General features: G+C 37.3%; 1 protein-coding gene across 7 annotated transcripts; it reads left to right on the top strand.

The window, feature by feature from the left end:
- Positions 1-16,647: 16,647 nt before the first annotated feature.
- Positions 16,648-43,922, top strand: SLC35B3 (solute carrier family 35 member B3). 7 transcript variants are annotated; one of them, XR_010883339.1, is made up of 11 exons: positions 16,856-16,878; positions 21,807-22,082; positions 23,491-23,612; positions 26,055-26,209; positions 27,888-27,995; positions 30,388-30,485; positions 34,758-34,850; positions 35,252-35,363; positions 36,477-36,681; positions 37,580-37,698; positions 39,741-39,816. XR_010883339.1 is itself a non-coding variant. In XM_067290843.1 (10 exons), the coding sequence occupies exons 2-10, from the start codon at positions 21,882-21,884 to the stop codon at positions 41,093-41,095; spliced, it is 1,110 nt and encodes a 369-aa protein (XP_067146944.1). In that variant the 5' UTR covers positions 16,648-16,768; positions 21,807-21,881; the 3' UTR covers positions 41,096-43,922. The 7 variants fall into 7 exon arrangements, 3 of the variants coding, with proteins under 3 accessions (XP_067146944.1, XP_067146942.1, XP_067146943.1); XR_010883340.1 differs by having other exon boundaries at positions 39,705-39,754; XM_067290843.1 differs by lacking the exons at positions 16,856-16,878; positions 36,477-36,681; positions 37,580-37,698 and adding exons at positions 16,648-16,768; positions 40,945-43,922 and having other exon boundaries at positions 39,741-39,810.
- Positions 43,923-72,089: the final 28,167 nt, after the last annotated feature.

Here is a 72,089-nt window from a genome sequence, read left to right as displayed (position 1 = left end):
ACAACAAAAGCTGCCCTATGCTCCATCCCAGGCCCTGCTACAGAGCATGGTTAGGAGTGTGAAAGCCTTAGAGCTCAGTACTATGGAAAATATACGATACACGGCATCCCACAGGCTAAGAAAAGCTGCTGTGAATTACAGCAGTCCCCAGAGGTTCTCTAGCTTATGCCAGGGGCTGTTGTAATCCCTCTCTTGACTGAGTCTTCTGTATTTTACCTCTCAGGAGAGAAGCATTAAATAATCTGCCCCAGTGGGTCATGTACAGTATAGGAATATGCATCATTTACAGCAGGATCTTAATGTAGTGGGCACCCCACACTTGTTTCTGGAAATAATGAAGCCTGTATCTTCTGATAACCAGCTTACTTGAAGAGATCTGAAACATTTTTGTTTATAAAACAAAACAGCCAAACACCCTTGTGCTTACTGTTACTCAAATGAGAGGCCAATAACACAATGTAAGCTTACCCTTAATATACTGATTTTAGAGAACTATAACCCTGTTACAGTTTATACTTCACCATTTCAAAAATGACCTTAGAGGAACACCACACCAGATAACATTGAATTTGGTGTTCTGCATACCGAAGAAATTCCATCACCCTTAACCTCTGTAACAATCTCTCCCTCCCTCATACCCACAGAATGCCAAGAGCTTTGAAACACATTACTATGCAAATATCTTGGGTATCTTTACTACACATTTATATTGCAGGGTAATCAATAAATTATTATTTCAATATTTATTGGAATCTCAGAATAAGAAAGAAGACAGATTACACAAATCCATCTTAGCTGATTAATGGGTACTCCAGCAAAAGGCATACACTGATGGAGTGGGTCAGTATGCAGACTATATTACTGAATATTTCAGCTCGGTTGTAAATATAGTATCTGTTTCTCTTAGGGACTGTCACACTGAGTGCAGTATAAAAGGCAATAAATTTCAACAGATTAATTAACTCTTTGGTTACTGGGGTTGTGTGTCACCTATCCTGGCACCTAATAAAAAAACCTTTAATGCCAAGACATAAAGAAGGGCCTCTTTGGAAATGAGTTATTAACAGCATTTCATGAATAGATGGAGAAATTGTAGCCCAGCCATTTAAGTGTCATAAAGTGCAGCAAAGGCTGCTGGAGGCCTCTGAGGGACGCCAGGCAATACCATAACAATCAAATCTGAGATGGAAGAGGGATTGAGCTGTCCACTCAGAATTTTTATATTGTCAAAGAGCAGCGAGGAAATAATGTGATCAAGAAGTGAATTAACCTTGTGTGTGAAAGGAAGGGGATGATCTGATGGAAAAGGCAGTAAAGTAAAAATCACTCCATAATGCCTACATAGCAGGCTGGTCATGAGGGGCCCCTAATGTCTGCAGGCTGTCAGGGAACAGATCCAGCCCTCTAAGTACCATAAACCCATTACCTGCATTAGTCCATAACTGGAATACATTTATTCATACTTTTTAAGTTCTTAGGGTTCTGGTGCTGGCTAACCATACAGCATTAATTTCTATAAATGTTCTCCACTTCTATCCTTGTGAAAAGAACATGGACAGTCTTCTGGGGCAATTAATACTCAAAAAGGGATGGAAGACTCAAGTACAATGTAACATTTATACATATGTGTATATCACACCATACTGTTTGATCTAGTTTCCCTGGTGTCAATTCCCTTTGAAGTTACACTGGCATTTCTAGTAAACAAAACATTAAGCTGCAGAAATCCGTGCTATTAGAAATGGAATTGATGCAATCATATGGGAGGACTACATCAAGGAAGCAATCATCCATACCAAGTCTAACAAAGTTGCTTTGACCTGAATGTCTTTAGTGACACGTTATCCGAGCAAGAGGCAATGAAAGCCATACAGTGTACTTCTATCATGTAGGAACATGCAATTATTTTCCTTACACAAGACAAAAAAAATTTTCTCAGACCACTCTTTATGGAAGTGATAAGCACAGTCTATGAGTAGATTATGTCTATTGGCACAAGCCTCTTACATGTACATCATGCTCAATCAGATGCTATACCAGTTTTAAAAAGAAACAGGCACAATCAAAACATATATGCTTAGAGTGACCCAAGAAAACACAGTTAAATACATGCAGAGTGTGTACGTACCACATTCAGTGTTTCATACATTTAGAAGTATTTTCTGTTATTAATTAAGGCTGCTTTCCTCTTAAAGAATTTGTTCACTGTTACCATAAAAGCAGAACAGGTAACAGTGCAATGAGAGCTAAAGATCTTCTAAGCAATTGGTTGTAGCAATACTACATGAACTGAGCACGAGAAGAGCATCCTTTAAAGGTCTTCATCGTACACATCGTTATTCATTAGAAGTAACTAGAGTTCCAAAACCTACATACAAGTTTAACAGAGATTTTAAAATGTACTAAGGCCGTCCAAGTATTCCTACTTTAGTAGGGAGATTTAGGTATCATGCACTCCAGCATACTTCAGTTCATCTAGCAATCAAAATCAGACAGAGAAATGCAAGCATACAAGAAGGTCTCAACACTGCTGCCAGCAGAATTTGCTGTGCCAACAGAAGTATGTTTCCTAGCCAGCCGCTGACCTAAGAAAAAGTTCACAAGACTTCTGGTATAATCATCCCTCCTAATAGCGACATTTTGCCACCATCTCAGGGTTACTATTTGCTCTTGGCTTACAAACCTCCTCTATCCTTCCCCTGACACTTCTGACTCTCAGAATTTGAACAGTTTCAGTTTAACCAGGAGGGTTCATTAAGAACTGCTGTTGTACTTCATTTTCAGAGGATCTAGAGCATGTACTATCGCAGCTCTAACAGTGCAGTCTTTCCTTTAACAAACTGACAGACAAAATTGCAGCTGACATTTCTGTAAATACTTCTTAGACACACTTTTGTAAAACAATTTGTATTTGTGCAAAGTATTCACTAACAGTCAAAAGGGAATTGGAATTAAACAATTCATTTCATAAACAAAATGTATCTACTACTCATGGTGAAAGTATTCTTCTCAGATTTTGTTCAGCAGGTAAATTATACTAGGAGCTGAATGAGTATGGAAGGTTTTGAACATGCTCATAACCAAGAGATCACATTATGAACAGAACTGTTGAGTTACCCTTCACTGCTCCTTGAAGATTGCTTGCACTCTCTTAAATGTTCATGACAAATACACTGCAAAATACCTTGTGTCACCCAGTATTATATCCATTTTAGTTGCCACCAGAAAATATACAAAAGCTGCCTCTAGGGGCATCTTTCCATGGCATGGAAAAACACAATCCTAATCCTTTTGTCCCTTTTGCTCAACCAACCAAATAACCAAAGCCCCCAAGTGAACAAGCAATACTGGAGCACACATTCAAAGCTGAAATTATGTCAGTCACTTACTGACTCTGAAGACTAATGAATAATATATACAAATCTATTGCCTACAAAAACATGTAATCAAACTGTGCAGTGAAAAGTACTTTCACCTAAAAAAAATAGTATTTGCAACAAAACAGCTGCATGAAGAAGTCTTTCTCTGGGTTTGCAGAGCATCAGTGAGTGCCAAAAAAAAAATCAAGTCCAGCAAAATTAAATCCAGCAAAAGTGCAGGTGTAGATTGCCAAACAGTGTGTGCAGCAGGGATACAGAAAACATTCTCCCTGTTCCCAGACTTTCAGTTCAGTATCAGGTGAAAACACCTCATCATTTTTAATAATGCCACACTGATAATCCAATTACTTGAAATGAAAAATAGTTTTGCCAAAGAACATTAAATTCAGACAATATTTGCTGAGCATAATGACATTTGATCACATGGCCACAAAAAACAGCAAGGCCAAAGCTCCATTTTTCAGACTCTTTTTTTCAGTTTGGAGGACAACAGACAATTTGCTGCTCAATAACATTACAAAAATTGACATCTGTATGAAAAGTTTATTTAGTAATTTGGTTGCATTTATGGTCCCTTATAACTCATGACTTAATCCATGGGCTTCATCTTTTGTTGATGAAACAAGTACCTCAATCCACAAACTATTATGAGGAAAATTTACTTAACCCACAGTACTGTTCATATTCACATTCATGACCATAGAAACTTGCTAGAGCTTACATTATCTTCAAAAATTATCAAACACTGTACTAGTTCCAAGCATTATAGGTAAATGGCTGGACCAGAAGATCACATTTCTACGCAGATGATACTTTTTGCTTAAAGAAACAAAGCAAATAGAACAGTTTCCATTCCTTAGTAATGGAAAATGTTATAAACGGGTGGACTAAGTCATGAAACATCACTGTTCAACACATATTAAGGTCAAGTCTACACACTCAATCACTTAAAACTAAACTCCTCTTCTGTTAAGTTTTGTAGTCACGGAATTTAAATGCCTTCATGTACACCAGCATGTAAAACACTGAACATTAAGAGATTGAAGAATCCTAGGCAAAATTACACAAAGGAACTTTTTTTCAGTCAGTATCTGTTGGTTTTAGAAGATTCACTGAAATACATCCAGATATTTCAGCCAAAAGCAATGATTCTGGCTGATGAGCTCTGGAGAAAATTATGATGAGTGAACTATCATTCAGAGAATTCCTAGGAAGGTTCAAAACTTGCAGAGTTCTAGCTACTTCCCACAAACAATGGCCTTTAAGATAGCTGAAGCATTACATCTTACAGGCAAAGGATCATGAACTGAACATGTTCATAGAACAAGGTGCTTTTCTAATGCAACCATAGTAGAGTATGTTTTCAGAATGATGGACTGTGATTAATGCTTACACAAACCAATAAAATAATACTAATGCTTACACAAATGAATAAAATAATACCAGCTATGATCACCAGTCAAAGCATCCTCCTATAGCCAACAACATAGTAAGAACTACAGGTATTCATTTTAGTGAACCTACCAAACATATTTATTTTTCCCTTCAATTTCTTTTTCTCTCCTCTAGTAAATATGAAAAAAAGAATTGATTATTCTCCACAATTAAACGCACTAGGTACATTGGAACTAAATGCTACTGGTTTTTATCTAAATGAAAATTGTTCCACACTACCTTTAATTCTTTACAGTGAATCCTGTTGGTTCTTGCTTTGAGAAGGAATTTCTGTCACCAGCTTTTGCGCCCCAAGTAATTTTCATCTTTCTCACACACCATTAATATTGCTACTGCTTCAGTTACCACTAAACAATATAATTAATGGAGCCCAGCTACAGTGATTCTGGCACACTGCAACCTAACTGTGTTGCAGTGTGATTTGGGTCTATAAAGAACAAGCTGAAGGCCTTAGCAGAATTGACCAGATTGCCCAAAATAATAATGCTGTAGTTTCAGAAGAAGAAGAAAAAAACACCTTCAATATAACCAAGCAACTGGAATACAACTGTAATAAACTGAGAATAATGAGCATGTTATAATGCTACTTAACTTGTTTGTAAGTATCAGTTTAAACTGCTTAGCAAAGGAAAAAAGCTTGCAAGATGGACCACGGGGAAAAAAGACTTCAGATTATTGGCCTAAGTTCAGCAGCAGAGTTAGCAATTTATGGACTTGATTATACCTTCAAAATGAACAATAACCCAGTAACTACTGCAGTAGAAAGGTACTAAATTTTTATGATATGGGGTAATCAGGTTGGCTACCAAAGACATAGTAGACATGCTGCAAAGAAGAAACAATTCACATTAAAATAGCTGAGTAACAAATTTCCTTCTTGAAAAGGATATTTTTCTTTATATGATGTCTTTAGCAGACTGTAGGCTGTTTCTTTAAACAAATGCATATGACACACTTAATTTTCAGGCACACTTGGTTACAGAAAACAGCACTGCACTGTACATCATGTTTAGAAATAAATAGAGCTGTCATACCTGGATTCATATTGACATTTACATCAGACTCTTAATCTGTATAGATTTGACATATAGAAAAAAGTCAGTCACCCCACATATAAACGATGCTTACCTATTCATAATTAAAATGTTCTTGGTTGTTTACTCAGTAAAGCAAAACTAGTTTCTTTATACCTCTCTACTATGGTAGTAAATGGTCTGACATTTCAGCATATTTGGAAAGACAGTATGCTATTTTATTGCAATTACTATTTCCAGTGAAAAATTAAGGGGCAAAAATTGTGGTGATTTTTCAAAAAAATAATGTACTCATTTTTGTAGAAGGTAGAAGAGAATTGTATTTTTTTGTTTCACGGTGTAATGGGTACTCACAGACTGTGGAATTAGCAATTTCATGCAAAATCAGTAAACTTTTTCCTTCCATTTAGTGCATGAGCTGTTAACAAAAATGAAAGAAAAAATAAAGTACCTATAATGACTCAACAAACACTCAAAGAAATGCATGCGTTTTAATTAGTTAATGCCTACAGGAGTAACTTAGTTGCTACAAAAATGATGCAAATCAAATTATAAAATAAAACATTTAGAATTTAATATAATAGCCAAATCTTTCTATGACTCTATTATGGTATTCCAAGTTCTTGCTATGTTCTAGAACTTAAACTAGGATTAATACTGTTTTTTAACTCTCCTCTTATCTTCTAACAAAAGTGAATGTTCATCTAATGAGTTGAGCCCAAAGTTGGACACCACCCCTCACAATTAAGACTCTGATATTCCAGGTTGTCTGTGCAGGTAAATGTTGACTGCATCCACAGGGATTTCCAATGAAGTCAATGAAGCCATGCGTGACATGAGACAACTTTCAGGACATTGAAGATAACTTCTAGATAACAATTTCTCTTTGTCAGCTGCATTAATTATGCCACAAAATATTTTTTTGCTGAAGCCTTTTAGACAGACTCTTGATACATGATATCTTAGCCTATTTCCAACAGTCAATACACAATGTTTAGAAGGAGAAAAGAGAAAGAAAACTTACTGATATACTTTATCTTAATAGAAAATAAATTAACATAACTCCAATAACACTGATAAAGTTCAAAACTGGAAAAGACAACTATGTTCTCTGTCTACAACTATAAATACTAATTTTATCCTTTCAGTTATTTATCAAAATGCATGGAGACACTAATTTCTGTTGGTTGGTTTTTGTTTGGTTGGTTTTTAAATCACATATCCCCAAACTAAGGGTTATAACATTTGCTGGCACACTGAAGGATCTAACCACATTGCTTAATTGGGTATTTAGTTAAGCAGTAAAATTCCCAGTGTAACCCACAGTCCTGGGACTCAGATGTCTGTGACCCAAAACTAGGTTTTGAGCAACACACAATGTGATCTTAGTTCAGTTCTACTGAGTTATTAGAGAATTCCTAAGCTAGACCCATGCAAGAAAAGCAAAAACACAGACTGAAGCAAATGTGTTGAGATAGTAACAGTAACTCAAGAGTTGAAGTGAAAAATACCAACATGAAAAGCCTAACAAGAAAACCGAAATGTCTGAAAAGAGACACTCTGCAAGATTAAGGATCAGTCTGTTCTGAGGAGGAACGGAGACCAATACTTCCCTACCTAACAACCTCCTGGTCAGCCTCATCAGATGCGTCCATTGAAGGTGGTGAGCACATTAATGCATCATCTCCCAGCATGTTAGTGCTAGCTATCCACTATGCATATTAGCTGTTGATAATTGCTATATACTTTTAAGTTGTATACAATATGCTTGCAGAGTCTCTCCATGCACAGTACAAACAAAAGTGATCCCACAGAAGGAGATTATGCTCCTAGGTTATTTACTTCTATCCTTCCCTAAGTTATTTCACATTTTAAACTCCCCTAGTCAGAGAGGTTTATTTACTGCAACTTTCTATAAACTCTAGCATAATCAGAACCCTGTTCTGCTTGAAGAATCTAGATGTCATAGTAATAAAAACAAATAAGACCCAAATTGGATTAGGAGACTTTCTTATTGATGGGAAAAAGAAGAGACTTGTTAGGTAGATGTGTATAATATACCAGCTTGTTTTGTTGCTGCAATGAAAATTTGCCACTTGCTGTTGCAACATTCAGAAACAGCAGGAGAGGAAGTACATTCCTCTAACATACTCTGCAAAAAAGTTGAATGTTCTGGAAAAAAATGCTATAAAAGGGGAACATTATGGAAATAAAATGCTTAGAGTCCTTTTGTGACATTCATTCTTCATATTTCAAAATATCTACCCAATAAATATTTTCTACTCTTATTGGTGCTACAATTAAGCTTGTGAAACATGCTTTTTTTTAATCAAAATCCGTCTCTCCAGTGACTTACAACTTTCTTACAGCAGCAATTTCCAGTAAAATTCCTGATGACACATTCCAATGCACAGGGCATCACCTAGTTAGAAAACACAGGCAGATGTTTCCTATTAGATGGGAAGAAGGGATGGTTCTTTAGGAGTTCAAGGATTCAAATAGTGCTTACTTAGAAAGAGAAATAGGACCATCCATGTCACAGAAACAGTGAGATATAGCTTCTCTCTCAACTGCTGAAAAAAATCCCAGTCAAAAAAATGTGAGGCTGCTGAAGAAATGTTTTTTTTTTCTTTTCCAAGAGGAAAATCTGAAAAGTACAGCAAGCAGAATAAACAACTATACATCGTCTTTGTCAACCTAGCTAAAAACTCCAGTATCATCAGTTATGATGGTCTGTTGAGGGTTCTGTACAAATTCAGCTATCCAGGTAAGATCATGAATATACTGGTTCACTCATTCTGCAAAGGCATGAGGACAAGGGTCAGAACGTCAGAACCTTGCAGATGTGTCTCCAAACAAGGCACTCTTACCTGCTCTTAACATCAGCAATGTAATTAGAGATGGCACAGAAACTGGAGCTCGGAGAGTACTCTGGGAAAGTCGGTGTGCTTACTCTGTTCTTACACTCGTCTTTCAGCATTTGCTCCTGGCCATTGTAAGAGACAATGCAACAATATATAGGCCTTCTGTCTGATCCAGTCCTTAGCAGCTTAGTTCATTTTCAGTATCATATGGATGCATAATCTTCAACCTGAAAAGATTTTGTGCTAAATCAAAAGCCGTAAAGCTGCTGGCCCATGGCATGTTCTTTGTCAACAACCACATGCTGATCGTGTGATCAGGCCTAAAAGCACGCAGCACACTGCTGCCTTACAAGAGTATTGCCAATTGGTTTGACCAGACTGTTAACACAAGAAACCAGAGGTCCTGTTCACTCCAGTAGAAAGTAGGTGAAGCCAGTAAACATGCACTGACAATATAACACTGAAAGGCATCAATTAGTTCTGCTTGTTGTCTCTGTACATCATAATAGCATTGAAAAAACACACAGGAAAACAAAAGCTAATACAGCATTTAGGAGATTAAGGAAACCTTTCTTGAGGAAAATAATGATCCTTTTCTAAAAAAATAAAAAAGTCTGTTGTGTTGTTGCCCCTGCTACTCTTTTGCACAGCTGCCGAACTTGGACAATTCACATTTCTAAAGGTGTTTTAGTCATTTGCACTGTTTTTACACCCTTTTAGTGTAGAAGAAAGAGCAGATAAGATCTTGAATGCTAAGGTTTCAGATTAATGTAAATACTTAGAAGCAAAGCAATGCTCTTGTAGGCCCATTCCAGTGGTCCAGACACCTAGTTAACAATAATCCTCAGGCTACCCAAAGTTTTCTTATTGCCAGTTGAAATATGGCAAATAAGTGTGAGGTTGTATAGAAAAATATGCTTAACAAATCACTTGCATATCATCAATTCCACAATGTGGAAAAACCATAGATGAGTCGTCTCCTATAACAGAAAATAATACTGATGACACCAAACCCTACGGAGCAAACCAGAATTCAACTTGAAAGCAAAGAAGACCCAAGAGGGTGAAGCTGGCAGTTACAAAAGTTTCTATCTTTGACACTTTTGATCACCAGCCTGCTGTGAAAATTGAACTGAATTTTTCACCAACTGACAGGAAGCTGAACGAAGCACATGTCAGTTCAAAAGGGACTCCATCCACTGACAGAGAATATCTTTGATAATGAATTTTCTTGCTACCACAGTAAATTTGCCGTTCTTTCCAAAATATTTTTCATGCACTGATGATAAAGTTTTATGTTGATCTGGTGTAGAGAAAAATGAGCTTAACCGTAAACATTTTCAGTGGAGACTCTTTGCCCTAGTGTGCTGTATGGATCCATCCAGGTACATGTAGGGTAGAGATTTTGTTAGCTTAACTGCAATGTAGAACTTTTTGCAAAAAAAGTGTTGGCACACGTATCACAATTTTGCTATCACTGTTAAACAAAAGGAAGACTTGAAACAAGAGGGAGATCTGCATTCGCTTCTTACCTCACCCACTAAAGTGCAGATAAACTTGGGCATACCATTGTACCTTGTAGCATACCAGTTCTGATGCCCATAAAGTGGTCACAAATCTTTACTTCACAGGAGTGCTGTTTTATCCATTAATTCATGTTTGCAAGGTACTCACAAGTCATTATAAAAGTATCACAAAAACACCCATGAATACAAAACAAATGATGTGAGAATTCATTTCAAAACCTTCCCATGTGTAACATGGTAGTTTCTTCAAATTACATTATGTTATGGTGTTTTTCACAAATCTTTTTTGCCTTCAGAAAACTTGAGAATACACATAAAACTCATTATTTATTGCACCAAGCCTTTAGTAATAAATACAGTATATTGCTATTAACTGCTATTGTAACTAATTCCCAGCCGACTATTTTTCTAGCATATCAGCAAGGTATATAGAGTTCTTTGACCCAAGTTATTAACTAATATTAACTAATTCAGCAGGAGAAACCACTGAAACGTAAAAATTACTTCAATCCCCTTTTAAGCCAAATTAAAACACAGTGATGAATGAGCTTCAGAAGCTTTGGAATTATTATTCAAATTTATTTCAACACAATATAAAATATTTTGATGTTTATCTCAGGGTATCATTCTCCAGCCAAGCTTGTACAAACCTATTCTCTCCCTAAAGCCACCAACCAGAAGTATGAAACAGACCTCGTGTTCTCCATTCCTTTTTCTGAGTAATACCAACCCTTCCTTTCCAGCACTACTTGACACCAAGACAATTTTGGTTATTTTCTCTTCCAGGAACATACTTTGCTTGTCAAACATCTCCCTTTCAACTTCATATATCACTCTCACAATACTGTATTATGTCTCCACTTATCCGTTTCACAACCTTTACTGTACTCTTCCATCCCAAAACACATTCTCAACTGGGACAGAATTCTCTACAGCATCTCCCTGTATGTTATGAAACTCAAGAATTTAAATGGTTTCAAAGCAAGACAGACAAAGCGAGGGAAGAGATTTCCAGTATTAGCTACTAAACAATCTAGACACAAACTCCATGCCAATTACTACTAGAAGTTAGGAGGCTATGCTTGGAGGACTATCTGATGTTTCCCCATTTACTATGCTCTTCCCTAGACTCTGTCAAAGAAGAGTGACTAAATGGACCTTTGATCTGGCCCAATACTCTTTCTCAGATTAGCTCTCAAGCTCAGATCTCCCATTTCACATGTCATCACAGTACACATCGTGTATCTTCAGGATGTACAACATGCCATATTCTTATCCAGCAAACTTCCCAAATCTTACATTTCAAGAAAGAACATCCATTGCATCTTCAGTTCTCAGAAGCAGGGCCTGAGTTCAAACTTCGCACAGCCATGGCACTCCCCATTATTTACAGACTAGAAGGCCTTAAACTATTACAAACAATGTGATAGGACAGTGAGAAATTTCTAGATAGAAAATATTCTATCCATCAACCTGCCCTGTTGGTACTTACTCTGCCATTGTCTCCAGTGTAACAAAAGACCTGAAGGCACAAGTGAGACAGCTTTCACTTGCTCAGTCTGGAGTGTCACGAGTGTAACACAGTCAAGTCTGGGTCATAATGTCTGCTCAGAACTGCTTATGAATAAAAACAAGCTATTTTAAAGAAAGCTGTTTGTGACCTAAACTGACTGGTAATGTTACTTTAACCTCCTCAACCACAGATTTCAAAGCAATTCGAATACAGTCTGCCTTAAGAACAACAATTTTCCTAATAGCAAACCAGTTATGAGTACAAAATTTCCTATGATGTTATTCCAAACAAATGATAAAATATACATGTGCAAACCCACTCTTTCTGAAAAAATTACATATTATTTGGGTTTCTGAGTTCTAGCATGTGCATGCATTGGTGACAAGGCAGAAATAATGAAGTCGTATCTAGAGAGTAATCAACACTTAACAGATTATCTATCTGGTCATATGTTACATGTTTTAAGTGAAATTTAAAAATTTAAAAATCAGTATTACAGTACTTTGTAATCTCAGACGCAGAACTTAATTTAACTTTATAATTCTAGAAACAATAGCTTGAATATAAAGTGATGTATCACACATTTCAAATGAGGTATTCTATAATCATAGAGCTTTTTGTTACTGTAAAACTGCAATTTAGTTTCTGAGGCAGTAAAGTGCAGTACTACATGGAATACATTAAAATTTTTTAAGAATTAGGCTAAGAAAAATCATTTCAGCTGGAATTTAAGTGTAGAAAATGACAGGAGAGGATTCAGGAAACATTTGTTACAGAAGCCTAAATAACATATATATTTACAAGGTAAAATATGATCTTTTTAAAATTACATTAATATTGTGATACCTAACTAGGTATCCCCAGCTTGGATAAGCACATATACCTAATATAAAAAACATTCCCAGCAAAAAGCCAAGTAAGTCTTTCTTCTATACGTGCCTTATTTGTTTTGTTCTCATTCTGCAGCAGCACCGTCCAAGAATAACAGCAGTAAAAATCTGTACAAAGCTGGTAGGAAAGTCTTACTATGAAATGTACTGTATTACATTATTAATAACAGCACTATATTCATCGTAGGAGAATGGAACTATTGCTAACCCCCCCCTACAACTATGAAGATAAACATCCTTTCTTCTTTTGTCAATCAAGTTTCTACATTCATTTAATTCCCACAAACTCAGTGGACAACAAGTTCTGACAGCCAAAAAACACTTTTATCTAATCAGTACTAACTTCTGCATAATACTTAGTCATCTTGTGTGCAACTCTAAAGTATAACATATACAAAAATAGAAAACTTTGTGTGTAATACCGTATCATTTTTGGTAAAGACATTAAAAGCATTAAAAGCAGTAAATTACATTGGTTTTAGCTGTACCAAGTGTCACAAACTGCATTCTGATTTAAATATATCATGTTTCAGTCAACACAGTAGATTCTGAAATTATTTATACAAAGCTAAAAAAACTCACAGCTTTGAGAGGATGGTTTAAGCTTTTGAAAGCAGTATTAATTTGCCTTTCATGCTGAACATAAGAAAAAATGCATTATTTTGCATCATTAACTTCTTTTATTTATCAACCAGGTGACAATGCTTGTGCATACTTGTGTCAATAATGCTATGCCTTTCATGAGGAAATGCCTGCAGTAGCAGGTAATTTTTGCAGATACAGGGAAGATGCTTTTACTCCTTTAAATCTTAATAGCAAAACATACTTTGCTACAAGCATATTACTGTCCAGAATCTGCTAGCAAAAAGCAGGACGTGCACCTGTTAGAAACATTCCATATTTGTGTTCCCCTCTGCAAACAAGAAAAACAGTTCTGTTCTGGTTAATTCACAACACACTAAATGGAGTATGGGTACATGGATACCATTTTACAGTTGAGAAATTTTGAATGCTTATATCCAAGGAGTCTCAAAGAGTAGGAAAATACAGAAACAATCTAGGCGAGGTCAGAAAGACAACATGGTCCAACACAATAAAGTTGACATTTCTAAGTATGACTATAGCAAACAAAAGTTTCTGTCAGTAATAAGTACGACCATCATTATTCTGCATCTTAATTTATGCATACCAGAAGAAAGCCAAAGAATTAAGTTTGTGCTTTGTGCAGAGAGAGAGCTTCCCCTGTGGTACCTTCACTTGGTCAAGAACCAGAAGTACAGACAGGCAGCATGAGAACTTTGAGATCTTTGGTATTTCCACTGCCTCTGCTAGTGATGTACAATATCTATTTCGCGGATAAACAGAGAAGTTCAGTCTCCAGAGTCTGAATCCAGTACCTTTCATAAGCCCTAACTTCATTTTTAAAAACAATAAAAGAAAATGTAATTTGCTTTCCAGCTCTATCAGTAATCCATATGTGCTCATATTGCAAACTGCGAAAACATCTGAGAGATCAATAATAAGCATCCTACTCATGGTCCATTCTTCCACTTTATTTAAAAAAAACATTCCTCAGTATACACCTTAATCCGCACTTTTCCCAGGTTGAATGATGGAAGACGGATAATGGCAATGGAATAATGCACTGGAAATGGAAAAAACACATATTCTTCAGGAATAGGCAGAAGACCTTTGACGACTAAATCAAGCAGTCTAATTTATACATTTCTCAATAAAAAAATTACACTAAACAACAAGACTGCAAAGTCTCAAACATTAGCGATACCAGAATTACATTTGCCAGTGTGCCTCTCCTCAACCCTCTTTCTAGACAAAATCCCTGTGCCCCCAGGTTCTTCATTCCAAATACAGGTTACTTACTCAGCCAATCCTGTTTAGTAGTATGGTTTGTTTTTCCCTCCTATCTGCCTGCTTCTACTCAGTCATTCCGGCACATTCACCAGCACTCATCAAAGTCCAACTCTTGCCTCCTTTGTATTTTAACTGTCTTCAGACTGCACATGGATGGGTGCTTTCTTGTTAACATTAACAGCACAAGCAAATTCTCCATTTTGATACCTTTTCCCCACCTAGCAGCAGCTGAAAAAACAAGATGATAGAGAAGTGATCACTCTACTATATCCTTAATAGGAAAGATCATTAAGGATGACATATCTAGAGAATTTAGCTGTAAGAAGCTAGAAAACTCCTACTGACCATGTGAAAGCTTACATTTACTTACTTGAGTTACTGGGATAGTTACTTCTTTATGGAGACAGCAAAAAGCATCATCCCTATTATGGTTTGCCAAATGCGAAATCCCTCAACCCAGACAAATGAAACCCAAACCTAGAATCACTAGAACCTCTCAACAAGATTGTTGCTCTATTTTCTCAGCAACTACCAAAAGCTGTCCCTTTTCAGAAACAGCCATTTTGCTGAAAGGTTTTGGAGTTTGGGGTTTTTTTTAAGTCAGCCTCAGGCACACACTTTCTTTTTGGTGTTTGTCACTTAAAAATTATCCTAAAAATGCTAACTTTAAATGTGGTTGCATGTACTTGTCAGTACTATCTATAAAGCATACTGATTTACTATGCCAGCTTTGGCAAAGACAAAGGAAAACTTCTAAAACACTGAAGAAAACTCTGAATTTCCCAAACACTACAGAAAGTATATGTACAAAATTTATATATATATAATATATAAATATTAAATATTTTTGCACATTGTTACTAGAAACACAACATTTCCATTTCATAGCCTGGTATGATTAATAACTAATTTTATGTATTTTCAAGTTGTATCTAATTCATGTATTTTCACAAAAATGCCTTCAGCTACATTCCTTCTAAGCTTTTTACCTGGTTCTTTTGCCTGTTATGTTCTTTATGCCTTTTGCTGTTATTGCTCTCATTTGCCTTTTTGCTTGTCTTTATTAAATGTTATGATTTTCTTTGTCTTTATTAAATGTAATGATTTTCTTTCTGTAGTCTCATGTATAAAGATCACAAGAAAGTCTCCTTGCAGTGTTAAATGCATTTTTGTGACTTTTATGAAGGCAGGTTCATGCGGGGGATTTATTACTTACATTTGAATATCAAGAGTACCAGACGAATCTTGGAACAAAACTTCTTGTTAACAATACTACCCTTTACTGGGGGAACGGAGTATTTTGATTTCGCTGTCACATGAGATACAATCATATTTTTTCCAGGGGCTTTCTGAGAGTGTTAAGATTGTCCTGCTCACTGCGGACCTGAACCAGCGTCCAACTAAACCACGGTAAGAGGCAACCCTCATGATCAGAGTGCCGTAATTTGAAATCCCTTTAATTAAACCAATAGCAACATGGGGAAGTCCAGCTGCCCCCGGGCCCTGCGGGGCGCGAGCGCGGCGGTTGGCGGCGGCGGTTGGCCCCTCCACCCACACCTGTCCCGCTACACTGGGGCTCGCCCCGGCACCCCAACCAAGCCGCCCCTCCCTCATCGCTGCCGGACGGCCGCTGGCCGCCGCGGCGCAGGGGAAACAAAAGCGAGGGCTCAGGGGGACCCTGCGGCCAGAGCGGAGGAGCCGGAGCTCCTGCCGCCCCGTGGCGGCCTCCCCACTCCGGGAAGCTCCTGCCTCGTAGAGTTTCTGGAAGGGAACACCACGTAGCGAGCTGTCCCCTGGGCACGGCACGCCTCCGGGGGAGGCAGACCTAGAGAGCGGACCCCCAGAAGCCGTGCCCCGGCTGGGAGCACGCCGCGCCGCCTGCAGAGGGGCAGAGACTGCTCGGGCACGACCACCTTCCCGCAGCACCGCCCGCCACTCCCGTCGCGCGGGCGGTTCCTGCGGAGGCCCCACCCCACGGGGGGGGGAGGCGCGAGCGGGGCGGTGCAGCGGCAACGGCCACGGGCCTCAGGGCAAGTAGAGGAGCGCCGAGCGAGCGGCGTTCGGTCGATGCGCTTGGCGTTCGCGCTGACCCCAACCGCCCCCATCACCACTTCCGGCGACGCGCGGGGACAGAGAGCTTAGGAAGGGCGGCGGAGCCGCGGCGGCTGGCGGCGGAGGGCGGCCGGCAGTTGCCGCCGTGCCCCTCCCCGCACGCCCCCTCCCGTTGCCGACAGGTAGGGGGCGGGGCCGGGGCCGCCCCTCCTCGCGCCCCGGGGCGAGGCGGGAGGAGGCGGGGTCGCTTCCTGGGGAGCGTCGCCGGGTAACGGGGGCCATGGACACGGCGGTGAGGAGCGGGGACCGGGCCGGGCCCGGGGGGGGGGGGGGGAGGTTGGTTCCGTCGCGCAGGAGGGATTTGATCGACCGCAGGGGAAGGTGTCTCGTGCTGCCCTGGGCCCCGCGGGCTGGCGATCAGGGAACCTTTTCTCCCCCCCACCCCCGGGGGTGGCGGCCTGCCGCTGCGCCAGCACCGCTGTCCCGGCCCCGCCCGGGGCAGTGGCAGATGCTAGGGCAGAGCCACGTCTGTGCTGGCCTCGGGGCGGGGCGTGGGCCCGACCTCCCCCGACCGGGGAGGCGCAGCCGGAGGGGCAGGAAGCAAGGCTGCAGGGGATCACTCTGCTCCCTGTCGCTCTCCTGCCTCCGGGGCAGGAGCCAGGTGCCCGCCCCCAAGCGAAGGATTCGCTCGGGTTTCCAACGGACGCGCGTTTGCGGCCCTGCAACCCGTGGCATCCCTGCGGGGAGCTACCGCTATGGTGCCTGCTGCTGTCGTGCCTACCAGGGCCTTGTGGAATTGGTTTCATAGGATATGAGTCCTGGTCAGGGTCGGGGTTGGAATTTAGGTCCGCCATCGCCTTGGGCGGCTCACGCAAGTGATCTTTCTGAAGAAGTTTTGAGGTGCTTTTTTCTGCCAAATGGGTGAGGTTGTAGGGCTGAAGTTCACAGTCTGCTTCCACCTAGGCTGTTTTTAAAAGGATGCTCTTAAGGATTAGAAAAGAAAAAGCCCTATCTGTCACTTAAAATATTCTTCCATGATTGTTGTTACAAGTCATGAACTTTTCAGAAGTTAAAGCTTGCTTTTCTAGTTATTTGATCATTTGCTTCTTTTCTGTGTATTAATCACTCTGAACTATTTTTTACCACTGCATTAGGTTAAAATCTTGTTGTTCTGCCTAGGATTTTTTTTTTGAAAGGGGAAGGAACAAAAAGTATCTTCGATCTAATGAATGTGTTCTTTATTTGTTTTACACCAAGGAGGAGAAAAGGAGGGGAGTGTGCTAGGTTAGGTAAATAAGGGAGACTTAAGAGCTACTAGATTCTTGTTAAATGGATTTCTGCTGCATGTTTGTTCAAAAAGTGAATCAGTTGCTTGAGGGATTTCAGTGGGAGGAAGATGAATAACATTTTTGATACTTAAAAAAATAACAGTTTAAGAAGTCGTAACGGTCATCAGAAAAGTTCCATCACTGTTGGTAATGAAATTACTTGGTGGAGAGTTTTTCAAATGGGTACATACATTTACTGTTTCTCCAGCTTAAGCAATGTTCTTTGAAGTGTTTCTGGAGCATGATAAATTTTTTTTGTTTTATTTAGAAGATAATACAGAAAAAGCAGTTATTATGCCTCATCTTGGGGACGGCCTTGGGCATGGCTATAATTACCAGTGCTGTTTCTTACGGCTTTAGTGGCAGACTTGGTAATCTTCAGGAAGTTAAATGGATAGATCATAAAACCTGATATTGTTGTTGATTAAGTATTTTGAATATAAATATTTGAAAATTCAAAACTGTGTTAATAAATACACTTGTTACTATCTGTTCTTCCATCTACTTCTTCTGATTCAGCTTTGGTGTTTTGTCCCATTGATGAAGCTGTTAAATAATATTTAAAGTAGTGGCCAAAGTGGAAAACTTAGGTACAAAAGTATGCATTGTACAGTTCACCATATTGTGGGACTCCAGAAGTACACATGATAGTACATGACTGTGCCTTCTCTGTGTTCCTGCTTAAGTGAAAAATGAGACTCAGATTATTTCGGCAGCTCTTGATCTTGCTGAGAAAGTGTGACCTTAACAAATGCTGTATGTCTATCAAGGGAAAGTGTACACTGGTCAGGAGAGATCTGAACAGGTGCTAATAAAAATATGGGATCAGCTAAGATGTCAACAATAGATATATTTCTAAATACCCTGCCCTGTCTTCATAATGATTTGCTTCTTGGGCTTGAAATTTAGAGCCCTAACCTAGCACATCGTTTTTCTGGGGAAAGTAATAATTCATACACTCTTTTAGTGATCTCCTTTTGATGATCAAGTAAGGATCACTGAGTGTCTCCAGGAGGCACCTTTACTATGCTTTCTTCAGTGGAGAAATGCTATAAACACAGGACTAAAGGGGAGCTGCTCAGTCATAAAGCCCAATCTTAACAGCTATATATAATCACTTCTACAAACTTCTCATCTTAAAACAGTTGAGTTGTTTCTTCTTTTATTTTTAGGCTGTTACAGAATGCCAATAGATGAGAAATCAGAAGGTAATTTCTAGTAAAGTTTGTGCATGATCAGTTCATGCCCATTTGTTCTCATGCCACTGTCCTTAAAATTAGAGTTATTTTCCCTCCTTAGTGGTAACCTCTGTGATGCTTTTATTGAAAGTAAGTTCATCCCCTTTTCATATGTTTTTTGCTAGGTTAAACAAGTTAAGCTGTCGTCTCGTTTCATTTCATAAGGTGGGCTCTCTATTCCCCTAGTCATCCTGATAACACTTTTCTGCAGCCATTCTTTGAATTCATCTTTCTTTGAGAGTGATCAGAGCAATGATATTCCATGTAAAGTCTCACTAGTGCCTTGTAGGATGATGATGGTACTTCACAGAATGGTCGAGGTTGGAAGGGGCCTTTAGAGATCATCTAGTCCAACCGCCCTGCTCAAGCAGGGTCACATAGAGCAGGCTGCCCAGGACTGTGTCCGGATGGCTTTTGAATAACTCCAAGGATGGAGACTCCACAACCTCTCTGGGCAACCTGTTCCAGTGCTCATTCACCCTCACAGTAAAGAAGCTTTTCTTTGCAGGAAGCAACTGAACTTCCTGTTCTTCAATTTGTGCCAGTTGCCTCTTGTCCTATTGCTGGGCACCTCTGAAAAGAGTCTGGCTCCATCCTCTTTGTACCCATCCTTCAGACATTTATACACGTGGATGAGATCCTACCTCAGTCTTCTCTTCTCCAGGCTCTCCACCTTTCCTCATATGAAAGATGCTCTAGTCCCTTAATCACCTGAGTGGCCCTTCACTGGACTTGCTCCAGTGGCTCTGTATGCTTCCTGTACAGAGGAGCCCAGAACTGGGCACAGCACTCCAAGTGCGGCCTCACCAGGGCTGAGTAGAGGAGAAGGACCACTCCCCTCGAGCTGCTTGCAACATCTTGCCTAATGCAACCCAGGATATTATTGGTCATCTTTGCCAAGAGGGCCTGGCTCATGGTTAACTTGTTGTCCACCAGCACTCCCAGGTCCCTCTCTGCAGAACTGCTCTCCAGCCAGTCAGTCCGCAGCCTGTTCTGGTGTATGGGGCTGTTCCTCTCCAGGGGCAGGACTTTGCACTTCCCTTTGTTGACCTTCACGAGGTTTCTCCTTGCCCATCTCTCCAGCCTGTCGAGGTCCCTTTGAATGGCAGCACAACCCTCTGGTGTATCAGCCACTCCTCCCGGTTTTATCATTAGAAAACTTGCTGAGGGTACACTCTGTCCCATCTTTCCTATCTCTGCTGAAAAGTGGCTGCTTAACCTTTTCTTTATTCTTCCCCCCCACCACCTTTTTTTTTAATGGCCGCCTCATTTTGTGTTTAAGTAAAAATCCACGAGGGTAAACTTTCTATCTCCTGCTTTGGTTTTCAACTGAGGAGCTCTGAATTTAAACAGAAATTGTTATCATAGGTCCTAAATTGTTATTATAGTCCCCAAGCTATTCTTTATGAACTTTAATAGGAATTTTATTCCAGCCTGATAATAGGTTGTATCAGAAAAGAAAACTTGATGGCATTGCAAGTTTTATACTAATCCTTCGTTTTTCAGCTAAACTTGTAATTTTTTTCATATTGCATAATAACTTACCGAAGTCCATGTGTACTAGACTTGCTGCATTTCCTTTGCCTGGAAAATAAATTCAAGGGGAGATAATGGGTTAATGTGGCATGATCTGCCTTTCATATATTAGCACACTTACCATTTGAAAATTGGGAGAAAAAGGATTTTTGTAGATGTGGGATGAGAAGTATTTTTGAGCTGGGGAGAAGAAAACATTAAATAGTTGAGACAAATAAAATTTAACTACTGACTGCTGACCTACACCTAAAAATCATGGGAGGACTTACTGACCAGTGTGTGTAGCTTGAGGCTGAAAAGAAGAAAAGGAGGAGCGGGGAGAAGGAAAAAAGAAAAACCTCTGCCTCAAACATTACACCCTCCACTAAACTGGAGAAAAGAATTATTTGCCTGCCAATCTAGTGAGCTGCTAAATTCCTTCTCTGGACTTCAGTCATCCAATTTTGTTTTAGATTACAGGTGGAAATGGCTACATGTGGTTAATGTTAAAGGTACTGCCGTACTATGTAAATTATCAGATAACCAGACTTCTTTCTAGAACTGGCTTCTTAATCTTTTTGTTTTCATCTTCATGTCCTTTTTCTTAAAGGTGTATGAGAAATATTGAGCAAAAGTGAGAATGAGGCAAAAATTTCTTGCAGTTCAACACTTGTAACCAATCACAGGCTCAGCTCTATAGCTCTTAGCAAATCTTCATATATAATAGGCTAATTTGGTATACCCCACTGTGAAAATAAAGTAAACAAGGCAGAACTGCAGTGCCTCCACACCGTACTTCCATTATGATTTGAGCACAGAGATCACTTCTGTCCCAGGCAGTCACTCCTCTTAGTACTGACATAAAAAGGCTAGTTTGAACTGTTGTGAAACAGAGGCTGTTTTTCTACTGCCTTTTTGCATGTGTGTGTGTATGTGTGGAGTATAGGAATACTATTTCCCACATGAATGGAAGTAAGAGTGTTGAGAGGCCTTTTAGCTTTGGACAACAGAAAAAATGGATGAAATCAATCCGATAAAAGCCTTGAAACTTTACATTTCTCTGTAAACTCCACACTTGTTTACTGTCCTTTTTGGAAGGTTGTATGTTATGTCTTATCTGACTTTGGCATTTCTTTCAGCTTTCAGACAGAGGACAAAACAAAAGAGAAGAACAGAAAGAAGATAACAGCACCAAATGCAGCGACCTAGGAATCATGGATCTGAAATTTAATTCGTCAAGAAAATACATTTCCATCAGTGTACCTTCTAAATCTCAGGCTATGTCGCCTCATATCAAATCAGTAGATGACGTTGTAGTTCTTGGCATGAATCTCAGCAAATTTAACAAACCTACTCAATTTTTCGTCTGTGTTTCTGGAGTTTTTATGTTTTATCTAATCTATGGATATTTACAGGTAAATGCTATGAACTTGTGTCTTAGGCCACTTCCCCTATGCCCCCCTTCTTTTTAATAGCATAATAATATAGTAGCTAATTTAATATGTAAAGACATCTGAAACAATTATCAATTGCAAAGTCAAGGTTTCGGAAGTTAGGAGTAGTAAGTGTATAATGTATGATTTTGTTCCTTATCTATGAGGTTTGGTTCAGCTGGACTTTCTTAACTTTTTTTCTCCTTTTTTTTTTTTTACTTTTGTGTGCATGACTTACCTTTCAATATTGTTTTTAATACATATTTTTGTATCTGATTTCATAATCTTCTAAAAACAAATGAACTGTAGAACCATACTGACTGCCATATAAGTCTTTATTGAAGTTGAAACCTTTAGATCAGCTTGAGTTCAGTAAGTCCATTGCAATAGTAATAGTTTGTTGTTCTCTCTACTCTTAATGCTTGACAATGCTGAAATATGTGCTTTGGTTGTTTGTTAAGCAGAAGAGTAATGTTTAGACAAATCCTAAGTTTTATGCCAGTTTAAATTAAGCATTTCTGTAAGCATTTCTATTTCTGCTAACCATTTTTCTCTTATCTTGACCAGTTGCATTTCTGTTCCTTTTTTGAAGTTCAGCTGAATCTTCTCAGAACTTGTCAAATCATCATATTTTTCTTGTGCTGTTTTCAAAAACATGTGAGAAGCTTGTTAAAATGAAAAAAAAAAATTCTAAACAGTTACATTTGACAAAGTTGTCAGTAATTGAAAGCAGAATCTTAAAAAGGAAACTATTTAGGCAGTTGGGGTTTTTTAACTATAGGCCCTGCTGCCATCTCTGCCTGTAATTGACACAGCTACATAATTTCTTATGCACTGTGTATATTTTTTCATTAAAAATCACTCTGGTTTTAAATATCCATACAGCCTGCCAATTAACAAGCTCACAAGTGCTATTTGATATAGACAGTCAAAATACTAAGCGCATGTTCCTAAGGAATGAAGATTACCAGTAAATTTGTCTTTTAGAGAAAGTTTGTATTTAATTTATTGTGAGCTGCTTATAAATTCTGGCTAAAAACAAAGTTAGTCTGAGTAAATGAATAGAAAACCAAGTGAAAAGCAGACAGGAAACCATCTGTAATTTGAGATGAATATTCATGGATCAAATGTATTTCCTTGAGGGATCAGTCCATTAATTTCAGTGGATTACACTTGCAATAAATTTTCTCATTGTATTTTGCAGAAAATAATTGTCTTTTTCAGTACTTTGCAAGTCCTGAACAGTATATGGCAGGTGAATTCTAGTAAATAATTAACAGCTGCAAAGGATAGATTTGCATGTATATGAAGAAAAAATAAATCTCTTGATTTTGTTTTGATTTACTGTTTTGTATATGTACATGACCTTGTTGTATTTTTGTTTTTACAGGAACTGATATTTTCAGTGGAAGGCTTTAAACCCTTTGGTTGGTACCTTACTTTAGTGCAATTTGGATTTTATTCTGTATTTGGACTAATAGAATTGCAGTTGATTCAGGACAAAAGGAGAAGGTATGTATGATAAATTTAACATCTGTTGTTTGAATATGAATGTTGTGAGGCATTGGTAGCAGTTCCATAGTTAAATTAACTTACTGGGCAATGTTAGTAAATATTTCATAAATGAGCTTATGATTAGTAAAGAGCAACATGTATCTTCAAACTATATACCAGTGCCCTTCATTTTCTGTCATGTCTGACATGCTGTGGTTAGTGAATTAGAATTAGAAATTCCTGAATCTTAATCCTTTGCTTTTACGTATATATCCTTTAGGATCTGGCAAAAGCCATTTAGCCTATTGGGTTTTTTTTTTTTTTCTTGTCTCATTTTCTTATATGTGCAAAGTAAGCTGTCCTCTTAGATATGCTGTGAGAATAGATATGTTAAAGCTAAGAAGTGATAAGTGCTATCACTGATTCTTAAACTCGGAATCGGGATGCTTTTAAACTGGGGTCCTTCTATGAACAAACAACTTCCCAGATATGAAGCTCTTTGTTTCAGTACTTGGATCTTATATAAAGTAGGATTATTTACAGCATATATTCTGCAGCTTCTAAAATAAATCTCCATAGTACTATGTAGAATGTATTCTATATATGTAGGCAAAAGAAAAAAGAAAAAAAAAACGGAAGCCTTTGGTATTGACCTTGGCAGAACATACAGATAATCAGATAATGCACCTGCTTAGATTTCAAACTCGTAAGTAGTCTTGTTGACTGTGTCTGTATTATCATTTTGACCCAGTCATGGAGCAATTTCTATCCCCAAGCTAGCTGATGTGGACTGACTCATGTATGTGCTACTCTGGGTTATCATATCCTGAACAGGCAGACTGCACTTCACAGCACTTGAAGCCATCTCTCACGTAATACGTTTTCCTCAGACCTTTGCACATCCTCAGCAATACATTCCTGTAACAAGCTATATATCTTAGAGCATCAGAGGTCTGCTGCATGTTTGACGTGATCATTTAGGTTTTCCTCAAAAGCTGTTTCAAGGTTTTATATTTTTCATTTCAAATTGCACTCAAAACACCCTGCCACAAAACTATTCTTCACTGTAGTTGACCAAGGAGATTCTTTCTGTCTTGAATCCCATGGAAATGAGGTAGTTTGATCTGACTCGGTGTGGCCATTCTTATGGCTTCCTCTCCAACTACAGCCTCTGCAAACTGTACATTCTTTGCAGCTTGGACAGAGGCTGCCATGATGTATATGAATTTAAAAAGTGCATTAAAAGCATTATTTCTTAGCTGAGCATATCCAGTTTTCCTTACCTGTAGTCATCCTTGGCTGATGTTTTATATACTGATTTTAGATTATAGAATTCTTTTACAGCCAAACAATGTAACTTTGAAAAATTATAATTTGTATTTTAAACACTGACAGCTTATATTTTGAGATATCTGACTCTTTCAGATGCTTCAGATATTGCAAAATTTCTACCTGTCTAACTTTCCATAATTAGTATTTATATTTTGATTACCAAAACAGTTGCTAAAGTTTATGGAATGTGGCCCTGCAAGTAAGTTGTGTGGGAAAGGTAGATCTTAAATATATTTTACATTTTGTTTTCTGTAATCTGTGCATCCTCTTCTAGATGTTAAAAATCTACTTCCTAATTTTTATTCTGAATTCTGTCTTTCTTAAATCTTCTTATACAATTATTTTTCTTGCATGCCTCAGTATGCCTACATCGCACACTGAATTATGGGTAAGACAGGGTTTTACAGCAAGACATCTCCTTATGTTGCTTAATTTGGCTTTGAGTATGCATAAAAATTAGGTGAACATGTGCACAATAATGCACAATAATGTGAAAAGTCACTTCACAAATACAACAGAGTCATTAAAAATTACTGCTGCATCACCTGTCATCGGGTGATAATTTCATCAAACTGCAGACAAAACATCTGCAAGGAGCCTGTCACTTGATGATACTTGAGTCACATATCTTTTATTTCTGTAGAGTTTTATTAAATAATTGTACATTTTTCCACTTTCTCCACTCTAAAATGCCAATGTTTTTGTGAAAACGTCACCAAAAAAATTGACCCAGAGTCCATGACAGGACTGAGATTCAGGATATCTAGGTATACGAACCTTCTGTATCTCCTTTGCCAAATAACTTAAAGCCTATGTCTTGATTCTTTTATAAATAATATACCTCCTCAGAAGGAGATTAAAGAATTATCGCTTGAGTACTTCATGAACCTTGAAGTTTTTATAGCGTCTTGTATTTGAATGTAATCTATTAGAGGTGATTAAAATAAATTAAATTTGAAAACGCTCATTTTTATGCATTTTAAGTTTCTACTAGGGGGTGAAAATCAATGAGAAAAATGGTCAAGTTCTGTTATGAAGTTATTCTTTCATCTAGATTGTCCAAAATAAATCTCTTTTAGAATTGCAACATGTCTGTAATACCAAGATTTATATGTTTATATTTTGTAGAATTCCTGGGAAAACCTACATGATAATAGCCTTTTTAACAGTGGGAACTATGGGTTTGTCAAATACCTCTTTAGGATATCTGAATTACCCTACTCAAGTCATCTTCAAGTGCTGTAAACTGATTCCAGTTATGATAGGCGGGGTTTTTATACAAGGTAAGTGTTGGTTTTGCTGTTAGACAGGTATTAGATATTTTTGTTTGTTTGGGAGATAATCATGTACAGAATCCTGTATTTTGTTAAATTTCACTGAAGTTCTTGGTTAGAGAGGAGCAGGTAGCATTTTTCCTACATGAGGAAAAATGTGAATTTCTGAAACAACATCTCAAAAAATGTTCAGATAAAATTAGATAAACAGAAGATGGGACAGGGGAAGTGCTATAGATCAGTCACAAAACTTCCTTTTTAAACAGACTTTCTTAATTTTTAAGTCACTTTATTTTCTAAATGCAATCATTTCACAAATGAACCATTTTTTATGAAAAACTTAGAAATGAAAAAATTCCAAGCCTGATTTTTTGAAGTCCCCTATGCACGTTGTTTAAAAAGCCTGTTTAACTGCTGCCTCTCCCCCCTCCTTTTTCTTTTTTTTTCTTTTTTTTTTTTTATACTAGTGTTTAATAAGAGATATACCTGATTTTAATTCTGGGCACCGAATGCTGTATGCCTAATCCTAAAGTTTTGTTGTTCATATTCCAAGAACATAAAAAGGGATCTGGAAAACAACAGAAAACACTATAATTATGTGAATAAACATAGGTTTTGGTTCTATGGTAGGTAAGGATTCATTAAGTCAGTAGATCTCTGCCTGTGAAAGTGTTATGGAACAGAATCTAAAATGGTGCATTTCTGTTGTTGTAGTTTCTTCTGGCCTTCTACTCACAATAGAAAACTGAACTTCCTGAGGACTGTATCTGGGCCAGTAAATGCATTTAAAGAAAAAAATTCTATCCAGGCTTGTCAACCTTACAACTTTACATATATGTGTGTGCACACGCGCGCGCGCACATACGTGCACGCACACACTCTTTACCCTTTATTAAGAGTCGTTGTGTATCATTTGAATTAAGGGAATATCAGTCTCTCTGAAAACTTTCTAAAACTTTGTGTGTGTGTGTGTGTGTGTGTGTGTGTGTGTGTATATATGCACGCGCGCACACACACACACACACACACAGATTTTATGAATATAGATAGATAGTATATCCTCAAAAGCTGTGAATATTTTTCAGTCACAATTTTCCTTACCAGAAAAGTTTCCTTGGAAGCTTATATGGAAGCTATGACTTCTGTGGAAAAATAATAGGTTATTTAGAACAAGACATACCAGCTCCTGCCTTTCTATTTTCCTTCTCTCTTTCTTATTCCTCCCCCCTCTACATCCTGTTTGCCCCAAACTGAAAAATAATGCAGGGTTCTGAAAGTACTGGTTCCCAACTGGACAGCTAAATGGTTGGAAATGACTTCTCTCTAATCAATAAAGCAGCTGAAATGTCTTGCATGAGAAAGTGCTCTTCAGAAAGCATCCAAGCTGTCCTGAAGTTGCTGAGATGGTGATTTGTGAGAGAGTATGTACTCTATGTCATTGGGAGTAAAACTAAAATTGGCCACAAAAATCAGATAACATCTGCAAAGACCTTCTTTCCTGTTAGGAACTGCTGCTGTAGAGGAAGCTGATTCTGGTCATGAAAGGCCAGGACTTTAGGCCATCTGTTTTAATAGAAGAATGACATTGGAACAGTTTTTTCCTCTGAATTCTAGCCTGCTGACAGGATGAATGCAAAATACTTAGAGTATTACAGTCTTATTCATGTTGTTTGTATTGCTTTTATAGGAAAACGTTATAATATTGCAGATGTTTCCGCTGCCCTGTGTATGAGTCTTGGATTAATATGGTTTACTTTAGCTGATAGCACGGTTGCACCAAACTTCAACTTGACAGGTAAAGATGTATTATATTTTATAGTTTCATAAAATGCTTATTTTGTCTACAGTAAGCATTCCATAAAGGGTCTAAGTGTTCTTGGTGTAATGCCTTCTGGTATCATACTAAAAATGCAGATTTTATTGTGTCATTGCACTAGCAGAGCTACATCTGTGGCAGAAAAGGCATTTTTTTCTAAGCCTTCATTTTTAGATTCTTGACTTTCTGAAAAATACTGTCCTTTATGTTGAAATATCCTCTCCTCGTTCTTAGGAAATAATTTCTTCTGACTAGAGATATTAAAATAAATTTGTCAAAATCCTATTTGAATGTTTCGAATACTTCAGCCGGTGAGGGGTTTTATTCTTCTGGTTAAACCTTTCAGTCTTTTTCCATTTCAGAATCATTTACTTTGTATTTGCTGTAGATCTCACTCTGGGTACTCACTCTAACTTCTCTATATTATATAAAATTAGAACTAAAAGATTTTGAACTTCTTATGTTTAGAAACTTAGTGGAATTTCTATCTTAAATGGCATGGAAGATTTAGCTATTCTTAAAAAATATGTTCCATGCTTGGCCAGTGTTTGGATTAATACTGAACCTCAGAAGACTTTTGAATTGTCTACTTTTAGTGTTTTCTTCCTTTAAAATTTTGGGATGAGGTATAATAATCGTTACGGCAGACATTCACTGTTTCTTAATAGTGGAAGCATCAATTTAGAAGTTTTGTTCCTAAAAATAATGATTAAATCCTCTGTTAAAGAGACTTTTTGTCCTCACAAAATGTTATTTCTTCTAGTGATAAGTAATAATCTAATGGGAAGGACTTGTGATGTCATTTAAACTGTATTTTTTGCCTTGTTCATAATTTGAATCTCATACCTTTTAATGTCATTTTAGTGCTATTGCCAGTGCCAGAAGTTACAAAAATCTGTGAATTATACAACATACTATGTATTTAATGTGTATGTATGTGATGTAACTGGATGACCATTTTGACAAAATATATATATTTTGGATATGGTGTGAAGTTGATATGCATGTAATTTTTCTAGGATACTCTGGTTTATAGACCTGTTATAATTACAGCTATTTTAGAATATAGTTGCTAAGTGGATTCACATCTTAATACATTCCTTTTGTAAAATGTAAATTATTTTAAATATATGCTATGACTTAATTTTCAAAAGACTTTGAAACTTGCCTCTTCAGTTGAAGGGCAGAGGCTAAAGTGCAGCAAATGTCAGGACTTTGCTACAACCTCAAAGATCTGCAAAACCCAAGATTAAAAACCTTTAAATATCTTTAGAGGAGAGACAGGGTTGTCTTTTACTGTTAACTTATTTTGAATCCATTTCAAACAAATCTGTATATACTGAAGTTTAGAACACTACCACTTTGCAGGAAAATAGTTCTGCGAGAGTAGAATATAAGGCTAGAATTCCAAAGTCTGGATCTCCACTTAGGAGGCTGGTTCTAAACTCTTCTGCTGACTTTCTGCGGAGGTATTTTCTGTATTTCTCTATTCCCCATTGCCCCTTACTTTACCTTATTTTGTTCCCACATCCCTTAATTTAACCAGAGGAAACTTTTCATAGTGGTAAAGCAGGATATCTTCTTCTTTTGCATAAATTGTGGAGAGAGATGGGTCTTAAAACCCTTCCTACAAGAAATGTATTGCATCTGGTATTGCAGAAATACACAGCAACTCAAGTGTAAAGCCAGTGGTAAGAAGTATTAAAAACTACACTCGCTCTGCGGGTAGTTATTAATTTTTGTTACTGGAAAGCTGATTACATTACTAACTGCATAGTGACTTTGTTATTACCAAGTATGACAACATAAAAGCATGGGTTTTGTACCTGACCAGTACTTTTTTAAAAGGAATACTTTAGCAATGAAAGATTTTCACTGTGAAGTCTCTTGCATTTGTTCTATCACTAATATAATTCAATGTTAAATGCATGGTATATTTTTTCCTTTGTCAGAAAAAATAATCTAACATTTGCTCCTTAACAGGATATATTCTCTAGTAATTTATCTTCATAAACTGCATTTATTTGGATACTTCTTTTTTACATGCTATTATTCTTGTTACTGCAAAAATTACAGTTTACTTGTATTACAGCAATGCCCAGATGTTTCTGTCAAGATTAAACACACATAGTGCTCTGGGCTTAAGCAGGAAAATAAGTGCTTTATAGATTGTTAAAACTTATATCAGTATAACCAAGTAGTTTTGTTGACATTTGGAATATGATATAAAGATTTTTTTTATTACTTTTTTTCTATTCCTGAGTTTTTTCAGAATAAATACAGTGGTTTTCATCACTACTCTGTTTTGTTGATAAATATTCTGAATACGTCTTTTTTTTTTTTCTTTTTTTTTCTTGCTTTCTTATATTAGGTGTGGTGCTAATATCCCTTGCCCTCTGCGCAGATGCAGTTATAGGAAATGTACAGGAAAAAGCTATGAAGTTGCACAATGGTTCTAATTCAGAAATGGTAAATACCAGATTCTAACTTAGTACTCTGTCACACAAACTCTGAGAGTATTTAAGTAATCAAAGTGATGAGCTATTTGGGGGGAGATAAAGCGCTGAATTAATATGAAATTGAAATTCTTTGCAATTTTAAGGGTGTATTTCATCAAAGATGAGACATACGATGACACAACATGAATTAATCTGCTTTTCTTTTGCATGTGTAAATAATAACTCTTGGTGTATTCACTTTTTACCTTTCAGGGGTGCTGCTTTCTGTACGCGGTTTCAAATGTATATTGCAGCTACAAAAGCATCTATTTTCTAGCAACAATTTTCTTTTATATAGACAGGGAAGAGTCTGCCATGCAGCCCCAAAATCAATGGAGTGTTTCCTGTGTGATCTGGCACTTACAATTTACTAAAAATATATACTGTTCTTCTGATATAGATGAGTATATGCTACACAGAACTCCTTTATTGTTTATTGGAATTGCTTTTGTTAATCACTTGCTAGACTTCTGATTCTAGACAGTGTGCTAGTATTTCAGAGACGTAGCTTTTTTTCAGAGCTTGTTCCGTTATGTTGAAATCAGTAATAACTTCTCCATCTTTTCAAGTAGATATATACGCCTGTTCTTGATTCAACAAAATACATTGTTTTGAAAAAGTCTTTCTCAGTTTTTTTATGTTAGTATTTTTTATATACTTCAGAACATGGATTATCTGACTGACTTCCCCCCCCCCTTTTGGCAAACTTTTTCTGAATTTCACATCTTTTTCTCTAATGTGAATATGAACAAACCTTTTATTACAGCACACATTTTTTGAAATTGCCAAAAATACAAATAATTCTTGAAATTTTGTTTAAATATTTGACATGTGTTGGACATTTAGCTTGTTGAATACGACTCGACAATCTAGTCTCTTGTTTATGAAAAATGAAGTTCAAGTAAATATAGCTTCATAATGGAGATAAAATTAATTAGGAAGAAGCTTGGGTTATGCTTCAAAGTCATTAGGTTGGCTCAAGAAGTTTGAGCTGCAGGTTACTGGAAGGTGGAAGAATATACCTGAAAAATACTACTCTATTCTTGTTTCCATTTCTGTTTTTTTCCTCAGTATCCACTGTTAACTGCTGCTAGAGACAGAGTTTTTAGCTAGATTGACCCAGTATAGCCCTTTATAGCTGTAGTGTCAGAGGTCCAAAACAAAGTAAAGTCTGTAACTGCTTTCTTGCCCATTTGCCTCTTGCCAGTGTTCATTTGATAATTGGTAACTACCTTCCTTATGATGTTTCTGTTATCTCCAGAGCTTTGCTTTTTATTCCGTGTTAGTCTTAACAGGTGTTGGTTTTGGTTTTGTATATTCATACTATTTGTAGAGAATCAGTGTAGTGGTTAAGGAAATAAAGGTTTCATTTGAGGCCTAGAAATGACACTCTTGCATTCTGTTCAAAGAATCTGGTGTAGTAATACTAGCAGAACTTCAGAAATCACTTTTGTAGACCTCAGACTGTGGGTGAAAATTTAAAAGGCCTTCTGAATCAGACACCATATTTAACTTCATCTCATCAGTTGCTTTGCATAATCAAATTGCAGTTTAGGACCAGATTTTTAGATAATTGGGCACTTCTTGAATATTCCAAACTTAGTGAGTCTTTAACTTCCATTGATACCAATGATAATGATTAGTGTTTCGGGAAACCTTACTAACTACTTCTCTATCTTTAGCCATCTAAAATATCTTTGAAAATCTGACTTAAATACTTACCAATATTAAGCCTACATTAGTTTTTTGTAAAGGAAGGAATGTAATTGCAGTATCATGTTCTACTACCTTAACTTCAAATTTTATTGTTGTAAGGGAAAATGGGAGTAAGCAGTGCTACTCAAAATGCGCTAACAGAGCTATATGAAGAGCTTCTAGGTGGATATTACAAAGGCATTATTGTCCTGAACAGTATGGGAAACCAAATGTAGATACAGCTTGTATTATTTGAAATTGCTGAAAACCCTGACAGAGTTTTGATGGGTCTAACTGGCAATAATATTAAGACTAAAAAATTTTAAAAAAGAAATGCTAACATCAGTCCCTAATGATGATTTAAAAAAAATAATGCATGAAATTTAAAATAAAAGGAACAGCAGATCCAGCTGAAGAGTTTGAGATCATGAGAGAGTTCTGAACCTTGTTAAAACTTAACCTCCTCAGAGTTCAACGGTTGGTTCCTAGTACAGACCAAAGGCACTCTGACTAACCCCATTAGAAATCACTTAAGAAAATAATCAGAGTTTGTAAAATGAACTGTGCTGTAATAATGAGCAGTATGGAGTTTCAAATTCCATTTGAAGCCCCAATTTTTTTTTTTTCATGGCAGTAATCAGTCAATTTTTAAAGTTCTTGTCCTCTCAGGAACAGAGGTGTTTAGAAGAAACAGTGATCAATAAAGTTTACATAATTTCAGTTATTTTTATTGCTTTCTGCCTTGTTGCTTCATAACAAGGATAAAAGAGAGAAAGGGAGAAAAACACTGGGAATAGTCAAACTTCAAAAGCAAGAGGATTTGTGTCAAATTGCAGTAACAAATATCTTAGGCTAATGAGATTAAAAGGTAAATTGAATTCAGAGTAAGGGTTTGAAATAACGATATTCATCAGTAATGAACATATTCTCATTTAAAAATCAATGGGTCATTAATATATGTTAAATATGATTCTGAGAATTGTTTATGAAAAGAATTATTTTCTTAATGGTATTAATACAACTCTTTAATAGACACTATCAGAGTACCTAGCCACTCTTAAGAAGGTTGCTATCATCACTTTCATCAATGGATTTTATTAAAATTGATCATTAATACATATATTCCATTAACAGTCTTGATGGAGAAATATGATTGAATAGTAAAGCAACCTGTCATCAATAGGATCTCTGATTCATTGCAGAAGTTGAAACTTGCCCTGAATTAAGCAATTCTGAAAAGAAAAAAGATGTCTTGTAGCTAAAACACTAAACACTGCTCTGGAAAATTACACCTGATTTTTCCTTTTGTGTAATTCCAAGCAAGTGATTATATCACACTTCCTGACAAGGAACTATCTATGTGATGCTCACTGTGCGAAGTGAGATCTTTGGGATAGTTTGGAAGAAAAGCTGGATGCTTGCAAAGGCAAGTGAAGAACTGAGAACTAACTTCTCTATGTGTAAACAGCGTGTAAAGAAAGCACTCTGAAAATCAGGTCATTGGTTTTTAAAACTAGAGGTTGGAAACAATTCTGCTCTTGAAATATCCATTCATCGTCCTTTATTATAAAGCAGAAATAAGCATTCTGTCCTCTCATGGCATTGTTAATCAATTGTTAATAGATTTATTTTTGCAAACCACTGAGATACTACAATAGGAAACAGTTGGAAAAAAAAATGTGCAGAAAGAAGTAGCTTTGTAGTAGACACTGAGTTTTGAAAATGTATTAAATCAGTGTGTTCTGGGGGGTAACCTGTAGGATAGTTCCGTTCGCTGTCCCCCTTTTCCATGAGAAATGATTGCCAAATGCTGCCCAACAGCTGGATGCCTCCCACTGTGCCTGTGTACAGACAGGCAGTTCCAGCTTGAACTGCTGTTCTTACATGGAAAAGGGTAGGATGAAGAGACTTTTGCCACTGTATGAGGCTGTGTATTAAATGAGAATAAAACAAAATGAAAAGCTTACCTGTTTGCCAAGTATAATCTCTCTTGAATGAACATTAGGCCAGAGCTTGTCCTATGTGAAGGTTTTATATCCTATAATCATAATGCTGGTGCACAGTGTTGATGAATTGAAGTAACACAGGTGACACTTAACTTGGCATTTCATGATGGTTGAGTGCTTGGCTTTGTGCATTTAACGTAATATGGATCTTTAATGTGTGGCATAAGTAGCAGAAGTCTAAATATGTTTTACATGTTATTCAGACTATGTAGCTATATAGTTGTGTTAAGTTTTGTTTAAGCGATGAGATCCTGAATTTGAAGGATTTACTACAATCAACATTGACTTCAGGATATTATTAACTGACAAGCTTATAAAACTTTTTTTTTTTAGTTGTGGGCAGGAAGAATATCTCTAACTCATGTTATTCACTTTCCGCTGTTCATCAATTGTTATAGAAATGCTAGTAAAAATGTCTTTAAACACTACAAATTCAACTCAAATAAATTGAATATATTAATAGGGCCATATATTTGAAAGCATTTAATTTTCTACTTTTGTATAGCAACAACAGCTAATTATTTTCTCTTAAACTATTCCAGGTTTTGTATTCCTATTCAATAGGTTTTGTGTATATTTTATTGGGATTAACATGCACTAGTGGATTAAGCCCTGCAGTAACATTTTGCTCAAAGGTAGGTGTAAAGATTTCCTTTTTTCCTATGAACAACTCCACTGGGAAACATTGCTCTGTATAGTTTTGAAAATCTCACCACTTCTCTATTTTGTTTTCGTCATGTAAACCAGTTGACTTGTATAATTCATACATTAAGCAAGTTGTTACAGTCTTTGATGTACCAAGTAGGGTAATGTTTTAAAAACAAAATAAAATCATGGGATCAGACTTGTGAGTTTATAATTTCATTATTGTTTTTACATTATTTAACTAAAATTAAATAATGATCTTTGCATGAATGCATTGTTGAACAGCTTATTATTGCTCAAGCAGTTGATTAAAGTCTGTAGTTCTATGTCATTTTGCAATACCTCAGGGTTTGTTTTGCCTTTTCCTAACAGTTTGTTGTTGTTGTTGCAGCATCCAGTTCAGACTTACGGTTATGCATTCTTTTTCTCCCTGACTGGATATTTTGGAATATCCTTTGTTCTAGCTTTGATTAAAATCTTTGGTGCCCTTCTGGCTGTAACAGGTATGAACAAATGATACCTTTACTGCTTTTAATATAAAAACATGAAGTAATCCTATCTTACTATTTAGGACAGACCTTCTAAGAGTTGTTCACTCTCTGGCTCTTTTTTCTTTTCTTTGTGCTGACTGGTCTTGATTTCTATAGCGGGGATCTTCTCTTGTAGTATGTGATTGAGAGCTTCCTGGTTCTTTCTATGCCACTGTTTCAACCTTGAAGAGCCTGTTAAGTAACCTTGTGCACATAGCCTATGCTGTGTTTTAATGCAGAAACAATACTGTTCTGCATAGAAGACATGCAATGGAAATGTATAACAAGGTATTAGAAGAGGATAGGTATTATCTGAAACATGCACATATTCAAGTGAGGCAAGGTAGGCAGTGTCATAGCCTCTAAACATCCAATTTCTGGAGATTTTCAGCAAATGTTATTGCTAGAAAAGCTATGAAGAACTGCTCTGAAGCTTCTGAATGTCCAGGTACTTGAAGTGGAATGCTGCTGTAGCAATGTTAAATGTACATTTCAGATGCAGTTCAAAATGAACTCAAGTGGATCAAATTGTGACTTTCATGACAGTCTCAGTTGTTTTAGTGAAACTGAAGGGAATAATGGATGTGAATTGGTTTTAGAAGTCATGATTTAAGCTAAGCAAGCCTCTGGTGGACTCTGTAACAGCTGCTGGATTTTCTGTAACTTGCAACTTATGTTGACTCTGGGTAGCCACCTGTTCAATACAAAAACAGTCTTTCAGTTGTTCTTCTACCCTTTCCTACCCTTTCAATGTAACTGTCCTGCAAAGAATGGAAGCAAGTCTTGCATCATTTTTGGTTGAATGCTTGGTATAGCATGTGACTGCATCAGCCAGGTCAGAAGAAACAAATGTACAGAACCGTGATCGGTGTACTGAAAACATTTGGGCCTATCACAGGTGCACCTGCTAGTTAGCCCCACATGAATGTGGAACAATGTAAACCCCTAAAATATGTCGAAAGTTACTGGAATCCTCTCCAGGTTAAGTCATCCAATGCCATCATGTCTGCTCTTGTGACAGTTCATGTACAAATGAAGAGTTTCTGTAATGTGTTGTTCTCACCTAATAGTGTGATCATTTTCTAGCAATAAATGCAAGTCGGACCTATGCACAATGGCATGCCACAGGAATATATCCAGATTGATGAGGAAAAAGAGGACTTGCAGGAAGAGAGAGTCGCAACCTTTTATAGATTTTCAGCTTCTATCAATTTTTCACCCTTGACCCTTATCCCATATGCAACTGGACATATTCTTCATGTTGAGTAATCAGTCATCTGAAAAAATTGTGGTGAGAAATTGAAGTCTCAGTAGCTGAGCTTGGTTGGCTCTCTGTGAATGAGGAAGCCGCTTGAGCACAATGAGTTCAGCACCATGCTGGCAAGTGATGTCATCTCTTTATGCATGGTCTTTACCAATGTGTAGGGTGATGTGTGCATTAAAAGCAAAGTATTTAAACTAAACCTCTTCTGTGTGGAATGATAACTATATGGCTTCAAAGAAGGAAGTGTGCTAAGAGCCTGTTGATAGTTTGTCTGCCTCAGATTCTTAATGGAAGGAGCAGTATAGAGTACGATTAAACCAAAGGAACTGCTGGTAAGACAAATATGACAGAAATTTGGACTCAAAAATTACTTGTACTAGTTTACTGTGGCTTGCACCTGTATTTGTGAGGCCATGAAATATTTTAAGTACACAATGTTACCTGAGCGTGGCAAAGCTAGCTAGGTGAAAATTATTTTAACTGTATTACAAGTGAATGCTTTTAACCTATATCATTTTGAGTTTGTAAACAGTCAAGTATCTGAAGTGTTTGCATATCAGAATATCCTTGTCTTTGAATTAGGATAAGAGGAAATGACTCTGTAGTTAATTTTAACAGCAGTTAATGTTAATTTTTTTGTGCCTAACAACACTAAAGAAAGTGTGTAAGACACTTGATTATTTTTCAGCATCTTTTTTGTATGCTTATTTTCAGACTGTTCCCAAAATTATTATTCTTTGCTATATGCAATTGCTATAGAAAATAGAATTGTTATTCTGAAGAAAATTGTTGCTTCCAAACTTAAAATGTCATTTGTATGTATTTTTCAAGATTTGGGCATTGCCTACCTAGTCTCTCCTATCGTTTATATACTCGTCATAGTAGTCTGTCAAGAACAGTTACATCAGGCTCATTCCTTCCTCAGGTTACCTTTTCTTATAACTACAAACATCAGTCACAAGGGACTGGGGGGGGAGGTGTAGCAAGATGCCATGGAACTGCTTTCCTCTCCTCCCTCTGCCCCCAAAAGCTGGTTTCTGTCAGGTAATGCTCTACTTCATTCACATTAGTGGAGAGGAAAATAGACAGTTGTATTCTGACCTAAAAACTGCATGCTCTGATTTCCTATGAATTGTTGCTGCTGTAGCACTTTTGCTTGATGTTTGTTTTTAACAAAGTTCAGTACATCTACTGTCTGGAAATTAGCACAGATGAAAGTATTGGTTCAGGTATTAGCTCTTAAAGCAAATCTTACTGTGCTAAAATTGTTAAAAATACTGTAGAATAGCAAACCCTTCCCAGGTTTTCTTGTGCCTGACCTTGGCAATCCTAACACTCAAGCCCTTTCTGTCTTGCCTGTAGCAATGTGAAAATGTTTATCATGCCTTGGAAGAACACCACATTCATTACTGTCTTCCCCCCACCATCTACCCTCCCCCATACTGGGGTAGTAGGGTGAAGGAGTTTAATGAAAATTGTATTTCTATTAGCAGAATGAGAAATTATCAGACTTAATTGGGTAAAAGAAGAAAAGGCACTTAATTTAGAAGGAAATGGTTACATAAATATTTTAATTAATAACTGATTTGAAAGAACAGAAATAATCGTAATTAGAAAAACTGAAGTAATTTAACCATTTTTTTAAATTATTCATCTGTAAACTGTTTTCTAATTAAAACTCAATTTTCTTTTTCATTCTCCTTTAATTTTTCATGTAATAGAAAATCATTTTATTTGATGTGCATAAATTTCTTAAAAAGTAGAGAAAATTATTACCAAAAAGTTGAGATTGGTGCAGATTAAGCAATGGTGAAAGATGCTTCTTCCAATGCTAAACATGCTTTTAAGGAAATACTTATATGGGGAGGGGACGGGAGAGAATGAAACTCACTTTACTAGTCATAATAGCCTGGAAGTACTTATGTTGGTAGTCATTGCTTCCTTTTGTCAGTCTGTAACAATCATATTAGTGTGGATGTAGTAATATAAGCAAAGCTTTTTTGTCATATAGTAAAAAGTACTTCATGGTGAACAAAATATTTTCTGTTAATAAAGAGCATAGTTTTCTTGTTGGGGAGACAATTGTGTTAGGGTCTTTCTTAAGTGAGAAGGCTGCACTATCATATAACAGTTTCTCAGGCCCCTAATCTCCATAGCTGAATTTGTAGGTCTGGCTGCACTATTACATTTTTAGAGTTTTCATATAACTTACTCCTTTAGAGAGTGCATGTTTCAATGATAAAATTTTTTTGTTTCCCAGTACCTAATTTACTAGCAACATTTTATTCTTCCTTGTAGCAGATACGATTGAAATTGTTCAAATAATTGTTGGAAGTTGTAGTTAATTTGGGAGTAACCCAAACATATTTTATTCCCATTTTGCTAATGGGATTGTGTTCTCAACTCTTATTACCACCTTGATTCTTTTCAGTGATGAGATCACGTGTAGAAGAAGGTTTTCTAAGGTTTTGATGAAAACTTACTTATTTTAATTGTTGAAATCTGACATCCTTGGTCATTAGGCTTCTAGCCGAAGTTATATTTCTCTTCACTGTTAGGTAAAGATTTCAATAGCTTCAGAAGAATTACAAGATGTTGATCCCTTTCCACTTCAAAATAAAGCCAAAAACAACACTCTGTGCCACTGGATTGTAATCAAATGAGGTGGAAATAGTAAGAGGTTTGGTATATCCAAATCCTATTCTGCTTGGTAGCACTTCTTTCTGCTTTAACAGACTATTACTTTTTAATGTATAGTCAGTTATTTTCAAGGATTGTCCATCGCTTTCAGATATTGTGAACTAGTTAGAATGAAGCTATTGAATAGCAAGTCTTGTTTTGGACATTTCTCTGCTGCTGGAGCTGATATTACTGATGCATTGTGCTCATTTCAAACAGGGGTGATTCTAGTTTTATTTTACACTGAGCCAGTGCATCTACAGTCTGTGTTTGCACCACAGATGATAATCAGTATAGTCAGGCACTTTTATTATGTAGTTAGGCTATGTTCTAATATTGAAAACTGTCTTATATTCTTATGCTTTAACCAGATTCTTGAAGAACTTAACATTTCTTTTCCTCTTCAGTAACAACAGGAAGAAAAGCAATGACCATTGTGCTTTCTTTTTTGTTCTTTGCAAAGCCGTTCACTTTCCAGTAAGTATTTATAATTTTTAATGGGTTTTCCAATATTTTATAAAAATTAGGTTCTTTATCATAGACATATAACAACAGTAATTAATTATATTCGGGCTTTAATGGTTTTCATTTCATATCTTCTATAAATGTTGGCAGTCTATTGTAAATACTGACTGCCTTGTTGATGCCAATCATGCTAGAGAAAATAGTTTCCATTTTTCTAAAGGTCTGGAAGATAAACTACTATTCCATGTGCTGGCTTTTTTGTTGTTGTTTTTAAGAAAGATCTTATGTAGTATCTAATGCTTATGATAGTTAATAAATTGTTTCAGTGCTTTCTCTATGAAGGAAGATTTGACTAAGGGAAGGCATTTTCTCCGTTACAGTATAGTTTCGCCTTTTATGAGCTCAAATTTGAATTCTTAGCTAGCCCTTCTTAATAATAGCAATTTTTTGTTATCTTGATGCATTAAGCTGCAAGTTTTTGAGGCTTGAGATTTTTTGCTTTGTTTTTTTGTTTTATTTTGTTTCAGCGAAGAACTTAAATTGAAAAATGGAGCTAAGTTACTACATTTATCCTAGTTACTTCTGGTTTGAAAGAAAATAGTATTTGATTTTATTGCTATGTATAAAAGTATTTGAGACTTAAGAACAAAGCTTACGGCCAAATGGCCAAATATAATTTACTCCTGCTAAACGTGTTGAGTCTTCAAATAATAGAGAGTTAAAGCAAAAAGGTGCTTACATTGTAAAGTACAGACACAAAGCACTGAATGGGTATCATGTTTTGGAGCAGTAACAGAAAGTATAGCTCTCCTAAATGTAGGAAGGAAGAACATTTTAAAACCCCTCAGGACTACTTTATTCATATAAGAAAGAAAAGTTACTGTTTAATTATTATTCAACTATAAATGCACCTTAATAAACTGTCCAGCCTGCACAGGAAAGGGAAAGTTGGAAGGATAGTAACAACAAAAATTCAGACTTCCTCTGAGCCCACTAATTCATCCTTTTCTGTCTAAAACTCTTGTATTCTCCCCTTAAGGCAGAGACTTTGTTTTTATTTAATCCACAAATACCAGTATGTAATCATTACAAATAAAGTATTAACGGTAACTTTTTTTTTTCCCCTCTTCTCTCCCTCCCCTTTAGGTACGTGTGGTCAGGCTTACTGGTTGTCCTTGGTATATTTCTTAATGTTTACAGTAAGAATATGGATAAAATCAAACTGCCTTCACTGCATGGTCTTTGGAAAAAAAGTGCAGAAGAAAGGAAAACAAGGACGTTGTCACAAACCATATAGACATGCCATGTCTAAGTATGACTTATTGTTTTATTGGAACAGTCTTCAACTGATTCACTTTCCAAAGGGAACATTATTAAAACCAAAGGAGCTGAAGGCATATTGTCTGCTAACAGGTGGCTGGAAATGCACATTTTTGTGAGCCCTTTCTTCAGAGCACTTGAATTCATCAAAAAAGGTGTTACAGGCCATTGTCAGATGGCATTATCAGGCAATGAAGGACAGCAGCTCCTGGCAGACTGCTGAGAAGCTGCACTCCAAGTGAGGCACAATGGAAGTATAATTTGGGCATTTTAATAATACTGGCCATATGGCTGATTTGCGATTAGTGGTTCTTTCTTTATTAATTGTTTGGGTGGGATTATTTAAATGTAATACTGTATTAACATTTAATGGAACCTAATCAGCAACTGGTTGACCAAATTGCAATTTTTAATGCTGGAAGATTTCGAATATGGTATGTTGTCATTCTTATTTTAAATAAAAATGCTGGTTTTTTAAAAGTTCTTGATCATATCATCCCAGAACTTAGTATTTATTGCCATAATTGAATTTTCTGTTGAAATGTCAAGTTGTGTTATTCTTTGCAGTTATTGCTTGCAAGTAATGAAAATGAGATTAACTTGGTGCAGTCAACACCTGTGTGTTTTTAGGCCTGAACTAGCTGTGAACACAGAACAGAAAAAGTCATGATTGAAACAATGATATAACAAGCTGTAATCTGCTTATTCTGTGGTGAAATACTAATGTTTTAGTGATCTGTGGTCCTCCATGTCACCGTGGTGTAAAAAGGCACTGAGGGAAATCCTTTAAATTGGTATCCTCAAATCAAAACTCTTCACTTCCAATATTGGAGTAAAGAATAACAGCATCTGCTAATATATTTGGGATACGCATTGTGTCAATATTTGTCTGCTTCTATGATGCATTTAAGAGGATTAGGCTACAGATTAAAATTTTCTTTATTTAATGACAGGAAGAGACAATGTACTACCACCCCTTCTCTTTTATTTTGAATTTAGGAAGATTCCAGTATTGCCATCATACAGTCTGCTTCTCTGTCTTACTTTCGAATTCAACTCACTTTTGAATGATTTGCACTCTTTTTCATTTTATATGTTTAATAATAGCATGTTAAAATACTAATTACCTTACAGTTCAATGTTCTCATGTAGGCATGGGTTTTTTTGGTATATCCCTTAACTGCATCTTGGTTTGTGTTCATTCATACAAAATGAATGACTTACTCAACTTGGACAAATCTAAACTTGATAATAGAATTGTATAGTCAGGAAGAATGTACAAAGAATTGAAGAATCTCACAGGATTTACTGCCTTCTGCCAAAAACATTATTTATGAAAATGTCCAAGAAGTGCAAAATGTTTTTCAGACGTTTAGGAAGACAATTGCTGCTCTAAGGAGCTTTTAATCAAAGCACAGATGCGGAACATGCCTTAAGTTTTGCTACTGACTTAGTAACATATGCCATGGTAGGTATGTTGCACAGCAGGACATAGAATAATGTAGCTGTATTAGCATGATGGGACAAATAAGTGGAGTGGAGAGCTGCACTAGCATAACTGCAGTGCTTCCAGCACTCAAGCTACTTCTGGTATGTCAGCATAGCCCTTCAACCCATAAAGCCATACCCATTGTTGCTAAGTCATGAGATTTTATTATGAGTGTGGCAATTTTGTTCTCCTAATTCCCAGCTGCTGTGTTGATTGATTGTGTCCTGGACAAGGGAGGGAGGTGCAAATGTGACAAATGGATACACCTTGAAAGAGGAGGATGGCTGTAACACTAGAATGGATAGTGATGATAACCATGGCCAAAGTTTTATGGTAAGGCGTGAAAAGGCTTACAATTTCAGATTTGATGCTGGAGTAGATTTGGACCAAGTTGGAGGGATTGGCCTGTGTTTCTTTTTCCATGGTTTTTATCAGATCTTCTGTTCTTTGCATTCCTTTCCCTAAACCTACATGGCTGTTTCCAGTGAGGTTAAGTTACATACCATGCTTAAAAGAGGGGCAGGTTTTGAAACACTGAAAAGAAAGTAATTATGGAACTTTGACTGCTGTGTTCACTGGCTTGATGCATTTGAGCATCAGTTTTGACAGTTCTTCAGTGTCGGTGTTGCCATGTGTAAACTGTTTGTTGCTAAACTTTATTGAACTTCCTGGGAGCCAAACTATATGAAAGCTACCATACATGTGGAAAGTAATAATAAAAATAATTCATTTGGTACTGGTTTTATATAAATAGACAAGAAGTCACTCCCAATGTGTCTGATTGGAATTAAAATGCAGTATGTAGGTTGCAGAACTGTTTATATAATCCAGTTTTGTCTGAATTTTCTCTCTTCAGAATTATTCTGTGTTCAGAATTATTTGCCTTATAATTTATTCTCTAGTGTATACAAGACTGAGTTAATGGAGTATACAGTAAGCAAAGTTTTGATATATTTTAACTACAGAAAGGTTTGTTTTGTCTTATAGGTGTTTGGTACTTTTAAAAAATTGGATTTTATAGACAAACCAGTATTGTAGATTTTATTGCTAATAGCATAAATTTAAGAGTCAGGTTTTTATTTTCATGGGTGTGAGTTTAGTACTCATTAATCACCAATATGCAACTATGTTAAAGAAAATACTTACAGAAGTGCGAGAAGTCCATAATTTGCCACCTGTCATGGTCTGTGCAGTTTCATGCTTTCACTGAGACATTAAGAAAACATAAATTTCAGTGAATTGCTGTATTTTTTTAATAATACACTTTATAGCACAATAAGCTTTATGCAAATAAAAGAACCTTACAAACCTTCAAGTATTCTTGTTACAAGTCTGTTTTAGAAACTTTTCTACTGTGTCTGTATAATGTTTTTGTGATGTCTATGAAATATGAGTAAGGGCTTGTCCACAAAGTAACTCCCAATTCTTTAATTTTGAAGTAAGAGCACTTACACTGGGGCGTAGGTTAACCCTTCCTAAAGCTCCTGTGTAGGCTGGTCGTAGTAACCTTGGCATTTATATTCATTAGCTCCTGGATCTTTATGCTATAGGCATTATGAAATTAGAGAATAAAAGATAACTTGTTACCATAAAAATTACAGTATAATGTGAATTAGTTGTTTTTTATTTTCATGCTACTCAACTTTCTTCTAACAGGAAAAATGTGATATAAGAATTAGTTGCAATGACTACCAATGGGGCCAGAGTTCATAGTAAAATTTAAGGCTGTCCAAGCTCTCTCTCTGACATCCTCCATCTCTGTCTCCTTTGGAGGACTGAGGGAACTCTATTTGCCTAAATTAGTATATGTTTGCAATTGTTTTCACATTGCATTTTGCATTTACTTGGCACTCTTGAATACTAAAATAATTGACTGTGCAGTGGATTTCTTCAGTATGTCACTATGTCAGTACCAACAAACTGCTAATTATTCTAATATCTATATGTGAATGCAACTGTGGAAAAACTAATGGTCTTCCCCCCCCCCCCCCAAAAAAAAGTGTTTCATGATACTGCATTAGATTAGTTTTTAGTCTTTTTTCCCTCTCATGTGCTATGAACTTATTCACCAAGTATTTTAACCTAAAATATAGGTGTATAGCATTTGTCTTCCATTACTTCTGGATGCTAACTCTTTCCCTTTTTAACATCCTCTGTTGATGCACTATAAATTGTTTCAGCTTTCTGTTCTTGCTATTAAGGGCTCACATTATGCTATTACAAATTGGTCATATTCCATATTTTTTGCTTTATATCAGTTATGACAGCCTGGATTCTTTTAAACCCTTTCCCCCCCCCCCCCACAAAAATTCCTTATTTCTATACTTCCCCATATTTTTGAAAAAGTCTTGCCCAGTACATTTATAAGTTAACTCCTTGACCTCATTCCATCTTCCCAGAAAATCTCTCTTCTCCTTTGCTTGCTTTTGAGAACTAAAGGAAGAGGAAATAAATTATTGCAAGTGCTCTTTTTTTTCTTTAATGAGTGCCTTACATACTAACCTGGTTTATCTCTCTTTCCTCTCTTTCCTCTCTTTCCTCTCTTTCCTCTCTTTCCTCTCTTTCCTCTCTTTCCTCTCTTTCCTCTCTTTCCTCTCTTTCCTCTCTTTCCTCTCTTTCCTCTCTTTCCTCTCTTTCCTCTCTTTCCTCTCTTTCCTCTCTTTCCTCTCTTTCCTCTCTTTCCTCTCTTTCCTCTCTTTCCTCTCTTTCCTCTCTTTCCTCTCTTTCCTCTCTTTCCTCTCTTTCCTCTCTTTCCTCTCTTTCCTCTCTTTCCTCTCTTTCCTCTCTTTCCTCTCTTTCCTCTCTTTCCTCTCTTTCCTCTCTTTCCTCTCTTTCCTCTCTTTCCTCTCTTTCCTCTCTTTCCTCTCTTTCCTCTCTTTCCTCTCTTTCCTCTGTGCTCCCAGCCACAAACAAGCCATTATTTTATGTTTGGCCACTGCTTGTTCAATCATGTAAACTTTTGGGATTTTTGCTGTTCTAAAAAGATGTACACAATTCCATTTATACTCTGGAGGACAGGAAATAATAAGAAAACTAAACTTCACAAGTTAGGGAAATAATTAAATGGATTCTCATGTTTTTTTCCAGAAGGATTTTATATACAGTATAGGTTGGCAACAGCTCAGCTTTTATTACAGAAGTTTTTATATTTTATTTATTTTAAAAAGCTTTGTATTAATCTTAATATTTAATATAGAACTCCTAACTATTTTGGCAGTTTATAGACATTAATTTTAATCTTGCCTGTGAGGCAGAAAAATTCTGTCTCCACTGATGAAGCAGAGAGCGTAACTTGCACAAAGTTGCTTTAGTAAGTCTGTGGTGAGCAGGGAGTAGATGTTAATACCCTCAATTGTCCTGTGACCAAAGTCCAAGAGTTCTTCTATACCTGAAATGAAACAATACCAAGATAAACTCAGTTTTCTTTTACCCTGGAGATTTTAAGTTGCTTCTGTGTTGTGTTCTAAGCTAGTGTAACTTTAAGTGAAATCCAGACAGCCATAAAGTAGGCTTCCTGTATTTTGTTTGAAGCTTCTTTTTACTTTTGATCTGTTCCGTTTTCTGTGAACAGTGCTATGCAAACAAAGAAAGCAGGTATTACAGGAAGAGCATAAAATCCTTCATTTTCAGATGACTCTTCTGAATTTTGTCCACCTTGCTAGTGGTCAAAAGCTGCTGCCTTTTGGCAGCTGTATAGAACTGTCATCTGCCTATAATGTTGTCGTGCCAGATCTACATCCTTTTGTCATTCCCTTGTAATGAAGCAAGAAAGTAAACCAATAAAGAATATCCATGCACGAATATTGAGTTAACTTAGAAGATAATGTGGACTTAACACTTCTTTTCTATACCTGGATCAGTTCTGCTTTTTCTTGAGATATGATAGTTATATCGCTTCTTTGCGCTGTTGGACATTTAAATATTTTTTCTCTTTGTTAGTTTTCTCAGCTTTGTTTCCTCTTCTCTTACTGTTTCATTTTACATGTCAATTTTTAGCTTTTAATTTTCATTAAGACATAATTGCAGGATCATAAAACTTATGATCTTTCCCTATCCAGGTTCATGTATTGCCACTAATTCTCCTGGCTTCTGAGCATTCATGAACATACTTAGAGTTAGTATCTCAGTTTGGGTCAGCTATGGTTATTTCACTGAAGCCAAAGAAACTATGCTGACTTATTGCCTGACAATAAATGCCACTGTAATGGCTGTACAATCTATCTGTCACATGGTAAACTCCTATTTTCCTATAACTGCAGCAGGAAAGAGAAATCAAATATCTCATGTGCTTCTATTAATATGGTACATCTGAATCCATGGCATTGTAAGTCTGACTTCCTCTTCAAGCTATCTTCTACAATAAAGTTGGTGACAACATGTCCTGTGCCAAGGAATCCCGTCAGGCATGGGAAAGGGCTGCAAGACAACAGGCTCTGCATGTGCTCTAAATCTGGTTGGTTCTGTGGTGCCAGCGTGGCTGCTTTGCTCTCTATTAAGACAAGTCTGTCTATTCTTAGGTTACTGAATTTTCTAGGTAGCACTAGCAGCAAACAGGAACTACCAAGCCAGATCTTAGATGTGGTTTAAGAAAAGTATTTGTGCCTACTTCCAGTGAAGTCTGTCTTGAGGAAATGCCTCTAGGGTTCTTAAGAAAATGTGAGGGGGTTTTAGGTCTTGATATAGCAAGCTAATGTCCAAGTTCTCCCTATCCTACCTAGGAGGGACAAATACAGCTATTTTACAAGAAAGCTACAGCTTCAGTTATGGTCTTTGAAGCCATTGGTGAGTAGTTCAACAAGCTGTTGAAATCATCTTTGGGAATTTGAACACGTTCATAGGATCCATTTACTAGTACCCCTTGTAGAAGGAATCAGTTCCAAAATCTTCACTTTGCTTCATTCTGAGTTTCTAAATTTCTTTGTTTCCAGAGCACTGCAGTAAATACTGGCACTCAGAATTAACATAAATATGGATATAATAAAACCTGTGACTAGAATAGGTTTTTTCACAGTATTGCCCTTAAATAGGGAAAAGGAATGAGGCAGCAGTGGTATGTCAGTGACCAAGCATCGTGAAAGCTCTACAGTGCAGTCTCTTGTATAATGTGATATTGTTGGCCACATACTGCAAAGGCACTTCTTCATGCGCTCTCCATGTCTTCAAATCTGCAAGTCCTCATACTAGTTTCATTATGCGAGAACCGTCACAGTGCTTTGCAAGACTAAACATTATAGTTAGAGCTCTCAGCACAATAAAGTGAGGCCACTACAGGCTGTGATTTGGAAGTGGATTATGTTATGTATAGAAAGTAGAGGCACCCAAATGTGCAGATAGGCAAGTTATTCAAACCCATCTCAGTCTTAATTTGAATGAACAGGTCCAACTAAATAATTGTCCTCCTTGAGCAAAGCAGTATTGGAACTAAAAATTGCAAGTGCTCCTTCTGGAATTTCAGAATCACTTGTAGCTTAAGTGTAGTTCCATGTAGCTTAACATGTAAGTGTAGCTTAACTTGTAGTTCCATCTGAACATGAGGAAGTACTTTTTCACTGTGAGGGTGACAGAGCACTGGAACAGGTTGCCCAGAGAGGTTGTGGAGTCTCCTTCTCTGGAGATATTCAAAACACGCCTGGATGCAATCCTGTGCAATGTGCTCTAGGTGACTCTGCTTGAGCAGGGGGGTGGGACTAGATGATCTCCAGAGGTCCCTTCCAACCTCAGCAATTCTGTGATTCTGTGTAAAAGTTGAAGTACTCTTTTTGAAGAGAGTTGGGAGGGAGTCATTGCTCTGACTGCTATGACTGAGGCAAGAAAAGAAGCCATATCATCCAATGATGAATGGTGCTGTTAGAAATGGCATCTCCGCTCAGTGCGTTTTTACACCTAGCCTGCTATATTAATACTCTCATGTCTAATCCAGCAAATCTGCTTGTTCTTAGAACACAGGTAAAGGTGTTTTCTATTTTTTTGAACTTGATGGGTTTGATGTTGCAGTCAAAAGATTTGGACAATCATGGACATATCCACAAAGAGGTTTTGGGGCCCCTGAAAAGCTTTAATGTGTACAGTGGAGTTTATGTAGGCTTTAGGCAGCAACTGAACAGAATTTAAGCACTTCAGGCTTTAACACTCCTTTAATCCTCTCTTGCTCTAGCCTAAAGTTAGGATTACTTATTCTGCATACTATCCAAATTTTGATACTGTGAAATCATTTTAGTGGGAAGTATGCTAAAAACTGTCCTTAATATGTAGTTCAAGTTTACGGTTGGTAATTTTCTATTCCCAGTTTACACCATTCTGTGCAGTGCAACTAATGGTAAAATCCAAATGAGTGTTTATGCTCCTTCAAATGAAGGCTGCATGCTTTTTAAACAAACAAACAAACAAAAAAAAACCCTCTACATATCTAACTACATAGGTAAGAAGTGATTTAAGAGTAACTAATCCCTAGTATGAGTCACACCTGATTTCCACTGACTCCTCATCCTTAATAAATGACTCATGCCCAGCTATACAAACTCAGTTTGCAAGCTCCATCTTTCCTGGGATTAAAATGGTCTGAGATTAAGAAATCAGGCTTGCATGCTTGCTTGGGGTAAGACCAGCTATTGCTTAATGCTTTTGGATCCCCAGACATCCAAAGGAAAGACTGGATTCACCATCTTAGACTTGTTTAGTTTTGCATTGCAGGACAGCTTCAGTATCAGCTGTTCTTTCACAAATAACACCTAATTTTGTTTCCAACAACTTGAAGCATAGACTGTGTACAAATGATGTATGTTTGGTTTCTAAATAGAAATGTCTCTAGTTGGGATAGTTAGCGTTTCTCCTATTGAGAGCTAAATTTTTATGGACAGCAGGGTTGTCAGAAAGGTGCAGTGTCTTTTTCCAGATCATACTTCTTTTTTCTAGATGTAATGCTGGAAATGCAATATCTCAGTAGATTGTGGAGAAGCCAAATAATAAATTTGGACAGCAAGCTTTTCTTAAAATCTTCAGAAATCCTTTGGATTTGTAACCTTGAATATTTGGAGAAGTAAACTTCTTTACTGTTTAATGTATAGAATGACAGATTTGTACTGGAGGGAGGATGAAAATTTATGACAATTTGGTGTCTTATTTTCAGGCTGAATATTTGCGGGTTACCTACTATTCTGCAGAATATGAGCCTTTTGTGAAATATATACAAATCAAATAGTGTTTTGGTTGCAAAGCTTACCTTATAAACAGTATTGCATCAGTTTGAAATCATTCCAACTCTTCTGTCATTCTGGGCTGAATAACAACTGTTTTGTTTCTCCTCTTCACAGACAGGTATCAGAATATCCAGTGTTGATGGTTGATGGCAGATGTTGATGGTACTAGGCTGTGTCACTGCTGACTCTAGCCAAGAAAAAGACAAAAGAGAAAGAGAGGAATGTGAAGGAAGTGCACTGTGGTGGGATGAGAAAAGGGAATGATAAAGGAGAGAAAAAACCTAGATGAGGTAGAGAGGACAGCAATAGGTTTAGTTTTCAGCAAGCATATTTTTTCCACTACATAATGTTGAATACAACAGATAAAAACCAGGTTGCTCAGTGATCGTGCTAAGAATTGGGACAGGGATTTTTCAAAGGATTCTAAGACAATCCAAATCCTATCGAGCCTTAACTGCTTTACTGTTCTGAAAATACCAAATTCAGTCACCACATAAGAGAATGCTCTACAGTGCCTCTCTCTGTGCGAAGCTTCCTTTGCTGTCTGTGGAGATTCACTGTGAAGAAAGATTCATCCTAAATATGTACCTTGATCCACAGACCAAAGGTAACAAAGCCATTTTTAGGCATGCTGGGACTTCATGGATAGTCCCTATCAGTCATCTTCACTGGAAGCCCCTCAAAGTTGAGAATAGCTGTACCATAGGGAAAATGAGTGAATCAAGTTTGGTAGATGTGCAGCTGGCTGAAGAAGGAAACCATATAGGATGAGTACAAAAGGGAAAGAAATAATTCTATACATGAACTGTAAAGAATTCAAGTTCCAAAAAGTCTTGTATGTTCACCATTCCTACTGTAACTCCAAAAATATAGGCAGCTAGTGTTTGCATCCTTGCATCTTTCAGCTAACTTTCTTCTCATTACCCTACAATAATGTTTCTTTGACATTAAGGTGTTAAGAATGTGCTTGTACAACATGGTTTCCTCAGTTTGCTAGATTTTGTCTTCCAGAGCTGTGAATGTTGAATCAGTTTAACTGCACCACTATTCTCTTTCTGGTAATGACTTAAAGTGTTAAAATACTTTTTTGAAAGCACTGATATTTGTATTTGCACAGTTTGGGGGGGCTTCAGGTTGATTTGTTTTCTTTTTTTCTTTTTTTTTTGCATTTTTCAAAATTCATGTTCTGTGGGACAGGGGATTCTTTGTAATTAATTTTCAGTATTGACCTTTTATTCTCTCTGTTTAGTGCATTTATTGAGGCTTGCTTGCAAAAAGAGCTATCTGTATCTCTTCTTCCATTTGTCCTTTTCTATTATTATAATCTCTCCTCAATAGAACTGGTGACCTGTGTTATTTTCTCAGTCTCATGTAATAAATAATGGTAGATGTATGAAGCTCATCACAACAGCAAATAGGATGGTACACATCGTCCTCTCAAAATTGCCACAGCAGAGAGGGCTGGCAGCCCATCCGTTACCTCTGTTACTTCTCACAAAAAGCTAAATTTTTCTGCTCATGGATGTCATAATGCAGCAACAGAAAAAGCTGAGGTAGCTACCTGAGAAAGTGAGCCTACACAAAAATGTTGTTCCTTTTGTCAGATAAGCAACCCACACAGTGTAGCTTACAGTTTTAGCTCCATATTTTCTCACCTGTCCACACCCTTTTCTTTTTCATTCCTCTTGTCTAACAATTAAAAATGTGTTATGCTATTTACTAGTTTTATACTACACAATTTTCCTGTCATTTTTGTGTTCCTTTCACCAAGTACCTAGTGTTTATAGTCTTATTCCTATGTTATCCATTTGAGGCAAGGATATATGTATTTTTATACGTATTTTTATGCAAAGAGAGAGTCTTGAATTATTAAGATAGTAAGGACCAGATCCCCCAAAATACATAGACATTTTGCTCCAACTAATGTACTTTAAATGGATATTAGATGTCTAAGAGTTTGTGTCCACAGACAAATTTCTGTGACATGAGGCTTTGAATTTACCATGTGGCAGCTTTTCCATAGAAACTGCCTGTATGCACATAAGTTTCTCACTGAAAAAGCATAAATGATCTTGTATTTATTGAGTATGTAGGTTGTTACTGTGGAATAGTTGACCCTGTAAAATCACATTCTTCCCTGTCTTGCAGTAACTTTCATGTGTCTATGATCTGAACACTGTAATGGATCTATGTGCGAGTATTTTGCAAGAAGCTAGAGTAAATCTGAGACCAAGCAGAGAGATGCAGCAATACCTCCTTGAATACTTGTGTAGTCTTATAACTTCAGAACTCTTCTTACAAACAAGATGAAGGAGCACTTCTCTTTGAACAAAAATAATGCCTTCTTGTCCTTTGGATTTTCTGTTGAAACAGAAGAGCTAGTGGTACTGTTCTGCCACAAAAGAAAATCTTTCCTAAAGAGAAGACTTTTCCTAGTAGATGAAAACCAGAGCACTACCCTGAGCTCGTATGTTTAATATGCATGAAACAATTGGGTTCTTGTGCAGAAGAACTAATAGCAATTAATCATTTTTAAAGAAACTTTGAATACAAACTATGTTTTTTAGAAATTCTTGAAAAGCAAAAATGTACAAATTATTACAAAAGGAAATCTATTTGCTCCTCCCTAAGACTGAGTTTCAGAAATTTAAACTGATTCAAATTCAACAGCCAAACTGGAACACCTAAGTGTATACATTTGGCTTGGGCAAAGGTGGATTTATTCCTTGGGGGAGGTGTAGGAAGCATTTTGGTGGCAGGAAAGGCAGAGCATTTTTTCCTGGAAAACAAAAGCTGAAGAAGAACAGTTGGTGCTTAACAAAAAATTGCATTTGATCTAAGATGGGTTTTTACATTTTTAGTTAATGAGACCATTAAAAAACTAAAAGAAACAATGAGCTAGGTGCACTGAAGTGCTGGGGCAGGAGTCTTTAATCCAGGTAGTCTAGTTATCAGACCAGTCATCTTGGCTGCTGAAGACTATTTCAATTCTCTTTGTCTTGAGAAGGCTATAACATTGCCAGAGACACTAATTTACAGAGTACGTTGGAGTACAAGGAAGGAAAGATTGAGGGACACTGTCCCACCACATTGTATAACACAATCTACTTGGGCATTTTTGTAGCAAATGTTAGAAAAGTGGAAGACAATAGAATTAGGTCTCCTATATCTTTTTTTTTTTAATAGAAGATACAGCATATCTCACCAGTTTATGGAATTTATAAATATAAAATTAAATCAGAACATTTACAAATGATTCTGTTGAATTTTATTTTTTATATTTCCCCAGCATTCTAGCTGAAGCATCAATACCGGAGAATCTGTTCTTAATGCTTCTGCTTCTCCTCCAAGGTAATGTTGACACAGGAATTCAGCAGGAGGTCACAAGTGTATTCTCAAAGTGCAGAAATATTGGATCCTGTTTAGCCCACCTGTTAGAGAGCTGTCTGCTCTCAAAATCCTCTAAAAAAGTGAGTCAGTTGCAAGTTGAGGGGGAAAAATTGTCAAAATACTAAATGATTTTCTTTAGTGTCTCTCTATAACTTTGGGGGGTTGAGGGCTGTGTGGGTGTGTTGTCTTTTTATTTTTTAACGATGGCTTCATTAGAAATATTGCATGCTACTACTCTATTTGGTTTTTTTAACTGGTGTTCATACAACAGATTTTTAATAGTTAATCTTAAGGAATTTCCTGAGCCCCCAAAAATTAAAATTGAGTTAATGTTTTGATAGTGTAATGTACAGATCATATATTTTTCAAGGAAGTTCTCATCATCCATTTCAGAACAATATAGCTTGCCACTTTCCCCTCCCAAGAAAAACCCCACACACCTTTTTTTCAGCCCTGCATCAGGCATGCAAAGGATAAAACATTGGAGGAAAATGTATCGCATTGTTTAAAAAGTGCTTAATTTCAAGTGCTAAAATGCCTTACTGTCATTGACTGGATATAGCTTTCTATCACTCCAGGGCAGAGGTTAAAAAGCTGAGAGCTTTAGTGACATTCTCTGCGTTGCTCTCCGTTGTCTTGTAAGTGTAACCTTAATTGAATTTTCTGGATTTACAGTACTTGGTTTAAAGACAGTATTTAAATCTAACTATCACTGTTTGTATAGGGGTAACAAATACACAGCCCTGCCTCACCAGTTCCTAGACAACCATGCAGTAAGAAGTTGTCCTTGTCTTGAAAAGAAAACAGTATCAATAGGCAGTCATCGTAAAAAATGACAGAACGTTTCTCTCCATTTCACAGATGAGAAAGAGAGGAGTGCTGATACTGAAATACTGCCCAGGGTCACTGTAGCATAGGCCTCTTAGGTGCCAGTCTACTGCCTGTACACTGTAATTGCTGTGTTTCTCTTCCTTTGTCTTACAGGTTGCACTTTTAATTGGTGGTTTTATGCTGCTGGTTTATGAAATGGTGTTGCATGGCCTTATTCCCATCAGCTGACAGAGGGATGCAAGAATTTCATTAGCTTGCAGACTGCTCTCATTCTGGCTGATATGACATGAAAAATGTAGTTTAAAAATACCTTCCAGTGCAGAGCTGCCCTGGTGGCCCAGATACGGCCATGTCAGAAACTCCTATTCATTTCATAGCCTTTTAGTCCTCTAGCTGCCACATTTACCAAGTAGAGTCCCGCAGGTTTTTCCACAGCAGGCAGAAGGGTAGCTGGGCTAAGAGTTTAGTGGGTACTTCAACAAAATGTGTTTGGGTACTTGCTGGAAATTCATCAGCGAGTGCTTTTGATGTAGTAACTTCCTGAGACTACCTTACGTAGCACAAAGGCTTGCAGCCTTCCCTATGTCAGGATGCTATCTCGCAGCACAAAAACTAAAGTAGAACCTTTTCCCACCTACCAAAAAAAGGAGCTGCAAGTCTCTTAGACACTGTGACCCCAAAGCAAACAACCTCCATCCTCATGTGCAAGTTACAGATAAAAATGTTTGTGTGTCTACTTCATTTAGGGGGAATAAAGTTCAAATTTTGAAAGCCTAGGTATTCACAAAATAAAAATGATTCTGTACATCCCACCTTCCAGTCAGAGACCAAAACTATACCACGTGACTTCTGCATCCACTGAAAATGCCTTGATTAGTTACCATACAGCACCCGGCTCCTCCCAGATAAGCAACAGACTACAAATTCATCACAGAAATTGGCAAATAATGTTGAATAATAAATATATTTGAGAAAATTGTACTGCGTTGGCTGACAATTCATTAAAAAAGAAGAGCTGACATTGATCAAATGAATTGTTTGTTACTAATTATTTGCCTAGCGCTAGCTGTGATGTGAGACCTTGGGGGGGGGAATAAATTATCTTAATGAGGGATTAGGTTAAGGCATGTTATAAATTCTCATTTCAAGAGCCAACCCTATCATTAATATACTAGCCTATAACTGTGAATCTTCTTTAATAGTTGTCTGTCTTCCTTGCACTCCATAAAATGTTCCCCTGTTTAAATCTATGTTTTGAAAAGGAACTATGTGGCCTCCCAGATTTTATGGTCATTAGGAGTACCAAAGAAATACCTATGAGGAAATAACACTAATGTAGACTGTAAATTATATTTCATTATGGAGAAAGAGATGTTCATACCAGAAGGCCAGCTGAAGTACCAGATACCTTTGACTGTGACCTAAACACATCCCTGCTTAGATTTTGGAAATCTTGTTTGTATAGTTCAAGTAGATTTACAGAGACAGAGTTTTCCAAGTGAAATGAGCATAGAGAAGTGGGGATAAGCTAACTTATGCAACCTGGAAGGGAAAAGAGAAACAAGGATGCATATATTGTTTTGCTTGCAGTGGAGTCGAGAGCTCCCATTTATGATCTAAACACTGTACAAGAATTAGATGGTAATGTTATCTTTGTGTCAGACAGCCAAGTAACAAACATTTTAAATCTGTCTGGTCTTTCTCTGTTATGTTTCTGTAGCCACAACATTATACTTAATTACTATAACAGCTATTAATAATTCATACCAAAGTCTGAGACAGTTAAATCATAGGCTATTTGAGATGGGGATCATTTGTGCAATGTTTGGTAATGCTAGATACTACTGCAGTGTAACTACCAAATAATAATAATATAGCACTGTTTTTCTCTCCCTTTTTTCCATCTTCATTTTCAGTAGTTGACCTCAAAGTGCTTTTAAAAGAAGGGCATGTTATTGTCTGTATTTCTACAGAAAGGTCAGCACCCACAGTCGCTCAACAGGTCGACATGGCAATCAGCCCACAGACGCACAGCTCCCAGTGCCATGCCTCAGATGCCTTAATCATATGCATGCTTTTTCTCTTAGAAACCGCTTCCTTAAAAGATCAGCTTTGCTGGTTATTTTGTCATTTGAGTAGGGAAAAGTAGGAGGACATATTAGGTGGTCTTGCCTTTCTTTGAACTCTTTTTGGTTTCGAATTTATTTTATCAAATTTCCTATGTATTTTTAAGAAATGATAAAAGTGTAAGCTTCAGTTTGCCAGGAGCTTTAGAGCACTTTTTAAAATAATGCCTTCCTTACCTTTTTTTTCACTTGTCTCATATACACTGCTGGTTTTGACTAGTTACCTATCTCCTCTTTTCTGCAGCCCATGACATATTATAAATTGAGGTTCTGGGAGCACACATGAGATGATGGGCTACCGATGTAAATTGTCAGAGCTCCTTAGGGATGTTCTTTATTTCACTGGGAGCAGAACCAGGCCCTCTGTGCTACCAGAGAGATGTGTTTCAGGGCACTGTCAACCCCTTGCTATTGAGATTCAGAACAGTAACAAGCTTCCAAGCATTCACTGCCCTATTTGGTACCAATTCAGAGGCAGCACTTGTGTGTTTGTGTTTGTGCAGTAAAGATTCATCACACATTTTGGTCAGTTACCTGTTGGCTCCACAAACACACACACGCAGGAAAAAAAAAGAGCTTCATACGCTTCATTCATGTCAGAACTCAACAACTTTAACAGCGCAAATATTCTGCAGTCACTCATGAAAAGAAATTTTTAATAATAAATATCTAACAATTAATGGGCTGGTAGCTGCAGTTGTCCTCAGGGCATAATATCTAATTTCCTTGCAATGTTTCATATCCTTACTTTTCACGCTGCAACAGTCTATCATTAAAACCGAATGCAGGTTTCTATCACTTTTATTTATTTTTCAAATCAACTTATAAATCAGTGCCAGGCCTTGTTACAGATGAGTTCCAATAAATTATCCACTGTGGACAAACTGTGAATGTTAAACATTCTCTGCTTCTCCCTTCTCTTTTCCACTCACTGTGCTCCTGTGTAGCCCTCTGAGACTGGAGCACACGGCAGGCAGGGGTTTTCTGAGGGTTTTTCCTCTCTGAACTAGAAGAGAACCTTGCTGCTTAATTATGTGCTATTTAAATAATGTAAAAGTACTTTTTTTTTTCAGGAAAAAAATACATAAGTAAACAATTTCACACATGCAACCTACAACAAAATTTACATTTTTGAAATTTAGTAAGATAGACATCAGCTCTTTTTCTTTTAGCTGACAGGTAATTCCCAGAGCCACTTTCAACTCTAATCTAAGTCATATTAATTCTTTTACCGAAATGTTCTGTCTTTGCCATTTGGACACAAGTTGTAAGCACTTCTGTGAACGAATGCTAACTTTTCCTCGACAGATCCATCAATTCTAAATTGGGTTATTGAAATTAGCAGTGTATTGCTGATTTTGGCATGACACTATCAGTTAAGTAAAGTTTATTTATAGTTTTGTCATTAAGCTGAGGTATCTACAATAAACTAATGTGACATACCCTTGCGTGGCTAATGGAAAACTCTGACTGTTGTAATTAGTAGAATGTCTTTTAAAATTATCCTCTCTTGCAATTGTTTATAGCTGTGATACAACAGTGCAGTGAATTAGCTGTAATCCTTAATCTGGATGAACTCTGTATCGCATGAACATGGATATAAGTCAAGATGCCCAAAAAAAGCATTGATTTATAGAAAATCCCCTCCATAATGCTGTGTTCTCTCCCAGTTTTCCATTCCTGGATCTTCTCCCTTCTGCTTTTTTTTTTTCTTTTATGCTTCCTTTCTCTTTCAAACTTCTTGGGTTTTCAATACCTTTCCCCTGTTGATGGACATACTATGGTTTCCAGTCCACGTAGACAGAATATAATTTGTTTAATTTTATCACCATGAACACAAGTGAACTCCAACCCATTGCTTGAACCATAAAGGGTACCAATTAGAAATTGCCCAATGTTCCTTCTATTCTTCTCCTTTTTTGATTTCTTTTAACTTAAAAAACCCTCTGTTGTTATTAGACTCCCTGATAATTTATCAAGTGGTATTTCTGGGCATTGTCTGACATTTACTTTGTTAGGTAAGTGATATCATTCAATATATTATGTTGAGCAGCAGACAACTTTAATCCTTTGCAAAGATAGGAAATCCTTTAAGAAAAATAGAATTTGTACATTAAGTCGTTAAATCTTGTCCCAGATGAGAGCCTGAACTGCAGAATATGCATCCATTTTAGACACTTACACTCTTCCCATCTGAATTTAAAAAAAGTCCACCTTGTTATTATATAGTGCTAACTTCTGGCTTCATCTGAATGCAAGTTTAACGCAAGCTAAAATCACTGATCAAACAAAAGGCACAATTAATTTGATAATACTGGCAAACTGAAAGGGCATCAGTGTGTTCCTGAGAGGCCTGCCAGTGAGAAAATCCTTGGTATGTTTCAGGTCTCTTCCAAATCCTACCTAATGAATCATTTTTAGTCTTTTTATGCCCCTGTTCCCATGTATCTGCCATTATTTCAGTAAAGCAAGTTTCTACCTTCCCATAAATTCTTCCTTCAAATATGTTTTCATGTAATTTGGCAGGTGAAGCTGTCCCATTCCTGTGGGAAAGTAAATACATACCTGATTTGTTGTTTCTCCTTGCCCCTCAGATTAGATGCTCTTCAGGGCAAAGATTCTGTTTTTTCCTGTTGGTCTGTGCTACATCCACTGCGGGGCAACAGCAAATGCATAAATAAGCACAGGTACAGAGATGGGCCACATACTCTCCCTCTGATTAAAGATGTAACTGTTTCTACTGTATACATGCAACTAATTTGTTGTATTTATCGGTTCGCATGAGTGACTGACAAAGGGAATTGAAGATGCCTTGATCTGCAAAACTGGGGACAGAGCAAAAAAGCTGCAAGATGAACTTTACTATCCTGCCCTGCCCTATTAAATTTAATCCAGCCCATTTACACTGTTCATTTGATAGGAAAAGCTGTCTAGAACATGGGCTGAGCTGAGCGTGTGCAACTCGCAGTTTTCCTGGAGAGACTCATTTTAAATCTGGACCCAATGTGAAAAAGCAGTTGTTTTTCACTCCCTTCCCATAATTCTACCTAGATGATAAGCAAAAGGAGGGGGGGGAGGGAAGAGGTCTTTTCTATTCTCTCCAGTGGGCCTTTTGAATTTATTTCAGAAGCGTTTAATAGAACTGACAGGAGTGAACTTACATATCTATTTAAATCCTGTAGTGGTTAAGCTAGATGGAACAGATGTTCTTACCACAGGGGTCTATGCTTAACAGAAGTATTTAGGCTTCTCAGTCAGTGGGAAAAAAGTCACTAAGTATTTGTGTGGACCTCTCTCACTCTTGCACTCAGGTGACTCCTCCGAAGCTGCGTAGGATTAGGAATTGCGGAAAAGGCATGGGGTGGTACTATGGTACTCTTTCGTACATATGGTATGAAGGTACTATGATACTCATTCCAATCCTGATTTCCATGTCATCCTCTCTTTGACAGGCCACCTCAACACACAGAAAACTTTTGGCAGGTGTTTTCTTGATGATAGAATGAAATGTAGGAACAAAATTCACTTCTGATATAAAAGTGAAAAATTCCACCAATTTGTGTGGGGCTACATAGCTTTCCACGTGCAGACAGTGTGACTGTGGGGAAGTTACAAAATGTTTCCTGGAAAAATGTGTTACTAGCCATGGCCTACAGCTTCCAGCATTTTCAAGTCTTTCTTGTCAGTCCGTCTCTCTGTCAGAAGTACGTCTTCAGAACGTGGTCCCATGAGAAGTCCTAACCCAGATGTGTTACACCTTAACATCGACACAAAAATCTCACAGACTGAACAGCTATAAGCCAAATAACAGCCAGGAGCACAGTTTCCATTTCCTGAAACACTATATTGCCAACAGTTTGAAACTCAGATGGCTGCGTCCAATACCTAAACTCATACTGAGGTACCTAAATTTAAGTTGACGTTTAGTTGCACGTGCTCAGTGTCATTGAAAATCAATCCACTTTTATTTCAATGCTTATACAGAAGCTAACCTCAGGAACACAGACTGAAAAATATTAACTGATGCTAATATTTTATTATTAATAAATTCCTTTCTAGATCTTGAAAACCACTGTGTATCTTTGCATTGTATGACAGCATGTTGTCCTATAGTCAGGCTACAGGGGAGTGCGAGTCAGGTCTCTAATTTCTATTCACAGCTCTCCCATTAACTTCATATGAAGTCTAGGGCAAATCATTCTCTTTCTCCATCTACACCCTCTAACTTCCTAAGACAGATCGGTTGGGGATACTACTTCCCAGAATTGCTGAGAGGCCTAATTAATTTGCAGGGTGCTTTGAGTTGTTTGAATGAAAGGCACTACAGAAGTGGAAAAGTATTAATTATTATTATTATTTCACAGGAGCCCTTTCCATTGTTCTAATGAGCAATCTGTGTCTGGTGGAAGACTGCCTTCAAATCTTTCTAGACGCGAGTTCTATTAACATACAAACGAACAGGTCACACTATTCTTGGAGCAGAACTCTTTAGCATGTTAATGACAAATTCACACTAGTGGCCCCTTAGTGCTCTGGAGAAATACAGGTTTTGCTTAGCACTTAATAAAAAAAAGGCCATCATAAAATATGTCACTTGGGGCTGATTAATATTGTCGCAAGAGATAAAATTGAAGAGGAAAATGACATAAATTTATCTTTTCATGGGTGCCAAGGGTGGCTCCCACATTTCCTGCAATCTCACTATTAACACAGTATTAAGTTGGGGCTACTTGGCAGAGAGGTCTATGGGGCCGGATTTTCAAGTGAAGGCTCACAGAAAGGGCTCGGCTTATGTTTGTAGGCACCTGAAATGAGCCAACTTTTGCTGTGACTTACAAAAGAGCTCAAAGTCATTATGGACCTAATGTGGTACAGACATCTAGAAGCTTTGGGGCCAGTCCACAGCAGGCATATACTGTCCTAATACCATTACAGAATTGTAACAATTTATGTCATCTGAGGATTCATTTCATGGCTCAGGTTACTTAGGTTGGTCCTTATATGCAAGCTGAGCATTTCTGAAAAGCTGGCCCTGCATATACGTGGTTGAGCTCCTTTTAAACTTATGACCACAGTGACAAGCATTGCTTCACAGTTTTGAGGGTGTTTTATATAGGAAAAGGAGCAGGAAAAAGTTATGCTCCTATTTCTTACAAATCACAGTTACAGGAAAATTTTCCTCAGGGATTCTATATGCCTCTTCTGTAAGTTATGGATGAGAGAAGAAAATTTTGCTCTAAGGATTTAATTCATAGTCCACAGAAATCAGCAGAAAACATTCTCCTTGAGTTTGTTGGGCCTTAGATCAAGGCCCAAGTTAGGAAATAACATTTTACTATTGAAGGACATAGTTTGATTGCAGGATTTTCGTGCATGCATTCAGAAACTGTCTTCTTTTCATATGTGCTTTCTTAATTTTCCTTCGTCATTTTTAGTTTAGAACCCAACAGCTGCAACAAGGCGTGGGAGTGCACAGCGGCATTACCCAAATTCAGTAATGGCTGCAGATTGCATTGTCCATGATATATGCAGGAGCAAAGGCGAGTTGTTCCATAAGGAGAAAACACTTTAGGGCTTACAGCAGCCAAGCACAGCTGATCACGCAGTTCTGCACCAGTCAGGGACTGTCCATCTGCTGCTCCAGTCAGAAATGCTCTGTACACATACTGAAAATCATAGCAGGGATTTGAAGATGTCATGCTGACACTGATGTTGCCATTTTAAATTCAATCAATTAGTATTATGAAGAGGCAAGACCGTTAATAAGGTAGATACACTGCTGCTGCTGTCATGGGGCTGGACATTGTACCAAGTGCTTGTACAAAGTAGTTTTCTGTGTCTTATAAAGGTTAGACTGTATCTTTGAGGATTTCATGTATTTCTATTTTTTTTCTGATTAGTTCTTGTTTTTTATTAGGTGTAGTGAAGGAGTTTACAGAGGGGGCAATGACAAAATGATACTCAAAACAGTGTAATTGATGCTCTAATTACATAGATAGCAGCTTCAAAATTCCAGTGGCAAACCAAAGTTACAATATTTACAGTGAAAAGAGCAACAGAGATATTGCTTCATAGACTTTAAACTGGAATCCTAATGACATCACCTGGTGAAGGTGTGGGATGCCTGAAGCATGCACATGATTGCAAACAAGGTGGTTTTTGTGCACTAGCATTCAGAAAGAGAACAGCCTTGTGGCATGGTTTAGGCAGAGGCTCCTCAAAGCATCTCAGCTGTGGGGAAATTGAATTTTTCCATTCCAGGAATGAAAAGCTGAGCCGCAGGAATGAGAAATATAAGAAGAGAGGATAGAGCTGGGATATGGGGAATGAGCACTGTAAAAATGTACTTTTTGCTCTTGCTGTCCCTGGAGAAATGGGAGGGGTGTGGGAGGAAACTGCCCCTTCAGTCTGCAGGGAGAGACCATAGCTGTTAATAGTCCCCCTCCTCCCCAGCTCTAACCCATCACATGGCAACAGCAGCAGAAGCAGCATCAGCAAACTGAGTTTCCCAGACAATGGAGCCTACAGTGCTTCAGCTGCTTTACTATCCCTAGCAGTTTGCCATCTCAGGCAACTGCCTGCTAGCCTGTGCCTACAGCAAACCCTGTTGCTAGGACCAGGCTGCTGGTCTTTCTGCCCTTGATGGCTCTGGATGACTCTGCACCAGAACAGACCGGAACAGACAAGCACAAAATTGGCCACTGCTGCTTACATCGAAGCCAGTGTGATGGCTCTCCCTGGTTCCACAGAAAAGAGCTAGACCTAGGGCAGGCATCTGTTCTGGACCACCTTCCTGTCTGGCCCCATCAAGCAATCAAAGAGAAAGCATAGAGAGAAACATATCAACAGTGTGGCTTGTGTACTCCTGAAAGTGTGTTAGAAGGGTAGTAGCAGCATGTTACATTTCCTAAGAACAGACATGTCCAAGGCTTTGTAGTCAACTGCAACTCTGGAAATGGCAGAAAAGCATAGGCTTATTTTTTTGCTGACTTCCACTGGTTTTATATAAGAGGAACTAGGCTGACTAATAGGGAGTCATGCTTCATTTATCTAAGTGTGAGCATACTAGTAAGAGTACTAGTGTACTTACACTAGTAAAACAGAATCAGACCTAAGATTTTGGTGTTTGAAAAGCTGAGCCTGGAATAATGAATAGTTGTGTCATATGTGAGTCTGCTTTTGAAGGAACAATGGCATTTTGTTCAGCATTCTCATGTCCATGTAGTTGCACCTACAGAAAGCATCTGGTTTTCGAAGGTGCTATCTGCTTACTAGGTCCCATAGGACTAAGCAGACTGCTTTGACAAGCATTTTTGAAAACTAGAAAGCTGTTTAGAATTTTACATAAGGCTCTGGAAGCCTACCTTGCAAGCTCCCTTTTTATTTGATTTTGGTTAATCTTATGGTGCAAAGCTACATCACAGTTATGTCCCATTTTTATCACCCAGAGAGCAAAGGAGAAAGAAACCAACTTCTCAGTCAGACCGAAGATGGACATGACCTCAGTTATTCGTCAAATAGAATCAACATCAATGCTACAATGTCAGTAAATTTAATTTAATGACATTTATATTACATACATTTAATGATCTCTCCCCAAAGAACTTTTATGTGTAAAGATCCATTATTAATTTACCTCTTTGAAATACAACTTAGCTACACACCAAATGCTCAATAAGCCACAGGGACAGGAAGCATTTGTAAGGCAACTTTATGTTTCACCAAAATCACTAAAATAGTCCAAGGCTGCTTTTGACTCTAAGACCAATTATGATAGCTAGCCCAAAGGCTGCTTTGCCTTCTAAAAGCCCTCTATTAGCCATTACATTGGCAGGAAAGCTAACATGTACCATTTTCCAGACATATCCTATTTTGCTGGACTAGCAAAACTAAGTCTTAAACTGGACAAGACTTTTGTTACTTAGGAAAGGGTGAATCTGATTTTTCACAAGGAACTGCCGGTTACCATGAGAACATCTTAAGTCCCAATTCTCATCCCACGTATTGTTTCTTGGGTACGTTCATTCTTGTTTTCTCTACAAAATTCTAGTTACTTGGGTGTTTTTAGATGCAGCTCTCAGCCAAAGATACAGGTAGGTTTCAGTTTGCATCACAAACAAGCCAGCGCATATAGTCTTTGAGTCAATGCCATAATTTGTATTGTGCCCATTCCTGCTCTCACTGAAGTCAGTAAGAAGCTAGAGAGGGTAGAGTACTGAGTTTATAGGCATTATTAGCAAAGATTGCAAAGCTCTTTGGAATTTATGGGAGTGTAAGATGTCATGAATATGTAAGATCTTATCTCAGTGTGAAAAGCAGCAGAGTGGAAGCAAAGTAAGAATATTTATAGAAATTACTGAGTGACATTTTGTGGCATATTTTACTCAGGAGATCATTCTCTTTCAATCTGGTCTTTAAATCTATCATCTATAATAACATTCTCTCCTTCCCTCTCTTCCTCCATGTATACATGTCACACACACATATAGTGCCTGCATTCTCCATGTATGCAAAAAACATGTACAAAATTTGGGACCAAAAAAATTAATTATAGGTTAAATAATACGAATTTTCAGACAGAGAGGAATTACCATTTAGATCAGCTCAGTAACCTTTTGTTTCAGCAATACACAGCTGCTCATGAGTGAGTATTCTTCTGCATAAAATGTATTCACTTTCTTTCATTTGAATAAATCCAGTTGTGCACAACTTCAGAGTATTTAGCCTTAAGTATTTTAGAAAATCTTTATGATAGTCAGTAAAGAAAGTTCAAACCCTTGTCTATGAAGATAAAGTAGCACTGGCCTGGCTAGGGTATTTTGGGGTTTCCACAATCAACTGATTATACTGTATTTAGGGAAATTTCCTGATATTTGCTTCTTGGGACTGATCCAAAACTCACTAAAGTGAGTGAGAAGATTTCCGTTAACTTCAGTGAGCTCTGGATCAAGCTTTTGGTCTAGGAGAAAGAACACTGCAGTGCACTTCAACGGAAATAGTAACCCGAACAGTTATCTTCCACCCTACACATATCCAAAAAGCAATTTAACGCACCAGCAGCAGTTGCCTATTAATCGGGCTAGAAAAAAGGTAGCCTGGAAGGGTGGGTTTAAAAGAGGAATGTGGTGCTATTATGTACTGCTTGCAAAGTAAACAAGCAAAATCAGTATAGTCATTTCCTAATTATGAGCTGTTTCATAAACTGTAAATGCTAACATGGGAGAGGTAAATCATAGCAATTTAATTAATAAAACACTTTAGACAATTAAATCCATATGTGCATGTCCCGGGGCACAACATCAATAATAGAAGCTTGCAGGCATATTTTGGAAATTTTATGCAATCATTTGCAGATCTTGTAGTCAATAATTGGTACAAACTGTTTTAACTCTTCCTTGCCTGATCTGGAAAAAGGAAAAGAATTTTTAATTACTATTAGTATTACTGATTGCATTACTGTTATTATGTTGCCCATTTTTCCATGTTGTGTGTATAATTGTTTCTGTACAGCCTCTGAGAAAAATCCCTGATTTCTTCCTTACAGGTATTTGAGATCTATAAGCAGTGTAATGAATAAAATTCATCCTACAAAGTTGGTAGATTTGTTTTGCTGATCCACAGAGCTAGACTAAAATTTGCAGATACACTAGAACTTAAGGCTCTGAAGTCTGAGTGCAGTTTCTGAGCAATGGGGCTTGAGCTCTAAAGTCACTAAGATCCATCCACAAGCTATCTGAAAAGATTTTGAAGACCCTAAGGACAGAGCTGACTGGAGGCTTTTGACAGTTCCAGATAGATGAATGATGCATGCACGGAGTGGTTACCTCATGTGTGCAGTGAGCAAGTCAGACTTGTGCAGAAGCTGTTATTTCTGACACATTGCAAACCAGGCTGCCAGCTATCCAGAAAAGCAATGGGTAACCATAACCAAAACAGTGCAGGAAGATCTGGGATCTATACAGTTTTCCTGTGGGACATGGAGTTTGACAGTATAATGTAGACATCTATTATTTGGGACATCTAGCAGCCTATAGTGCCTGTTAAGCTGTGGGAGCCCATTTGACCATAACGGCAGCCACATATCCTGGTAAACTGGCCACACTCAATTCTCCCACAGGCCAACTGCTAGCAATACCTAGGCCTAGCATTTCTCGTCCCCGGAGGTAGCTGCAGGATGAAGAAGCTGGCTCTAGCTGAAGCCAGGCAACTGTCTCAGTTGTGTCCACTCCTGCCAGCAATAAACAACTCCCACACATTAAGAAAGTGCTGGGGTTTCCTGAGGCTTATTAAGCTCACTAAAAAGGAAACAGCACCAGTTTCCAAAAGGGCTTTCCCTCAAGCTGAAGGGAGAATTTTCTCCCATCCTCCTAGCTGAGGGTCTGGCCACTGGCAAGTGTCACTTGAGTAAATGAGGCTCATCACCTCTACGTGTATAAAATGTGATGGGCTGAAGCTGGCGCAGAATGTAGCTGTGACTTTTCAGGGTTCATTCCAGCCTGCTGTGAGCACTTCAGGACAATGATCACACCCTGCCACTGGCTCCCAGCCCATTTCTAATGTCCGCGTAAAGCTTTGTTCTTACATTTTCAAGCGATAATGAATCCAGCCCTGGCAACATCAAAGCCATGGTATGATCTTTGAACCACTATAACTGCAAGTCCTCTGGGACAATGCAAATCAAAAGACTTTTAAAGCAATTAATGGATTCAGCCCCATTTACATCAAAGTTCCAGTTCTGATTTATGCACTGCCATGATAGCTGTGCTCCTTTGGGACAAGGCAGTTCACAAAGCTTATATGCTACTTCTGTAAGAAGTATATATACCTCTGTAAGAGCTGGGGACATCTTCAGTTAAGGAGATCCTAGAACTGGACAGTCTTCCAAAGGAGATCAAACAAATGTTAAGTTTTTAGGGAAGACAGTCAAGCCATCTGAGAAACATTTCCATTCTGAGTCATACATGTGGTTTGAACCCCTGAACCTTAAATGTCTACCCACTCTGAACCTTAAACATCCACCCACTTCCCAAAAAGAACTGAAGAAGATATTCACTCCCCAAAAGGGAAGATGTGCCAAAGACTTAATGAAATGTGCTGGCGGCTTCACCATGTCTATTGCTTTCATGTGGAAAGCAATTGGTGATGATTTAAAATTGTTGAATAGAGAAGTAGGTAGATTAATTAGCTGATAAACTGATTCTGATGTTTGCTTAAAAAAACACTTTGGGGAAACATCCCTTCTCTCTTTGAGAGCAAGCTACCACTGGCCTTTCCTCAGTTGCTCAGATGAAAATAATGGTATCCTTTGTCTACCTCTTCAAGCCTCAGTCTGAATATGCCAGGAATTAAGTGAAAAGCATATGCATATGCCATCTTTAGGGTATATAAGGGTTTGTGATACAATCTTTCTTAACTTTCCATGAATTTTTGTTATCTCAAGTTATGTGCGGTATTGCTATTACCCTTTACACAATACAAAATCAAGGGATTAAACATTTGTCCCTCCTCCTGATATTTAGGGATAGCATTTCCACTGCCTATTGTTATTTGCAGGATCAGGATTTAAATCTGCAGAGTATTTTGAGGGTTTCTGAGAGAGTAAAGTAAATTTGAATCACGTGTTATTACTGATAATGATGTCAAAATGTTTACCCTCTGTGGGAGGGAGAGAAAAAATCAGTAGCCTTCTAGAAATGTGGTTTACACAGAGAGAGAGATTTTAAAATTGCTTTGTTCCACTGAAAATCATTGTAAATTGAAGTTTAGCTTTTTCAAGTTCCTTTTTAATTATTATTATTCAGATACTTGGTGATTCAACACAGTATACCACAGTGGTTTTATTTTAAACTGTGCAGGCACTTGTAGCATGAAATTCTAACATTAGGGATGTTGGCTGTAACTATGTTGGCCATTATCAAGTAAATTGCCAATATGTAATAATGAGTGTTTGCTTTTTATTCTTATCTACAATTATTTTTTCTACTCAGTGGAACATAGTAAAACTCTCTTGGTTCATGTGCTTTGTCACAGCATGGGGTGATATCAAAATAAATAATGCTGAGGTGGTTACTGGCAAAGCATTATAGAGAATAAACTCATGTGACATCATTTATATGTAAATCCTGTTCCAGTTCATCAGGATGTTAAGCAGTTTCAAAGTCATACTGCACTGCCTTGCTACCCAGTTGAAGGAGTTTCTTCCATTGTACTGCACTGATTCCTGATATGAACTGGCCTGCTTCCACTGATGAGAGGTGAGCAAATGCCCCCACTCTGTTTAAAGACCCACCATTCAGCCATGCTAGCAAGCGTTACTTCTGATAATGCTGCTGCTCACTTTTGCTACCTCAGCTCTAAGACTGTCGTGATATGAGACACATTTTCCCATATGTGGTTCAGTGGCTCAGTATTTCTTTAGGGTAGAAAATCTTAATTGAAAGGGCAAAACAAGCATGTGGTATTCAGAAGAACTGGCACTGCTGTTGGTTAGCTTCTTTCTCCAGTTTGGCACTGTGAGAGAGCTGTCACCTCCTGTGGCAGAAGTTAAGAGAGTCAAAGAGTGTCCTCACAAAGGACCTGAAATTAGTATGGGTAAGGGATTCGTTATTCCCAGTAAATAGTCGATATCACACCCAGCATGATCAGCTGGGATGTTCAGCCCGTAGGGCATCATCCAAAGTCTGCTGGAGTCAGTGGAAAAGCAATGTTAGAACAAAAACCTACCGTACCTCTCACCATTTGTGCTAAAGGGTTTGGTTGCAAACTTATTTGGCTTCACCTGTATGATACCAGATTTTGACTATCTGTTCACATTATTACAAAGATTAACATCTTATTTCTGATAATGTATTTTTGTTTCTTTGACCAACATTATAGGCATCTGCAAGAGTCATTAGTCATGAGGCAGAAAAATGATCACTGTGTACCAAGTAAGTTCTGTGGCCTTCAGAGAAAGAGTAAACCATACAACAATATTGGTTTGTCTAAAGATTTTTTATAATATTGTTTAAATGTGTCTCAAGTTGAATGCTGTTTTCTATGCTTTTAGAGCCACCCTTCCTTTCTAAGTGAGTAGATAACTCACTAAAAACATTATTTAATTAGAATTTTATATCTAGACATTCTCTCAGAATGTTTATGTCCTATATTTATACTGTAATTATAAATTGTTTCATCAATAAAACGTGTCACTAGTTGTTTCAACTGCTTCTTTATTGTGAGCCAATGCCAACTTGAATTTTAAAGGCTGTGGTATTCTACAAAAATTAGAGGTAAGATTAATCCATTTTCTACTTTTAGGTTAAGTCTAAAAACATTCTTATGGAATCAGTGGAATCATTTCCGTGCTTAATGGTAAGATGATTGTGGATTGGAAGATTGTAATGATGAAGACTGTTCTGGTAAAGAAAAAGAAAGTACTCTCAGTATAAAGCTTTTTTTCTTTTTTAGGATTTTTGTTACAGAATTTCCTACATATTTTTGTGGAATGCAGTAGAAATTACCCTAAGATTGAAAACTGAATTATTTAAACTACTTTCTATAGGTTGGTCTAAGAATTTTCTAAAGACATAAGATTTTGCTTTTTATCAGTTCCACTGTGCTTTTTCAGAGGACAAGTCTCTTTTGTGGAAACAATGCACTCATTTCAAAACAGATGTAGATATATCTGGAATGAAAAAGTGTTTTTCAAATTGAAATTCAATCGTACTCACATTTGCAGTTAAACAGATAGCTATTTTACCAGTTTTATGGAGCAAGTTGTGTATATCTAGGCTGGATGTATTCTTTTATTTTCTTAATTGTTCCTGCCAACTTCTGGTTATCAGCACTGTAGACTGACTGTACATGTAGACTTTGATCTCTCTAGTGTATGTTCTTGTGCAGTTGTATTTAACTGCTGAAGTGATACTCTAAAGCCCCAAAACAATTCATAGAACTCTGTTATTAAACAGACACTGTTATGCTTTATCAACTTCATAAATACATTAGACATTGGGTTTTTTTTCATACAACCCATCAGTGCGCTTGTGGGTTAGATTTTTTTGAAGTTTGATTTGTAACAGAAAGCCATCCCGCATGATTTAAATTAGTGACAGGAAGCAGTAAAACACAGGGTTTAATGTGAGATGTGGACTACAACATGCTGTTGCCAATGAGCCACATTGCTATATAGCTAAAAAATGTGGGAACAACTGGGAGACTCTTAAACATGAATGATGTAAGTCTTTTTATCCTGCAGGAACCTGCCTTCATATTATCCAGAAAACATACCCATAAACACCATTTGCTATAGGCAGTCGTGTCTTCTCACAGGTACCTAGCAAAAGCATCATGGCCATGAGTGACTGTAGGAGGAAGCGCAGAACACATAAGGCAGCCCTCCCTCAGGCCCTGGAGCAGTTATGATGATGCAGAATCAAAAGCAGGTGATTAGATGCTACTTTAGGTGTGGAATATTGTCTTTCCAAACCACATTCCTTCCCATCATCACCAGACTGATGTATGATGTTAGGCAGACTGAACATTTCTGTGGGGTCCATCAGAAAACAGAGACATCTACTGGTGGGACATAATATTATTATATTATATATATTAATTATATATATTAATAATAATAATAACAACAACAAAAGCAACAACAATAATAATAATCCCTCACTGTCATACAGGTTTAGGGAGCACTGGAAGTGTTTAACACATATACTCAAAGATGAGAAATGCATTTATTTTCAAGGAAGAAATCATGCTGTCATTACTAGAGTGGGAAAGAGGTACAAATCTGAGCAGCTGCCTCATATGTGCAAAAGTGAACACCATCAAAAATTAGACATGGCCAAGTTTTCACTATAAGAACAGGGCTTTTATTCAAAAATATTATTAAATCCATGAAAGCCCTCTTACTGACTGTCAGAATTCAATGCTTTTCTCTCTTCACTGCATTTGGTAATAATAAAAATATATTTTCAGAAGATTGTACCAGCACATGGCCCTTTTTTTGGAAATAATAGCTACATGGTTTTAGATATCTCCCCAGTAAATTATAATTTAATTTTCAGCTGTTTAAAGGTCACTCTGAATAATATATATGCTGCTTAATAATCAGTTAAAATAATGGCACCTTTCAGGAGTGGAGGCTAATAGCACTATTGCCTTTGTGCAGGCCTTTGCTGTTTTCATCTGTTGTATGACTGGTGAAGCAAGAGAGAAGTTCCCCTCATATGCCCGAGCCAGATCTTCAGTCTCTCTTTCTTCCCTTTTTAATGGGAGGAACAAAAACCTTTTCGCAATCAGCAGTAATCTCTCCAAAGGTCTTTTAATTTAAAAAGTCATAAGTGTTAATTAGCTATTATTAAGTGCCCCCTGTATAAATTAACATGATTGATGAAAAAATTAAGGGTAATGAAAAATGTAGCAATGCATGTATTTTTAAGAGACTATATTAAAGATGAAAGTCCCCAAAGACGGAAACTAAGGCCTGCTGCACCCGTGCCCTGCCTTTATTAGTATTAATAATAAAAAAATGTATGGATATATAGCTCAGGAATGCACACAGACACTTTGGATTTATCAGTTTTAACATATTTCTCACTTCCGTATGCTATGAATACCTTTTTGTGACAGAGACTTATTCCAGTGTGGCATAATTTGTCCAAATTCTTTTTGCTTTGCAGACCAAAAGGAGGTCCTTTGAAAATGGAAACTGGGATCCAGAGGTAGAAAATTGAACTAACTGAATGACTCTTTTTCTTGTTATTTTTATATGTACTGTGGTAGGCCACTACCATAGTTTACAAAATCGAATCTCATTTTAACTGTTGGCAGAACTAAAAACAAAGTAAAAATAAGAGAAATATTTGTTTCCAAACAAGGATGATTTTCTTAACTGTTCCTTGTTCTGCAAACTGTTTGCCTACATGAGCCTGATTGGATGACCATGAG

This window comes from Apteryx mantelli, chromosome 2 (assembly GCF_036417845.1).
Source record: "Apteryx mantelli isolate bAptMan1 chromosome 2, bAptMan1.hap1, whole genome shotgun sequence".
Lineage (NCBI taxonomy): Eukaryota > Metazoa > Chordata > Aves > Apterygiformes > Apterygidae > Apteryx > Apteryx mantelli.
This window is presented reverse-complemented; position numbering and strand designations above follow the sequence as displayed.

Coding starts and splice junctions, on each gene's coding strand:
- SLC35B3 (XM_067290841.1), top strand. Junction 35,364..39,740: donor TGCCCTTCTGGCTGTAACAG/GTATGAACAAAT, acceptor TTTCCTCTTCAG/TAACAACAGGAAGAAAAGCA. Junction 39,811..40,944: donor GCAAAGCCGTTCACTTTCCA/GTAAGTATTTAT, acceptor CCTCCCCTTTAG/GTACGTGTGGTCAGGCTTAC.